The sequence below is a fragment of the Mauremys reevesii genome, linkage group 24, assembly GCF_016161935.1.
Source record: "Mauremys reevesii isolate NIE-2019 linkage group 24, ASM1616193v1, whole genome shotgun sequence".
Classification (NCBI taxonomy): Eukaryota; Metazoa; Chordata; order Testudines; family Geoemydidae; genus Mauremys; species Mauremys reevesii.
This window is the reverse complement of record NC_052646.1, coordinates 14,379,482-14,440,429: the sequence shown is the minus strand read 5'-3', so window position 1 is coordinate 14,440,429 and position 60,948 is coordinate 14,379,482. Positions and strand designations below refer to the sequence as shown.

The 60,948-nt window shown below is 50.3% G+C and overlaps 2 protein-coding genes across 2 annotated transcripts; both read right to left on the bottom strand.

Annotated features, from left to right (window-relative positions):
* Positions 1-910: 910 nt before the first annotated feature.
* Positions 911-9,680, bottom strand: LOC120390198 (sushi, nidogen and EGF-like domain-containing protein 1). The gene is made up of 7 exons (XM_039512618.1): positions 9,537-9,680; positions 8,166-8,259; positions 8,026-8,061; positions 4,587-4,717; positions 2,538-2,819; positions 1,936-2,073; positions 911-1,323 (listed from the first exon to the last, which is right to left on the bottom strand). The coding sequence occupies exons 2-7, from the start codon at positions 8,194-8,196 to the stop codon at positions 1,147-1,149; spliced, it is 795 nt and encodes a 264-aa protein (XP_039368552.1). The 5' UTR covers positions 8,197-8,259; positions 9,537-9,680; the 3' UTR covers positions 911-1,146.
* Positions 9,681-32,805: 23,125 nt separating this feature from the next.
* On the bottom strand, positions 32,806-50,441 carry LOC120390537 (IgGFc-binding protein-like; the record flags this gene model as incomplete). Its single annotated transcript, XM_039513265.1, has 8 exons — positions 50,306-50,441; positions 49,271-49,324; positions 39,142-40,365; positions 37,220-37,818; positions 35,796-36,360; positions 34,442-35,037; positions 33,351-33,921; positions 32,806-32,858 (listed from the first exon to the last, which is right to left on the bottom strand). Coding segments are annotated over exons 1-8 (3,798 nt in total), but the record flags the coding sequence as incomplete, so codon positions are not given.
* Between the last annotated feature and the right edge of the window lie 10,507 nt (positions 50,442-60,948).

Below are 60,948 nucleotides of genomic sequence, written 5' to 3'. Positions count from 1 at the left end.
GGGTCTTTTTCTTATATAGGCTCCTATTACCTCCCACCCCAGTCCTGATTTTTCACACTTGCTGTCTGGTCACCCTGCCCCCATTGCTTTTATCCCCACGGTACAGAAGGGAAACGGAGGCACAGAGGGACTAAGGGGAGTCTGGAGCAGAGCCGCTCTCCCAAGCCTGAGCCTAGTGCTCTAACTACTGAGCCTGTCGGGCTCTCTGCCGCACCTGGCTGAGCTGTGCTGTTGCCAGCACAGCCGACAACTTTCCTTTCTCAGAAGGATGGATCCCGGGCTGGCACCAGGGCGTTTGCCGGGTTACCGAGGGGGGATGGGTGGGCCCCTGTTCACCTCATCATGGAGGCTGTTTGCTCCATGCCAGCAATGATGCAGCTTCGCTGCCTAGCCAGCCTGTCAGTGAAATCAAACTCCGCCCGGGAACGTGCCGGCTCTGGGTTCGCTTAGCACCACACAGCCTCAGCGAGTGAGTCAGAGGCATCAAGGTGACACTTAGGCATGAAATGCCACTGTCGGTCAGTGCTCAAAGACACTCATCTGTCTGTCCCCCCCCTTATCCATCTGTCCCCTCACACACCGCTCTGTCCCCATACACACCTCAATATGGATCTATCTGCCCCTGTACACACCCCTCTGTCTATCTATCCCCATACACCCCCTCTATCTATCTATCTATCTATCTAAAGATCCTGCTTTCACATTTAGACGTCTGAACACTGAGCAGGTTTAAGTCTTTCCACTAGGAGGCAGTGCACACACACACACACACACACACACACACACACACACACACACACACACACACACACACACACACACTCTCTCTCTCTCTCTCTCTCTCTCTCTCTCTCTCTCTCTCTCCCCAGGCATCCCCCGTCCCGCAGGTGACAGATACCCCAAGCCACAGTTCACAGATGATCCTTTATTGCTACACTACACTCAGGGCTGGCTGCAGGGGGTGCCCTGCCAGTCGGGGCAGCAGCCTGGATCCTTCCAGCAGCTGGGACAGGGTCTGACGTCGAGGAAGGGCCCCTCTGAGCCAGGCCTGGATTCATCTGGAGAAAGTAGGGTTGGCACGAGCAGTGAGACTGGCAGAGATCTGAGGTTTGCAATCTGGGCGCGTGACTCTCGAGCTGGTGCCACTTACAGCCAGCAGTCGCTGCTCTCGGTGGGGACCCCCGTCACCTTGAAATCATTCACCTGGAAGACCCAGCGGCCCTGAACCCCGACATTGCTTGTCTGCCCGATGTTGAGGATGGCGTCGGTGCGGGAGCCCGGGATGTTGTAGAAGTTTTTGTCGTCGCCGCTGTTGAAGCCAGCCTGAGGGCAGAGACATGGGGAGCAAATATTAATGCAATAGCCCATCACAGCACCCCCTACTGCCATGCCGGGGTATTAGGAAAGCACTGACAATGAGAGGAGAGCGCCCCCTACTGAGCCCCTGCCCCTTTCCCTGCAGCCCAGCGCCCCCTGCTGAGCCCCCTACTCCCTGCAGCCCAGCGCCCCCTGATGAGCCCCTGCCCTGCTCCCTGCAGCCCAGCGCCCCCTACTGAGCCCCTGCCCCGCTCCCCGCAGCCCAGCGCCCCCTACTGAGCCCCCTACTCCCTGCAGCCCAGCACCCCCTGCTGACCCCCCGCCCTGATCCCCGCAGCCCAGTGCCCCCTACTGAGTCCCTGCCCTGCTCCCTTCAGCCCAGCACCCCCTGCTGAGCCCCTGCCCCTTTCCCTGCAGCCCAGCACCCCCTGCTGAGCCCCCACCCAGCTCCTTGCAGCCCAGTGCCCCCTACTGAGCCCCCTACTCCCTGCAGCCCATCACCCCCTGCTGAGCCCCCGCCCCGATCCCCGCAGCACAGCGACCCCTGCTGAGCCCCTGCCCTGGCTCATGCCACCACTTCATGCCGCATTCCTGCGTGTGCTGTATCAGGGGACCTACCTGGGCGGGAGTGCCCCCTAGGCCGGTGTTGGCATCTCCTCTACTCGCTGTGCCCGTGGTCCACTGGATTGTGCCATAGTTCAGCATGATGAAGGTGACTTTGCCGTCGTTTGCCAGCACGGCCTGGAATGTGTTCGTCTGCAGCGGAGAGGGAAGGGACCTGGTGAATCAGTCTGGGAGGTGGGAGGGGACTCCTGCGTAGGGGGGTCGTGGGAGGGCAAGGCCAGGTGCCGGGGGGGGGGGCTGGCCCATGGCAGCCTAGCCCTGGCCTCCCCATGGGGTCCTCCATCCAGCTGTGCTAAGTATCCCGGCCAATGAAACCCACCGGTCAGTAGATGGGATAGATTCATCTATGGGGAGCCCCCTAGTGGTGACCAGAGGAGCTGCACAGCTGCAGGAACCTCAGCTCCTGCGACCCTGCTAGCCAGTCCCCTGGAGAGCCCCCTAGTGGCGAACATGGGCAATGCAGCCCGGGAGCTGCACAGCAGCAGGAACCACAGGGTCCTGTCTGGGTCCAGCAGCCCCGCTAGCCAGTCTCCCTCCCTGTCTCTCCCCTGCCCCTAGGGGCTTGGCGGGGGCCTTGGGGAATAGGCACCACCTACCTTCTGGGAGGTGGAGCCGTAGTAGGCCACACGGTCCCAGGTGGCCACGAAGGCCCACGTGGCGGTGAAGGGGATCTCTGGGAAGTACTGGTTGATGTCTCTGGTGAGGCGGCGCAGCAGCTCGGGGTCCCGGGTCTCCCGGTAGTAGACGTCCCCACTCAGGTTGTTGTTCACATCACCCCAGTAGGGGGCCACAAAGGGTCGGCCATCAGCCAAGGGGAAGGGGTCGGGGGTGTACTGGGAGACGGACACACCAAAGGACACCACGCCATTGTTGTTCACCTGTGGGGGTGGGGAGCAGAGTGGTGGATGTAGGAACACAGCAGAGCATGGCTAACCCCCTCCTTGCAGCATCTCCGAAAGATGGAGATCCCTCCCCGCCACTGGGGCAAGGGTTGGTTCCCCTCCCTAGCACAAAGTCAGCCCTCGTTTCCAGCCTGGATTTGTCCAGCTTCATCTCCCAGCCATCGGCTCTCACTCTGCCGGGTCTGCTGGGTTCAGGAGCTCTCTGCACTGAGCAAGCTCCTCCCCAGGGAGGCTGTCATAAATAAACAGATCAGGGTTAAGGTCTCTTTTACCTGGAAAGGGTTAACAAGCTCAGTAACCTGAGAAACACCTGACCAGAGGACCAATCAAGGGACAGGATAATTTCAAATCTCTGTGGAGGGAAGCCTTTGTCTGTGTTCTTTGTTGGATTGTGCGTTCTCTTTTTGGATCTAAGAGAGGCCAGACATGTCTCCAAGTTCTCCTGGAGTAGTTCCTACTATCCAATAGTGAGTATTAATTAGAAAGGCGGATTAGTCTTATAATTTGATTTCTACATTTGCAATTGTGTGTTTGCTATAGAATTTCTTTAATTCTGTACTGTTATTGCTTTTACTGAGAAAGAAAGGGGGGATTCTCTCCAGAGATTGATAAGTTTAGACTCTGTGTATTGTTCTATCTTGGTATTACAGAGACAGTTACTTTCTTTTTATTCTTTAATAAATCTTTTCTGTTAAGGACTTGGTTGATCTTTCCTTAGGTAAATTCTCAGGGAAAGGGGAGGAGGGAGGCATCCCTCTGTAGTTGGATCCCGGTATCTCTCCTAGGAAAAGGGAGGGGGGAGGAAGCAGGGGGGAATGGTTTATTTCTCCTAGGTGTAAGAACTCCATGGATTTGGGGCTCTTGGGATCCCCAAGGATTTTGGGGAAGGACTGTGTCCCAATACACGTACATTATTGGGTGGTGGCAGCTTTTACCAGATCTAAACTAGGATTTTAGTTTAGGGGAGTCCATGCAGGTCCCCATTTTGGAACCCAACAGCTCTAAGTGGGGGTGAGACCTATGACAGAGGCGCTGATAGACTGGGATCAAATCCCCTCTTGGCCTTCTGCGGAGAAACTGAGCAGAGCCAGCAACTTATGGCTGGCTGTCTAAATACTGTTGGTACAATAGATAAACAGACAGACGGTGTCTATGGGGATAGATAGATAGGGCAGAAAATTACACCCTGAGCCCTAGGAATTGTGTACGGGTGGGTACTTACATTGACAGGGTTATGCTTAAGCCAGTGGTTCTCAAGCTTTTGTCCTAGTGACCCCTTTCACACAGCAAGCCTCGGAGTGCGACCCCCTCCCTTATACATTAAAAACACTTTTTTGTATATTTAACACCATTATAAATGCTGGAGGCAAAGCGGGATTTGGGGTGGAGGTTGACAGCTCACGACCCTCCATGTAATAACCTTGTGACCCCCTGAGGGGTCCTGAACCCCAGTTTGAGAACCCCTGGCCTAAGCCCTAGGAACAGGGTAAGAGTGGGTACCCTAGAGTGTAAGGTTACCCCTGAGCCCACAGAAGGGTAAGGGTGGGTACCTATATTAAGAGGGTTGTGCCTTGAGCCCTAGGAATTAGGTAGAGGTGGGTGCCCTAGAGTGTGCATGTGAGAGAGAATTTTGTGTGGGAAACAGCATGGATCAATAGCTAGCCCTGTGTGGCACCCTATGGCTGGCTGCCTGTGAGCCGTGTGCCTTGGGGTTGGCGGTGGGATAGGCCCTGCTGTACGTACATAGAGAGAACGGTGCTCCTTGCTGTAGAAGGTGAAGGTCATGGAGATGGGGATCTCCGGTGATGACCCATCGTCAGCTTTGGGGTTCCGCTGGTCGCTTTGGGCTGGTCCATAGGGATACAGCAAGGAGTCTGGGGTAGGGAGAATGTGTCTTGTGAGAGCCCGGAGCACCTCCTCCCTGTTGGGTCCCAATTGGCCCCCGGAGAGCCACCTCCCACCTCATTCCCAGCCTGATGCCCTTTGGGATCAGCAGTGCCCCTGTGTGGTGTCAGGAGCTGCTTTGGGAGAGGTCCCCATTGGCCTTTGTATTCCAGAGCCATGCTGAAACAAACCAAGTCCCCCAGTCCTCACTCTGATCCTCCCCATCCATAACATAGACCTCCACCCCGATTCTCCACCCCACCCCTAATACAGGCCCTACCCTGATCTTCCCCCCTCACTCCATCCCTAACATAGCTCCCGATCCGATTCCCACCCTGATTCTCCAACTAGCACTAATACAGGCCCTACCTTGATCTTCCCCCCTCACTCCATCCCTAACATAGCCCCAAGCCGATCCCCACCCTGATTCTCCAACCAGCACTAACACAGGCCCCTACCCCAATCCCCACCCCTAACACATCCCCCCACCTTGATTCTCCAACCACCCCTAATACAGGCCCCTACCCTGACCAGTTTTGGGCCCCACACTACAAGAAGGATGTGGAAAAATTGGAAAGAGTCCAGTGGAGGGCAACAAAAATGGTTAGGGGGCTGGAGCACATGACTTATGAGGAGAGGCTGAGGGAACTGGGATTGTTTAGTCTGCAGAAGAGAAGAATGAGGGAGGATTTGATAGCTGCTTTCAACTACCTGAAAGGGGATTCCAAAGAGGATGGAGCTCCGCTGTTCTCAGTAGTGGCAAATTACAGAACAAGGAGTAATGGTGTCAAGTTGCAGTGGAGGAGGTTTAGGTTGGGTATTTGGAAAAAACTTTTTCACTAGGAGGGTGGTGAAGCACTGGAATGGGTTACCTAGGGAGGTGGTGGAATCTCCATCCTTAGAGGTTTTTAAGGCTCGGCTTAACAAACCCTGGCTGGAATGATTTAGTTGGGGATTGGTCCTGCTTTGAGCAGGGGGTTGGACTAGATACCTCCTGAGATCCCTTCCAACCCTGAGATTCTATGATTCTATGATCTTCCCCCCTCACTCCATCCCTAGCATAGCCCCTGACCTGATCCCCACCCCAATTCAACCACCCCTAATACAGGCCTCTACCCCAATCCCCACTCCAACACAACCCCCACCCTGATTCTCCACCCCCACCCCTTATACAAGTCCCTACCCTGATCCCCATGCTACCTTGATTTCACACCCGTAACATAACCCCCTACCCCAATTCTCCACCCCACCCTTAATACAGCCCCCTTCCTTGATCCTCACCTAGGGTTGCCAACTTTATAATTGCACAAAATCGAACACCCTTGTCCCGTCCCCCACCCTGCCCATCTTCTCTGAGACCCTGTCCCTTCTCTGAGGCCCCGCCCCCACTCACTCTCTCCCCCCTCTCTCCGTTGCTCGCTCTTCCCCACCCTCATTCATTTTCACTGGGCTGGGGAAGGGGGTCGGATTGCGGGCTCCAGCCAGGTAGCGCTTATCTCAGGTGGCTCCCGGTTGGTAGCATAATGAGGTGGGAGAGGTGAGGGCTCCAGCTGGGGGTGCAGGCTTTGGGCTGGGGCCAGAATTGAGGGGTTCAGGGTCTGGGAGGGGGCTCCAGACTGGGGCAGGGGTGTGGGGTGTGGGAGGAGGTGAGGGCTCTGGCTGGGGGTGTGGATTCTGGGGTGAGAATGGGTATGAGGAGTTTGGGGTGCAGGAAGGGGCTCTGGGCTGGGGTATGGGGTTGGGATGCGGGAGGGGGTGCAGGGTGCAGGCTCTGGGAGGGAGTTTGGGTGCGGGAGGGGGTTCCGACCCGGGGCCGGGGTTGGGATGTAAAAGGCGGTTTGGGATGTGGGCTCCGGCCGAGCGGCGCTTACCTCCTGGTCGATGACGCAGAGAGGCTAAGACAGGCTCCCTGCCTGCCCTGGCTCCGCGCTGCTCCCGGAAGCAGCTGGCATGTCCCCCCTCTGGCTCCTAGGCATAGGTGTGGCCAGGCGGTTCTGTGTGGTGCGCACTGCCTGTGCCCGCAGACACCGCCCCCGCAGCTCTCATTGGCCACAGTTCACAGCCAATGGGAGCTGCGGAGCCAGTGCTGGGGGCAGCACATGGAACTTCCCTGATTGCCTCTGCACCTAGGGGCCGGACATGCTGGCTGCTTCCAGGGAGTTGCGAAGAGCCAGGGCAGACAGGGAGCCTCCTTAGTCCCACTGTGCCGCCGACCGGACTTTTAACAGCCTGGTCAGCAGCACTGACTAGAGCCGCCAGGGTCCCTTTTTGACCAGGTGTTCCGGTCAAAAACCAGACACCTGGCAACTCTATCCCTCCGTCTCCGTCCCTAACATGCCCCCTGACTTGAACCCCACCCCGATTCTCTACCCTTGCCTAATACAGGCCCCTACCCCAATCCTCACCCTGAACCTCCCCATCCTTAACATAGCCCCCCACCTGATTCCCACCCTAATTCTCCACCCACCCCTAATACAGGCCCCTACCCTAATCCCTACCCCTAACACAGACCGCCTCTCGGATTCTCCACCCACCGCTAATACGGGCCCCTACCCCAATCCTCACCCTGAGCCTCCCCATCCTTAACATAGCCCCCAACCCGATTCCCACCCTAATTCTCCACCCACCCCTAATACAGGCCCCTACCCCAATCCTCACCCTGAACCTTCCCATCCTTAACATAGCCCCCAACCCGATTCCCACCCCAATTCTCCACTCACCCCTAATACAGGCCCATACCCGAATCCTCACCCCTCACACAGCCCCCCTCCCTGATTCTCCACCCTCTGCTAATACAGTCCCCCACCCTGATTCTCCACCCCCACCCCTAATACAGGCCCATACCCCAATCCTCACTCCAACACAGAGCCCCACTCTGATGCTCCTCCCCAATCCCAGAACAGGCCCCTACCCCAATCCTCACCCCTCACTCCCCATCCCTAACATAGCCCCCATCCAATCCCCACCCTGATTCTCCACCCCAGCCATAATACAGGCCCCCCACCCAGATTCTCCACCCCCACCCTTAATACAGGCCGCTATCTCGATCGTCACCCCTCTCTCCCCATCCCTAAGATAGCCCCCAATCCGATTCCTACCCTGATTCTTCACCCACATCTCTAATACAGGCCCCCTACCCTGATCCCCACGTCACCCATAATACAGCCCCCACCCTGATTTCCCACCCCGAACACGCCCTACCCCGATTCTCCACCCCCATTTCTAATACAGGCTCCACTTCCCACCCTGGTCCCAACCTCATCCCTAATATTGGCCCCCCATTCCAATCCGTTCTTACCTTCTGCCATCTCCACAGGGGCTGGCAGCACCAACCCTAGAGTGGGGAGGGAACAGACTGTCAGCCCCAGGGCACAGTGACACCAGCCCCCCCACACCTGCTGGCCTCCAGACCCAGCGGTGAGCCTGGGCTCCACTCACCCAGCAGCAGGAAAGCGACAGAGGTTTTCATCTCGGCCAATCCCTTCGATTGGGAGCCGCCGGGCTGGGATGTGCGAGTGAAACAGCAGCTGGACTGCGGAGGCCAGGAGAGGGAGTTAGGGTGATGGAAGTTAGGGTAGTTAGCTAGTCAATCTAGTGACCTCTCTACACACCCCACACCCCATACACACCCCACTCTCTATGTCTGTACAACATCTATCTATCTATCTATCTATCTATCTATCTATCTATCTATCTATCTATCTATCTATCCCCATACACCCCCTCTATCTATCTATCTATCTATCTATCTATCCCCACCCCCCCATCTATCTATCTATCTATCTATCTATCTATTCCTATACACAACCATCTCTCTATCTCTCCCACCACACAAGGGTTGTGTCCAGGATTTCTCAGGATCATCCCTTTGGGAAGTTTATAAGGATGCTCAGCAGATTCGGCCAGATGGCCAGTTTTCTGGGCTCAGGACTGTCCCGGATGTCCCATTTTTTTCCTACCTACAAGATGGTAACCTTATCTCCCACACTCATCCATATATCAGTCACCCCACCCCATCCATAGGCATCTTAGCCACCTTCTGTAAATATTAGTCAATTCATTTCCCACCTCGGTTGGTTGGCAGTGTCCACAGCACAGCACAAAGATGGGCAGGGACTGGCTTGTAGTTACACAGGTGCATAAGGAAATAACTTCTGAATTCCAACCCCCCTGCTTCAATCCACTAAGCCACATTCCCATCTAAGACCAGGGGTCCTGACCCCAGCCCCTCCTGCTCTAAACCACTAGACCCCACTCCGCTCCCAGAGCTGGGGATTGAACCCAGGAGTCCTGACTCCCAGCCCCACACTCTGCAAGCCTTTCTATAGAAATGCTAATAAATAATATAATTAGTTAGTGGGTGCACAGAAATCTGGGTAGGTGAGCGCACATGTGGCTGCTCCTCTGTGGTATCTCTCAAACCTTCCAGAGCATCACGGTCAAGGCGCTTAGTTTGGATTTTGGAGAGCTGTGTTCTAATCCCAGTGGTCCCACCAACTCCCTGTGTGACCACAGTCATGTCATTTAGCCTCTTGTGCCTCAGTTTCCACATATGAGAAGTAATAGTCTTCCCTGTGTAGATGAGGAGCTTTTCAGGGTGTTGACTGTCTCTTACTGTGTGTCTGTGCAGCACCCGGCACAACAGGGCCCTAATCTTGGTCAGGGTCTGTGCAGCGCCTGGCACAACGGGGGACCTGATCTCAGTCGGGGTCACAATGGGGGGCCCTGATCTTGGTTGGGCTCTGGGCAATGGCTGGTACAATTTTGCCCTGATCTCTCACAGATCCTACTGAAATACAATGCACTCACCGGCTGGGTCCGATCCGTTCAGCGTCTCCGACTTGCCCCGAATGAAACTCTCCAGCCAGCTGTTTCTCTTTATTTCAACTGGGACTGGGCTGGGAAACAGGAGTGCCCTCCTCCCCTGATCTGTCCCTCCCACCCCGTGTGGTTCTGGACAGCAGCCCAGCTATTGCTGCTGTGTGTGTGTGTGTGTTTGTTTGTTTGGCCTAATGAGAGATTCCAGTGGAGGAACAGGGAAGCCCAGTGACACTGTGAGGGTGCGACTGAATTAGAGTTAAGGATAAACCTGCAGCCACAAGGCCAGGGAGATGGACCCCTGGCAGGGCCGCCCAGAGGGGGGGGCAAAGGGGGCAATTTGCCCCGGGCCCCAGGCTCCGCAGGGGCCCCCAAGAGAACAGTGGAGGCTCCCGCCTCCGCCCCTCTCCTGGACCCTCAGCGCACCAAGCGCCGAGTCTTCGCCGGGGCCCCTGAGCCCCGCCCCGCTCCGAGCCGCGTGGTCAGGGGGTGGGGCTGGGAGCTCCGGGCTGAGCTCAGCTGCCTCCGGTCGGCGTGGAGCTCGCAGCCCCGCCCCCTCACCACGCGGCTCTGAGCGGGACGGAGCTCAGCCCTGCCGGCCACACGCTGCGGCTGTTTCGGCGAGGCGCTGAGGCTCCGGGTGAGGAGGGAGCCGGGGGTAAGAGGCTGGGGCCGGGGCGGGGGAAGCGGGACCCGCCGCCGAAGCGCAGCCCGGTCTTCGGCGGCGGGGGGCCCCTTCCGTTCCGGGACCCGCCGCCGAAGTGCCCCGAAGACCCGCGGCGGGGACCCCTCCCCCGCCGAATTACCGCCGAAGACCGGGCTGCACTTCAGCAGCGGGTCCCGCTTCGGCGGTAATTCGGCGGCGGGGGGCTCCCGCCGCGGGTCTTCGGGGCACTTCGGCGGCAGGTCCCGGAACGGAAGGGCCCCCCGCCACCGAAGACCCCGGGCCCCCGGAATCCTCTGGGCGGCCCTGACCACTGGGGAGACTCCCCTGCCATCCACCTCTTCTGGCCAAGGTCCTGGCCATGCTCACTGCTGTCAGGACCCCTGAGGCCATGGCCTGGGTGGGGAGGCAGGGCCAGATTTCCAATTAAGTCCTGGGTGTGACGTTGCACTCTAAGCAGCAGTTCTGCAGAAAAGGACCTGGGGATTATAGTGGATGAGAAGCTGGATATGAGTCAGCAGTGTGCCCTTGTTGCCAAGAAGGCTAAAGGCATATTGGGCTGCATTAGTAGGAGCATTGCCAGCAGATCGAGGGAAGTGATTATTCCCCTCTATTTGGCACTGGTGAGGTCACACCTGGAGTACTGCGTCCAGTTTTGGTCCCCCCACTACAGAAGGGATGTGGACAAATTGGAGAAAGTCCAGTAGAGGACACTGAAAATGATTAGGGGGCCCTTAATAAGTTTATACCTCCTGAGGTCCCTTCCAACCCTAATCTTCTATTATATGTTCATGGAAATATGCTTATGAGTGTAAATATGACATAACTGTAATACACTTTGTGCTAGAGATGCCATGTAACATATCTCTGCAAAGGTTATGATCTACTAAATATATTCATCCTATTTGTAAGCATGTAGCATTTTTATATCTGAAGTTATGAGCGTTGGCTCTATTCATGTATTTGAAATGTTTGCTGTAGGAAACACATAAGGGAGATTTGGCCAACATATTGTGAAGGGAGGATTCAGGTACTGGGAGAACTTAACTAACAATGGACTTTGAGAGCCACCAATCCACAGCTGAACTTTCCTGGGAAGGTTCAAACTAACATGTAAAGAATGGCGGCGGCCTGCAAAAAGCTGAATGATTCATGGACATGTGAGTTGCCCAAGTGGCTACAAACTCCATCTTGTTGCTGTGATTTTGCACAGAAGAACAAAGGGGTTTCTGCCCACAAGAGAGAGAATATAAAAGGCCCCGGAAGCCTCTCCATTTTGTCTTCAGCTGGCTTAAGAGATGCCTGAAAGAAACTGGAACAAAAGACGGTAACTATGGGCGTGTGAGTGATTGTTGCACCCAGGCCATAAACAACAATGTTGGTCTGAAAAGGATGGTTCCTGAAATAACATCTAGGGTGAGAAGTTAGTATTTGTAACTAGATCCTTAGTGTATTAAGTTAGCCTTGCGTGTTTTGTTTTATTTTGCTTGGTAACTTACTTTGTTCTGTCTGTTATTACTTGAAACCAGTTAAATCCTACTTTTTATACTTAATAAAATCACTTTTGCTTATTAATTAATCCAGAGTAAGTAATTAATACCTGGGGGAGCAAACGGCTGTGCATATCTATCAGTTGTAACAAAGTTCCTCCTCTACCTTGGTGGGTCCTGCACTTATTGGCAGATTTGCTCACCTCAGTGATCTTCCCCACAGTCTGGATCAACCCCTCCTGTGTCTGATCAGGAGTTGGGAGGTTTGGGGGGAACTCGGGCCTGCCCTCTACTCCGGGTTCCAGCCCAGGGCCCTGTGGATTGCAGCTGTCTATAGTGCCTCCTGTAACAGCTGCATGACAGCTACAACTCCCTGAGCTACTTCCCCATGGCCTCCTCCAAACACCTTCTTTATCCTCACCACAGGACCTTCCTCCTGGTGTCTGATAACACTTGTACACCTTAGTCCTCCAGCAGACACCCTCTCACTCTCAGCTCCTGGTGCCTCTTGCTCCCAGCTCCTCACATGCACTTCCTCTCCTCTGGCTCCCCCTCGCCTGACTGGAGTGAGCTCCTTTTTAAACCCAGGTGCCCTGATTAGCCTGCCTTGATTGGCTGCAGGTGATCTAATCAGCCTGTCTGCCGTAATTGGTTCTAGCAGGTTCCTGATTACTCTAGTGCAGCCCCTGCTCTGGTCACTCAGGGAACAGAAAACTACTCATCCAGTGACCAATATATTTGCCCTCTATCAGACTCCTGGACCCCACTGGTCTGGGTCTGTCACACAGTGTTATAAAGGGTGGACAATTTATGAGCTTACCCCGTATAAGCTTTATACAGCTCCATGTGTTCATGTATTAACCTATAGGTGTTAACCTGCTTAATCTTGGTTTCTCACTTTTAAATTCTTTATTTACTTCCCTGCCATTGAGTCGCAGCTCCTGTCTCCTAATGTGCTCCGTGAACCATTCTATTTTTAACTTAATCCAATTTACCAATTCAGTGACAGTATTGTTTGCGACTTTCCCCTCCAGACTTCCAGTGAACCACCCAATGACCACAGACTCCGATAAGGTTCGAAGGCCCCCGGCCAGGTTTATTGCCAAATGAAACACAGTCTCTAGGTCCCCAGATCAGATGTCTACAGTTCTACTAGTACATATGTGCTCCCTGACAATGGACCGGCTCAGTCAGTGGCAGGATTTACCCCCGCTCCTTAGGCCAGACAAAGACACCTCTTCAGAGGTACATTCTCATACACAGGTACAAACAAGTTACACGTCACTCCCGACGTATTGAGGTACAACCCCTCTATGCAGTAAGGTGCCGCCTCTCAACTGGTACATGTTGGTTCGAACAAACAACTCTATCCATCATATTCTCCTTTTGACCCTGTCTTTGGGATGTGTCAGCATGTTCCTTGTTATCTGTGTGGAATGTACTAGTATCAGAGTGTTCTTGGTCCCATCCTGGTACATGTTTATATCTCAGGTGTCCAGTAACTTTTAGCCCTCTCCTTGCCAGACTATGAGCAGGGCCTGCCTCTTGCTCACAGTTTAACTTTGCTTTATGTCAGGGTTAGACAATCTGTGGCACGTGTGCCAAAGGCGGCACGCGAGCTGATTTTCAATGGCACTCACACTGCACTTGGTAAGGCAACTCCCATCTTTTCATGTGCTGGGTATTTATACCTGCTACTGTATTTTCCACTCCATGCAATTCTGAACCACTTAAAGGAGGGGAAAGTGATCAGGAACAGTCAGCATGGATTCACCAAGGGCAAGTCATGCCTGACTAACCTAATTGCCTTCTATGATGAGATAACCGGCTCTGTGGATGAGGGGAAAGCAGTGGATGTGCTATTTCTGGACTTTAGCAAAGCCTTTGATACAGTCTCCCACAGTATTCTTGCCAGCAAGTTAAAGAAGTCTGGGCTGGATGAATGGACGGTAAGGTGGATAGAAAACTGGCTAGATGGTCGGGCTCAACGGGTAGTGATCAATGGTTCCATGTCTAGTTGGCAGCCGGTATCAAGTGGAGTGCCCCAAGGGTCGGTGCTGGGGCCGGTTTTGTTCATTATCTTCATTAACGATCTGGAGGATGGTGTGGGACTGCACCCTTAGCAAGTTTGCAGATGACACTAAACTGGGAGGAGTGGTTGATACACTGGAGGGTAGGGCTAGGATACAGAGGGACCTAGACAAATTAGAGGATTGGGCCAAAAGAAATATGATGAGGTTCAACAAGGACAAGTGCAGAATCCTGCACTTAGGACGGAAGAATCCCATGCACTGCTACAGACTAGGGACCGAATGGCTGGGCAGCTGTTCTGCAGAAAAGGACCTAGGGGTTACGGTGGACGAAAAGCTGAATATGAGTCAACAGTGTGCCCTTGTTGCCAAGAAGGCTAATGGCATTTTGGGTTGTATAAGTAGGGGCATTTCCAGCAGATCGAGGGATGTGATCATTCCCCTCTAGTCAGCACTGGTGAGGCCTCATTTGGAGTACTGTGTCCAGTTTTGGGCCCCACACTACAAGAAGGATGTGGATAAATTGGAGAGAGTCCAGCGGAGGGCAACAAAAATGATTAGGGGGCTGGAGCACATGACTTATGAGGAGAGGCTGAGGGAACTGAGATTGTTTAGCCTGCAGAAGAGAAGAATGAGGGGGGATTTGATAGCTGCTTTCAACTACCTGAAAGGGGGTTCCAAAAAGGATGGATCTAGACTGTTCTCAGTGGTAGAAGATGACAGAACAAGGAGTAATGGTCTCAAGTTGCAGAGGGGGAGCTTTAGGTTGGACATTAGGAAAAACTTTTTCATTAGTAGGGTGGTGAAGTACTGGAATGGGTTCCCTAGGGAGTTGGTGGAATCTCCTTCCTTAGAGGTTTTTAAGGTCAGGCTTGACAAAGCCTGGCTGGGATGATTTAGTTGGGTTTGGTCCTGCTTTGAGCAGGGGGTTGGACTAGATCCCGCCTGAGGTCACTTCCAACCCTGAGATTCTATGATTCTATGAAGTGGGTTCTAGCCCACAAAAGCTTACGCCCAAGCAAATTTGTTAGTCTCTAAGGTGCCACAAGGACTCCTTGTTGTTTTTGAAAAAATTGGGTGTGTTTAGTCTGTAAAAGAGAAGGCTGAGAGGGGACATGATGACAGTTTTCAAGTATGTAAAAGGTTGTTACAAGGAGGAGGAAGAAAAATTGTTTTTCTTAGGGGTACGTCTACACTACCCGCCAGATTGGCGGGTAGTGATCGATATATTGGGGATGGATTTATCGCATCTAGTGTAGTAGAAATCTAGTGTAGTGTAAATCGATCCTCGATCACGCTGTTGTCGACTCCTGTACTCCACGGGTGGTTTTGGGTACATGTCATCAGTCGCGCCCTCCCTCCCAGTGAAAGCAACGGCAGACAATTGTTTCACGCCTTTTTTCCTGGCTTACACATGAGAGCCCTTCCACAGCAAGCATGGAGCCCGCTCAGCTCACCGTCACCGCTGTTGTTGTGAGCATTGTAAACACCTCGCGCATTATCCTGGAGTATATGCAGAACTGGGCTTAGAGACACCAGCACAAGGAGGATTTTGATGAGGACATGGACACAGACGTTCCTGAAAGCATGGGCTGTGGCAATTGGGACATCATGGTGGCAGTGGGGCTGGTTAATACAGTGGAACGCCAACTCTGGGCCAGGCAAACAAACACAGGCTGGTGGGACCGCATTGTGTTGCAGGTACGGGATGATTCACAGAGGCTGCGAAACTTTCACATGCATAAGGCCACTTTCCTGGAACTCTGTGAGTTGCTTTCCCCCGCCCTGAAGCGCAGGAATACCAAGATAAGAGATGCCCTGACAGTTGAGAAGCGAGTGGTGATAGCCCTGTGGAAGCTTGCAACGCCTGACTGCTCCCGGTCAGTCGGGAATCAGTTTGGAGTGGGCAAATCTATTGTGGGGACTGCTGTGATTCAAGTAGCCAATGCAATCACTGAGCTGCTGCTATCAAGGGTAGTGACTCTGGGAAATGTGCAGAGCATAGTGGATGGCTTTGCTGCAATGGGATTCCCTAACTGTGATGGGGCGATAGACAAAACGCATATCACCATCTTGGCACTGAACCACCACTTGCCAACCAGTACGTGAACTGCCAGGGGTACTTCTCAATGGTGCTGCAAGCACTGGTGGATCACAAGGGATGTTTCACCAACATCAACGTGGGATGGCTGGGAAAGGTGCATGACGCTCACATATTTAGGAACTCTGGGCTGTTTGAGCAGCTGCAAGGAGGGACTTACTTCCCAGACCAGAAAATTACGATTAGGGATGTTGAAATGCCTATAGTTATCCTTGGGGACTCAGCCTACCCCTTGCTCCCGTGGCTCATGAAGCCTTACACAGGCAGCCTGGACAGTAGTAAGGAGCAATTCAACTATAGGCTGAGCAAGTGCAGAATGGTGGTAGAATGTGCCTTTGGATGTTTAAAAGCTCGCTGGCGCTGTTTGCTGAGTAGGTCAGACCTCAGCGCAACCAACATTCTCATTGTTATTGCTGCTTGTTGTGTGCTCCATAATATCTGTGAGAGTAAGGGGAAGACGTTTATGGCGGGATGGGACGTTGAGGCAAATTGCCTGGCGTCTGATTTTGAGCAGCCAGACACCAGGGTGATTAGAAGAGCACAGCAAGATGTGCTGTGCATCAGAGTGGCTTTGAAAACCAGTTTCATGACTGGCCAGGCTTCAGTGTGACAGTTGTGTGTGTTTCTCCTTGATGCAAACCTGCCCCCTTTGTTGATTTTAATTCCCTGTAAGCCAACCACCCTCCCCCTTGAAATAAAGCAACTATTGTTTTGAAACCATGCATTCTTTCTTTATTAATTTTTTAAAAAATGAGATAACGGACAAGGTAGCCTGGGTGGGGTGGAGGAGAGGGAAGGACAAGTCCTGGCTCTGCCCACCGGCGGTGGGTGGCACCTTCTTCCCATCAGTCTTGGAGGGAGGTCATGCCCCCTCGCTACAAACCATCGTGTATTTGAGAGTAAATCCACCCTAGAAAAACAGCCCATGTGTGTGTGAGAGAAACCCACTAATAACAAAGTAATGTGTGCATGTGTGAGCAACGCTACAGTAACAAACCAGTATTAATAACCCCACAAATGTCTGAGTAACCCTACAACAACATACTAGCATATGTGGGTGCGTGAGATGGAGAGACCTCAACCCTACAATGGTATGCATGAGCAACCCCACAAAAACCAACCAATATTTCCAAGCAGCTCTAAAATAACAGTGTGTGCGTGTGTGTGTGTAGTCAATGTCCTCCACACACATGGACGGCACGTAATAGAGCCTCCCCAAACCTCATGCTGCCGAGAGGGGAGGGAGTGGTAGCATAGGCCCATGAAGCCACTGCCCAGAGGCCCCAGCCAATTTAGGAGCCTTGGAAAAATCTCCCCCAGCCACAGCCACAGTGGGGACACAAAGCTTTTCCGGTCTCGGCACCACAGTGGGGTAGGGCAGAAAGGAATGAGCGGGGGAGGCATAAGAATGGCCATATTGGGTCAGACCAAAGGTCCCTCTAGCCCAGTATCTGTCTACCCACAGTGGCCAATGCCAGGTGCCCCAGAGGGAATGAACAGAACAGGTAATTATCAAGTGATCCATCCCCTGTCGCCCATTCCCAGCTTCTGGCAAACAGAGGCTAGGGACATCATCCCTGCCCAGCCTGACTAATAGCCATTGATGGACCCATCCTCCAGGAACTTATTTAGTTCTTTTTTGAGCCCTGTTATAGTCTTGGCCTCCACAACATCCTCTGGCAAAGAGTTCCACAGGTTGACTGTGCGTTATGTGAAAAAATACTTCTCTTTGTTTGTTTTAAACCTGCTGCCTATTAATTTCATATGGTGACCCCTAGTTCTTGTGTTATGAGAAGGAGTAAATAACATTTCCTTATTTAATTTCTCCACACCAGTCATGATTTTATAGACCTCAGTCATATCCCCCCTTAGTGGTCTCTTTTTCACCATGGACCAAAAGGGAGACACTGGATCTGATTGTTGTATGGGGAGAAGCATCTGTGAAGGCTGAACTCCAGTCAAAAAGAAGAAATGCAAATATATGTGCCAAAATCTCACAGGGCATGTTGGACAGAGGCTACAACAGGGACACACAGCAGTGCCGCGTGAATGTTAAGGAGCTCAGGCAAGGCTACCAAAAGACAAAGGAGGCAAACAGTCACTCTGGGTCAGAGCCTCATAGATGCTGCTTCTATAATCAGCTGTATGGGGGACAGATAGCTCAGTGGGTTGAGCATGGGCTTGCTAAACCGAGGGTTCTGAGTTCAATCCCTGAAAGGGCCCCTTAAGGAACTGGAATTAAAATCTATCTGGGGATTGGTCCTGCTTTGAGCAGTAGGTTGGACTTGATGACCTCCTGAGGTTCCTTCCAACCCTGATATTCCAGGGGGGAACCCTATTGCTGTCCATAGACTCCTGCAAGGGGGTAGTCTCACACAATGGGGAGGGGAATGTGTAGCAGGCAAGCTGTGAATACATTTTCCCCAGCAGCCAGGACCTGGAGCCAATACCCTCCCAAGGTGGGATCCCTGACCCTGAAGCCAGAGAAGGCACCTCTGGTGAGTGCACATTTGTAACTATAGTTCGGGGTTTAAAAGCAATAGTGTTTAATGTTTGATTTTCCCTGAAGAATTGGGATACATTCGCAGCCAGTACAGGTACTGGAAAAGTCTGTTCACATGTCTGGAGATGGAGCGGGAATCCTCCAGGGACATCCCCATGAAGCTCTCCTGGAGGTACTCTGAAAGCCTTTACAGAAGGTTTCTGGGGAGGGCTGTCTTATTTCGTCCTCCACAGTAGGACACTTTACCACGCCAAGCCAGCAGCAAGTAGTCTGGAACCATTGCAGCACAAAGCATGGCAGTGAATGGTCCTGGGTTTTGGTCGCATTCCAGCAACATTTGGTCTATATCTTCCTGTGTTAGCCTCAGTAGAGTGATATCGTTCATGGTCACCTGGTTGAAATAGGGGAATGTTTGTAAGGGAACAGTAAAAGGACCCCGTTCATGCTGGGCTGTTTGCGCTTGGCTAAAAGGGATCAATCAGAGAATAGTCACACGGCGGGGGGCAGGAAGAAGGGATCATCCCAGAGAATAATCACGCAGTGGGGTGAGGGTAGGTGTGTGCTGCACATCCACCCAAAAACCTCAGCCCCTTCTTTTAAATGTGAAACCCAACCCATTGCTTGTTCTGGGAAAGGAGGATGCTGCAGATTGAAAACATTCCCAGATATTATGAAGGCATAAGAAGCCAACCCGCGTACCAAATGGCTTACCATGGCTGCCTGGAAACCAAATTCTGTTGCCAAGCCATGTGTGATGTGTCACTATACTGGCAGGTGCTCAATATAAAAGGCAAAATGTACCTTGTACCTAAAGCACATGCGCTGTCTGCTATGAATTGCTTGATTCAGTGTGAAAGAGTCTCCCTTTTGTTCTCAGAAATGTATCATTTTAAATGTTACTCTCCCTTTTTATCTCCCCCCAGGTGCAAATGTTTCTACGCTCCCCCTAACATCTTCATCCCTGAGGTTATCGCAGATTAGAAGGTGAAAAAAATGCACTCGCAATGACATGTTTTCCGAGCTCATGCAGTCCTCCCACACTGATAGGGCACAGCTTAATGCATGGAGGCATTCAGTGGCAGAGGCCAGGAAAGAATTAAGTGAGCGCGAAGAGCGGAGGCGGGACTCGATGCTGAGGCTAATGGGGGAGCAAACAGACATGATGAAGCATCTGTTGGAGCTGCAGGAAATCCAACAAGAGCACAGACCCCCACAGCATCCACTGTATAACCGCATGCCCTCCTCCCCATGTTACATAGCCTCCTCACCCAGATGCCCAAAAACACTGGGGGAGAGGCTCCAGGCACCCAGCCACTCCACTCCAGAGGATGGCCCAAGCAGCAGGCGGCTGTCATTCAAACAGTTTGATTTTTAGTGGGGCTACAATAAACAATGTGGCCTTGTCCTTCTGCTCAACTGGGCTGGAGTTGCCGAGGGAGATAGATGCCTCCCGCCTGCTGCTAGAGTGGGAGCCTGAAGAGGACTTTGACTGTTCTGAGGACTCACCGGTCAGAGCTGCCAGCTGACCAGGAAGCCAGGGAGCTGCTGGGATTGCCACTGGCAACATACCCCAGGGAGACGGAGGACGACCCTGAGACAGAGGTGCACAGTGAGGAGAGTGTAGGAAGTAGCTCAGGAACAACTGACTATAGTCCGGTTGGGTTGTTGCCTGAATCCAGGTCAGTGTGTTTCAGCTGGACCCCTGCTGACCCAGTGGTGGAACCATCCGCTGCTGTTAGGTCACTGGGCTGGGACCCAGTGGAGTAGGGTGGGCACAGGTCCTCCTACCCCCTGCTGCCAACCCCATGCCTGGGGTGGCAACCTCCCCACCTTAGGCCAGGAGTCCTGCATTTGTCTGCTGTTTGCCAGAGCCAGGACGTCAGACTGTCTTGTGGCTTTGCCCTGCCTGAAGGCCTAAGACCCTAGACCATTGGTGCTTTGCCCGGCCCGAGGGCCTGAGCCCCTGGACTGGTTGGTGCTTCGCCCGGCCCGAGGGCCTGAGGCCCTGGACTCTTTGGTGCTCTGCTCAGCCTGAGGTTGTTAGATCACTAGTTGCTCTGACCTGTCTGAGGCCAGAGCCCTGTACTACGTGCTGCCTGGCCCTGTTTAGAGGGTCAGGGCCTCAGAGATTGCTAATCCCCCAGTAATCCTTGTCTTGCCGGGGCATGAGAGCGAGGGGTCATGGCCTCACTCTGAGACTGACAAGGAGGGATGGTCTCGCACTTCTATATGGTTATTATTGTAGGGTTGCTGACACACGCACTTTGGTTTGTTATTGTAGGGTTGCTGGCAGACACGTGTGTAAAGTTGCTAACGCAGAGATTTGTTATTATAGGGTTTCTCTGTCTCTCTGTCTCTCTTTCTCTCTCTCTCACACACACACACTGGTTTGCCAGTCTGAATTTATTCCCCCACACAGTGCTTTGTTATTGTTTGGTTGCTGACACAGATATATATGTTATTGTAAAGTTGCTAACACCACACACACAGAGATTTGTTCATGTAGGGTTGCTAACAGATAGATTTGTTATTACAGAGGTGCTGGTGTGACAGGTTAGATCACAGAAACCCCCTTGGGAGCTGCCACCTGATTTGCCAAGACTACTTCTGCCCCTGCTTTCCCTGCCAGCTCAGGACTCCAGCACCCTGTCCAGCTGAGCCAGACACTCCCGTCTGCTCCAACACATACCCAGGGGCTGAATTACTTGCCCCAAAGCTACAGACTTAACTGAAAGCAGCTCACAGAAGTGTTCTTGTCTTTAACACTCAGATGCCCAACTCCCAATGGGGTCTAAACCCAAATAAATCCGTTATATGCTGTATATGAGTTTACCCTTCATAAGCTTTAAATTGTTCGCCTTCTATAACACAGATAGAGAGCTATGCACAGCTGTTTGCTGCCCCCCCAGGTATTAATACACACGTTGGGTTAATTAATAAGTAAAACGTGATTTTATTAACTACAGAAAGTAGGAGTTAAGTGGTTCCAAGTAGTAACAGACAGAACAAAGTGAATTACCAAGCAAAATAAAATAAAACACGCAAATCTAAGCCTAATACAGTGATACAATTGAGTACAGATAAAATCTCACCCTGAGAGATGTTTTAATAAGTTTTTTTCACAGACTGGAAGCCTTCCTAGTCTGGGCAGAGTCCTTTCCCCTGGTACAGCCCTTGTTCCTGCTCTGGTGGTAGCTAGGGAATTCCTCATAAGGGCTGCCCCTCTTTGTTCTGTTCCACCCATTTATATATATTTTGTATAAGGAGGGAATTCTTTGTCCCTCTGCCGCCCCCCACAACGGAAAAACACCAGGTTAAAGATGGATTCCAGTTCAGGTGACATGTTCAGACGTCACTGTAAAACTTGCCAGCACACACGTATACAGGGAGACGTAGAGGCAAAACAAAGCCATCTGCAGTCAATTGTCCTGGTTAATGGGAGTTATCAAGATTTTAAATCACCATTAATGGCCCACACTTTGCATAATTACAATAGGCCCTCAAAGTAATATTTCATATTTCGAGTTTTAAATACAAGAGTGATACATTTATACAAATAGGATGATCACACTCAGTAGATTATAAGCTTTGTAATAATACCTTACAAGAGACCTTTGGCATAAAGCATATTCCAGTTACATTAGCATATTTTCATAAAATCATATAACGTGCTGGGACACACACACACGTTATTTTAGGGCTGCTTGCCTGGACACTCACTGGTACCTTATCCAGGAATGCTGGTCTAGCAGCATAAGTCTGGCCAAACTGGGTGAATTTTTTTGGCCAAAACTCTTTTTCAGTGAAAAATTCAGATTTGAGACGGCCAAAACATTTCACCGATTAGTATTGATTTCCACAAATTGTTTTGGTTAAAATATTTGGAATTTTTTCTGATTTTTTTTTAATCTTTTTGGGTTGATACGACATTTTGTTATGAAATTTCCTTTCCTTTTGTGTTTTTAAACATATTTTAAAATGCCTGAAATCAAAATGAATTGTGTGACTTTTCAATGTGCCAAAAAAACCCATAAACTTTGTTTACAAGTCATCTGAAATAAATTTGTTTTTCAATCTTTCAGACCCGCCAGCAAAGTGAAGAAGCCATTATTGACACAACTTTTCCCTGATCCTTCTGGGATGAAGTCAGAATTTTCTGAAATGTTTTTATGAGGCCCGTGTGTGCCTCAGTTTCCATTTGTACTTTGTATTGCTGCCCAGTGGGTGTAACAGAGTTAAAAAGCAGCTTAAAAACTTGCTGGAGTGGAATGAACAGGTTGTTTAATGAAACTAATGGCAGGCGGAAGATGTGAATTCAGCATAGATCAACAGGGAAGATAAGAGTTTGGTGTTGGATGAGATCCAGCAGCTCTCAGCTGGGAATAAGAACAAAGGGACAGAAACAGAGAGACGTGATTTCTATGACCGCAGGGTGTTGGCCACTCCTCTGTGCTAACCGCAGGACTTTCAGATCCGGGAGGGCAGGTGATTAAGAAATTGTTCCTTTGTTTTGCAAAGATTCCCTGGTGGCGCTGCACGTGCTCCCTGAGAACATTGGATCCTGAAGGGACCCAGTATAAGCCCCCCGCAGGAGTGTGGTGCGGCTGCAGGGAGCCACGGAGACAGACAGGGTTAGCTGGTGCTGAAGGCCCAATTTCAGAGCTGTGTCGTGCTCCCGAGGGCTTGATTCCTGGCTGGGGCACAGACTGGCCCCTGTGGATCTGAGAGAGAAGATACCTAGAAGAATTAGACCAGCTGCTGCCGACAACCTCTTGCCCAGAGAAGGAGGTGAGGAATGTACTCATGTTTTGATGAGCCCTAGGTGTGCCTCAGTTTCTCTGTGTGCTTTGTGCTGCTAGACACTGAGGACATGGCTACACTGCGAGCACAGGTGTGGCTATCGCAGAGGCAGGCACCCCAGCAGCTAGCTTCTGTCTAGCTAGCCTGGGTAACAATAGCAGTGCAGACATGGCGGCCTGGGCTCACGGCAAGAGTTGAAACTGAAGCCCATGCGCTACGTCTACACTGCTCTAGTGACCGGATGAGTGACTGGGTGAGACAGCTATGACCTCAGCCGCCTCGGCTCGCTCATATCCTGGGACCAACTGGGCTAGAACATCACAGCAAACAATTGTTCCTGGACAACCGGGACAGCAGGCGATTCCTCCAGGGAGGGGAAGACGGGAGCTGGAAACAAAAGGAGGACAGGTGTGAACCGACGGCTCTTCAGAGGACACCCAGAGACGGAGAGAGGTTTGGGTTCAGCAGAGCCTGGATCTTGAGCTCTGGCTCCCACCAGCCTTAAGTATCTTTTTCCCAGCCTGTCCTAAGGTAGAGTGACCAGATGTCCTGATATTATAGGGACAGTCCCGATTTTTGGGTCTTTTTCTTACATAGGCTCCTATTACCCCCCACCCGCTGTTCTGATTTTTCACATGTGCTGTCTATAAGGTGCCACAGGATTCTTTGCTGCTCCTATCCTAAGGGTTCTCTGACACCAGATTCCAAGCAACTGAGCTTTGCTCCCTTGTTTTAACAAGGCTGTGCTGGAGCCGACCCTTGCCGTCTGCATTGCTCTCTAAGAAGGAAAAGCCTCTCTCAGGCATCTGACCTTGGTTGGACTCTGTGACATATGATTTTAAATATGACCATGTCTATCATTGTTGCTACCACTATTATATAATTGAAACAAATCTTGTACAAAGAATTTCATGAAAGTTATGGTTTGCTGAACATGATTATCCTTTGTATGCATGTGTCATTTTTGTATCTGAAGTTATGAATATTGATGATGTACCTGTCTTTCAAAAGTGTTTGCTTCTGTGATAACACCCACAAGGTACTTTCACGTAACAAGCTAGCATATTGTGAATGGAGTGCTCTATAGTATGGTTGCTATTACTGAGCAGTTCAGCTATATTCACCACTTGGACCAGATCCTGTGCGCTACTGAAAACTAAATCAAGAATTGCCTTTTCCCTTGTGGGTTCTAGGCCTAGCTGCTTCAAGAAGCAGCTATTAATAGTTATTTTGAGCTTTGTGGCTATTAGAGCTCATTCTGCCTTTGTCTGCTCGATCCAAAAGCCCTCTATTCTCCACGCCCTACTTAGAACAGAGCTGGGTGAAACTTTTCAGATAAAGCTTTTTTCAGTGAAAAATTCAGATTTGGCAACACTGCCATGTTTTGCAAATTCATGTGGTTTCGCTGAATTGTTCGTGTTGGAAAAAAAGAAAAACCTCCCAACAGCTCAACATTTTGTGTTCACAATTTCTAAATGAAACATTCTGTTTTTTTGGGTTAAAAATGACTTTTCATTTCAAAATATCCTTGAAATGTAGCTATATTTTTAAAAAATAAACAATGTTAAGAAACTCAATTTTTTTTAATTTCTCATAATTTCCAGCAAAAATGGAAAAAAAATTGCTCTGCTCTAGTTTACAGCTGCTAGTCAAGATATTTCTTAGATTCATAGATTCCAAGGCGTCAAGGACCATTGTGACCATGTAGTCTGACCTCCTCTATAATGGAGCCCAAGGATCTTCCCCAAAATAATTCCTGGAACAGATCTGTTAGAAAAACATCCAATCTTGTTTTAAAAATTGCCAGTGATGGAAAATTCACTGTGGCCCTTGATAAATTGTTCCAATGGCTAATTACTCTCACTGTTAAAACTTATTTCCAGTATAAAATTGTCTAGCTTCAACTTCCTGGTATTGGATTGTGTTGGACCTTTCTCTGCTAGATCGAAGAGCCCATTATTTAACATTGTTTCCCATGTAGGTACTTATAGACTGGGATCAAGTCACCTTTTAATCTTCTCTTTGTTCTGCTAAATAGACAGCTGCTGGAGTCTCTCATTATAAAAGTGTGTTTTCTATTCCTTTCATTCTCGAATGTCTCTTCTGAACGTCTCTCCAATTTATCAACATCTTTCCTGAACTGTAGACACCAGAACTGGAGACAGGATTCCAGCTGTGGTTCCATCAGTGCCACATAAAGAGGTAAAACAATCTCTTTGCCTTCTCTTTGATGAAGATTGAGTTCCTTAAGTCTTGCTCTATTGGCCCTGTTCTTCAGGCATCCTTGCAGCTCTTTGCTGAAGCCTCTCCAACCAGGGGCGGTTCTAGACATTTCGCTGCCCCAAGCACGGCATCATGCCGCGGGGGGCGCTCTGCCACTCGCCGGTCCCGCGGCTCCGGTGGACCTCCAGCAGGAAGTCCACCGGAGCTGCGAGACCAGCGGACCCTCCACAGGCATGCCACCGAAGGCACCCTGCCTGCTGCCCTCCCGGCGACTGGCAGAGTGCCCCCCGTGGCATGCCGCCCCAAGCACGCGCTTGGTGTGCTGGGGTCTGGAGCTGCCCCTGTCTCCAGCTCTGCCCCCAATGATGTAGCCGGCTTCTTAACTCCTGCACGCCGGTTATCCTTTTTCCCCCTGTAGCAGGGTGGTTACCCGCTTAAAACAGCCCTAGGAGAGGGCTGTGGCAGGGGGAAGAAGCCTGGACTGATTGGGGAAAGCAGGCTCAGCTGTGGCCATGCCCCAATCAGGCCCAGCTGGCCCCTATAAGAGGCAGTGAGCCAGGAGCCCAGACAGTCTCCCTCTGGCTGTAGAGGGAGAAGGGCCTGGCTGCAGGGAGCTGGACACAGGGTACCTGAGTGGAGCAGGGCTGGGGAAAGGCAGAGGAGCTGGGGAGCTCCAGCCTGGAAAGCCCCAGGCTGAGGCCTAGCATTGGGCTAACAGGTACTGGGGGTTGCAGGCGGAAGCCCAGGGACAGGCAAAGGCAGCAGGTCCAAAGTGGGGCTAGTGGGTTGGGGGTTCCCCAGGGAGGGGAGACCCAGTTAAAAGGGCACTGGGGTCCAGGGAGGGACACGGGGGCCAAGAGGACAGGTGGATCACCGGCCTGCAGAGGGCGCTCCTGGCTGGAAAAAGAGCTAATTCGCAGAAGGCACCAGCAGGAGGCGCCGCAGGGGTGAGTCCGCACGTCTACACCTCCCAAGGCCAATGTAACACAAACACAGACACAGCAGCTACCATGGGGAATACAACTCAGGACCATCCATTCGAGAGACACGGACTTCTCTAACTCGTGGGATAAAGCTTCATCCTTACTAACAAGTTTTAGTAGCAGGATGCACTATTATTATTGTTAACTATTTGTATGGCGATTTCTCTCCATTGTGCTCAGCGCTGTACAGACACGGAACCAAAAGACTGTCTTGTTCTCTTCCTCTGAGTCAGGAAATTACCTTAAGATAGAAAGAAACAGGCTGCTATAATAAAATCACTGGATGAAGTTTGCAAAAATTTATTGCTTCACAATCATATCCACAGGTTTATTTGTTTTTATTGACAATCAGAACAAAGTCTTTTTCCTCATTAAATACCCTAGAGGACACAGAAAGTCGCGAGGGCTACAGTTATGGCCCTATGAGCAATTCCTAGCTAAGATGGCAGCGGGGTTCACTCCAGGGAGGGAAGATACTTCAGCAGCCAGGATTTTGTTTAGACGTCACTAAAAGACAAAAACAGGAGAGGAGTTAGTCAGCCTCCTTCATGACTGGGACAATTCCTTTGCAATTGATTCATAGATTTTAAGGCCAGAAGGGACCAGATCATCTAGTCAGCACAAGCCAGGGAATTTCAACCACTTTCCTCCCCAGGGAGGTACCTATAAGGCCAGCATAGAAAGATCATGGAAAGGGCAGCATCTGCAGAGCCACTCACCACCTGGAGAAGTCTCTGGCCTTCCAGGCATTGATGACCTCAGCAATGTTTTCTGCGACCTTCCCGCTGGGCAGCTGCAGGTCGTCGGAGACGTCGCCATTGAAGTTCCCGCAGGACGCACACAGCTTGTTAGCCAGGCTCTCGCTGACTCTCACCGTCATCCCCCCACTGGAGCTGAACAGAACCTGCATCCCCGAGGCCTGGACCATGGCCACACCCCCCTGAGACCTGCTCACAGACACGGCATCGGAGACGTTCACTGGCAGCTGCACCAGGCGTCCGTTCACCTGGAACACACAGACATAGGTCAGAGGAGAGCTGGGGAATGTGGAGGTGAATTAAACAGAAGGCCAGGAGCTGACCTAGAGTCCATAGGCCACGTTACATGGCAACAGGATCTAGAGTCTATAGGCCCCATCATAAGGCTATGGGATCTAGAGTCCATGGGCCCAGGGCCGGCTCTAACTTTTTTGCCACCCCAAGCAAAAAAGAAGAGCGCTGTCCCGCCATACCCCCGCCCCCCCAGCGCTGTGCTGTCTGAAGTCCCTGCCCCTCCCGAGCGCCGCGCCAAGCCCCCCACCGCAGCGCCGCTGAAACAAAAAAACCCTCCTCCAGCGCTGCCCCGACGAACCAAAAAAAATCTGAGCGCCGGGCCGCCCCGCCTCAAAGTGCCACCCCAAGCATGTGCTTGGTCGGCTGGTGCCTGGAGCCGGCCCTGCATGGGCCCCGATACCAGGTAATGGGATCTAGAGTCTATGGGTCACACTAGAGGTCTAGAGTCTATGGGCCACATTACAAAGCAATGGGGACTAGAGCGTATTGGGCACGACAAAAGCCAATAGTCTTAGACTGAGAGGTGCAGAAAACACTATGACTGACTGAGAAGCCAATCAATAAACAGTGCTCTGGAGAGCAACTTTTTCCAATTCTGTCAATACCCAATCAAGGTGCACTGATTTGCATAGGCAACTTGATTGGCTAAAGTCCCTCCTGATTTCAATGTTATTGACCTGTGAGCAACAGTGTTTCTTAGTGGGAAAAGAACGCTAGAGATTTTATGCAAATGTTTAATGCCCTAATTTACATATTAAATTCATGATACCTGCACTTATTTGCATCAATGACGGCAGGCAATCAACATAAGAACATAAGAACATAAGAAAGGCCGTACTGGGTCAGACCAAAGGTCCATCTAGCCCAGTATCTGTCTACCGACAGTGGCCAATGCCAGGTGCCCCTGAGGGAGTGAACCTAACAGGCAATGATCAAGTGATCTCTCTCCTGCCATCCATCTCCATCCTCTGACGAACAGAGGCTAGGGACACCATTCTTACCCATCCTGGCTAATAGCCATTTATGGACTTAGCCACCATGAATTTATCCAGTCCCCTTTTAAACATTGTTATAGTCCTAGCCTTCACAACCTCCTCAGGTAAGGAGTTCCACAAGTTGACTGTGCGCTGCGTGAAGAAGAACTTCCTTTTATTTGTTTTAAACCTGCTGCCTATTAATTTCATTTGGTGACCCCTAGTTCTTGTATTATGGGAATAAGTAAATAACTTTTCCTTATCCACTTTCTCAACATCACTCATGATTTTATATACCTCTATCATGTCCCCCCTTAGTCTCCTCTTTTCCAAACTGAAGAGTCCTAGCCTCTTTAATCTTTCCTCATATGGGATCCTCTCTAAACCCCTAATCATTTTAGTTGCTCTTTTCTGAACCTTTTCTAGTGCTAGAATATCTTTTTTGAGGTGAGGAGACCACATCTGTACACAGTATTCGAGATGTGGGCGTACCATGGATTTATATAAGGGCAATAATATATTCTCAGTCTTATTCTCTATCCCCTTTTTAATTATTCCTAACATCCTGTTTGCTTTTTTGACCGCCTCTGCACACTGCGTGGACATCTTCAGAGAACTATCCACGATAACTCCAAGAACTTTTTCCTGACTCGTTGTAGCTAAATTAGCCCCCATCATGTTGTATGTATAGTTGGGGTTATTTTTTCCAATGTGCATTACTTTATATTTATCCACATTAAATGTCATTTGCCATTTTGTTGCCCAATCACTTAGTTTTGTGAGATCTTTTTGAAGTTCTTCACAATCTGCTTTGGTCTTAACTATCTTGAGTAGTTTAGTGTCATCTGCAAACTTTGCCACTCAAGAGAGAGACAAGGTGGGTGAGCTAATATCTTTTATGGGATCAGCTTCTGTTGGTAGCAGCACAAGCTTTCAAGCTACACAGAGCTCTTCTTCAGGCATGTACAGCTCGCAAGCTCCTTCCTTCCACCCACAGACATTGGTCCAACACAAGGTATCACCTCACCCAGTTTGTCTCTCTAATATCCTGTGACCAGCACGCCTACAACAACACTGCAAACAGCTGTTCAGGTTACTGAGTTCTGAATGTGACACCATGATACTGACTCTGATTCCTCCCTCTCTCCCCAGGGGGCAATCTCGCCCACCCCCATGGACAGGTTCCCCCCATGAAGCGGGGGGTCTTTCCCCCAATGGACAGGTGCCCCAGTGAATGGAGGGATCTCTCCCAGGGAACCTACTGGTTCACAGAGACCCTTCCTAGAGCAGTTCCCTGCCTCTCCTCCAACCTTCGAGGTGGGACACAGCAGGGGTGAGGGGGGCTGGGAGTCAGGACTCCTGGATTGCAGCCCCAGCTCTGGGAGGGGAGTGGGCTCTAGTGGGTTAGAACAGGGGGAAGTCAGGACTCCTGGGTTCTAATTCAGTCTTTGCTACTGAATAATTGTTCATCAATAACTCATGTCATCCCCCCAAGTCTGTACACCACGTCCTGTCAACACCGGGGGTTCATGAGGCTGAATGAATTGAGCTTTGAGATGCCCAGATCAGCCCCAGTGAAGAGGATCAACATCACTGTAATTTCTCGTCTTTTCATCATTTCGATGGCAGCTGAATGAACTTCCTGCCCCTTTGACTCAGGCTGTTCTAACGTGGTCCCCTCTTACCCAGGTCTCCTTGTTCCTTTTCACAGCTATGAAAGCATCTCGGAAGAAAATGTAGGCAGTTGTCCCAGCCATCACTGCCCCATCGCTGCATGCCCTGATGTCCACCACCAACCTAAACCAGGAGGGGGCGCTGTCGTTGCAGAGAGAGGCCAGCTCGTAAGCGCCACTGTGCAGAACTCCTCCAGAGGCGCCGTCGAAGGAGGTGAGCTGGGCTCCAGGGAGCAGTGTGCACCGGCCTTCCTGCTTCACGCAGCCGCGCACCCCATCCTGGAGCGCACAGATCTCTTTGCCGGGGCAGCTGTGTGGCTCGCAGACGAGCCCGCCTGAGGCCTGGCAGGTGCACTTCTCAGAGCAAGCGCCGGAGATGATGCTCTCCCCGGCCTGCAGGGAAATTCCCAAACAACTTTGTTACAGAAAAGCAGCAGAAGAAAATTCCCAGGATGGGATCAACTCAGAGCTCCCTTTGATTATTTAAATTACAGTAGCCTGCCGAAGTCAGGGTCCCATTGTGCTGAGTGCTGTATGTATAAATATTGAGAGACAGTCCCTGCCCCAAAAGGTATGTCTACTGCAGAGTTATTTTAGGAGATCTTTCTTTCTCTGGGATAGCCTAGCCCAGGTCTGAGCAGTCACACCGCAAACCCCTACCCAAATTACTCTGTCCCCCAGTTATGAGCTCCACCGTGCGTGCCACTGGGACTTCTGGGGGCATATCCTGTGGTGCTTTCTGCTGCAATAAATGTGGGAATTTTGGTAATATTTTATCAGGTCTATGTGTGCCTCAGTTTCCCTCGGCGCTTTGTACTGCTGTGCACTGAGTGTAAAGGGAAGGGGTGAGGTGTTGGACTCATGTAGCCACCTGGTTGGAGGCCAGAGTCATTAACAAATGGAATAAAGTCTAGGCTTGTGAACAGAAGGTCTGGAAGAGACAATGGGAACCCAATGGAAATCTGCGCTGACCAACTACCAAAGACGGGAATTTAGCTGCAAGGAAGCAGAGCAAAGGCCCTGAGCTGGAGAATGAAGGGGAAAGGTGCCAGGTGGCTGGGTGAAGAGCTTAGCTCACAGGGGCTCTCTCCTGGGATGGAGACAAAGGGACAGAGACAAAGAGAGGAAGCGACATGGTTCCTCTGGCAGCATGACTGAAGGAAGCCCGGGCGTTAGCCAGCCTGAACTCTGCTGTGACCTTTGCTTCTCTGTGCTAACCCAAGGCCTTTCAGATGCTGTAGCCAGGGGACTAACAAGCTGTTACCTTGAAAAGGCCTCCTGGTGTCGCTGCACATTTCACTGAGGGCTTTGCACCCTGAAGAGATAGGAACAAAACTCCCACAGGAGTCCGGCTTGGCTGGACTCGCTGCAGGGAGCCATGGAGAGACAAGGGATCACTGGTGCCCAAAGAGCCAGTTGTGGACTCACGGGGCCATGGGCCTGCCCCTGTGGAGCTGTGTGGGTCCTTGGGGCCCGGCACACTAAAGGGGTCACCCCAAGGGACTAGTTACAGGCTGGTGCATAGACCAGTCCCTCTGAGTCCATGACACTGGAATTCTTCCCGTGAATTGTGGCACAGGAGGGTAATCAGTGATTTAGCCTGTGTCTTCATGGCAAAGTGCCTGTTACCAGCCTGAGAGTGAACAGCACCCAGGGTCCACCCCCACCCCACCCCCGGATGGGTCGGCCAACCTGGGCTGAAAGAACCACTGAACTCGAGTGAGAACATCAGAATGGCCATAGTGGGTCAGACCAATGTCCATCTAGCCCAATACTCTGTCTCTGGCAGTGACCAGTGCCAGATGCTGGAGAGAGAATGAACAGAACAGGGCAATTAGTGCATGATCCATCCCCTGTCATCCACTCCCAGCTTCTGTCAGTCAGAGGCTTAGAGACAACCCGGAGCATGGGGTTGAGGCCCTGAAAATCTTGGCAAATAGCCGTTGGTGTCCCTATCCTGCTTGAATTTATCTAATTCTTTGTTGAACCCAGGAATAGTTTTGGCCTTCACAACATCTTCTGGCAACGACTTCCACAGGTTGACTGTGTGTGGTGTGAAGTGCTTCCTGACTGGGTTGAAGATGGAGCATGATAAGTTTATGAAATTCCTAGACAGGAAAGGACCTGTCCCATTCCCCATCCTCCAAGCCAGCCACTTACCCTAACTGGGGTCAGGATTAGACCTGCAGCCCCCTAGAGGGGAAAGGGAACATGTCCCTTTCCCTACCTCCCTAAGCCAGCCAGTGTCCCGCGCTGGGCCGGATCAGACCCAGCGCCCTCTAGTGGGGAAAGGCTCCATATCCCATTTTCCATCCAGTCCCACGGTTTTCCTGTGATGAATCCCTAGCGCATGGCATAGTTTCATTTCCACATGCAAGGATCACACAGGGCAGGTGTTTGGATGCTCCTCTAACCCAATGCCACTGAGTGCAGCGGAAGTCACATGGGTGACTGAAGGCAGGACCTAGCTGTAGGTTTTATGTCTCGCTGCACTGAAGGGCACAGACACACAATCACTGTAACTCCCAGTGGGAAGCTGGGACAATCCCACACCTACAAGGGCATCCAATGCCAAATGACAGCATCGAGGATGACAGCCGACTCATATCCCAGCACCCACCTTGATGTAGCGTCCGTCACGCACGCAGCCGCATCCTTCCATGGACGTGCACGTTTCCCCATTGAATGCGTAGCCGGCGTCGCACTGGCAGCCTTCAAAGCATTTCACAGTGCATTGGGCAGGGGGGAACAAGCCAGCACATGTGAAATCACAGGATCTAGTGCACAGCTCGTAGTGGCTGTTGGCTGGGCAGGTGAAAGCTGGAGAGATAGAAGCAAATGAGAAACGGATGAAAAACTGAGGCTATGTCTGCACTACAGCAGCTACAGCGGCACAGCTACAGCACTGCAGCTATTCTGCTGTAGCACCCTGGTGTAAATGCGTCCTACATCAACTGAAGGGGCTCTCCCATCCATGTAGTTAATCTACCTCTTTGAGATATGATAGCTCGGTCAATGGAAGAATTCTTCCATCAACACAGCTGTGTCTACAGTGGAGTTAGGTCGACCTAGCTATGTCACACAGGGTGTGTAATTTTCACAGCCCTGAGCGATGTGGCTACGTCAATCTAATTTTTAGGTGTAGTGTAGACCAGGCCTGCCTCAGCCATCCCACCCCCTGCAGCATGCTCCCAACCCAGCTACTCACTCCTCACAAAGGTATCTGACAAGCAGAGAGATTGTGATACCACATCACTAGCTGCAAATACAACTGAAGATAAGAGCAGGCTGTAGATTGTTCTGTAAACTTACGGCAGAAGGAGGCTGTTCTCCAGGCACTGACTGTGCCTCCAGCTGCTTGGCACCGGGCCACATAGGCCTGGACACTCTGGCAGAGGATTTCTCTTGCTCCATTGGCAGCACACATGTCATAGAGACAATGGTTGAAATACTCAGTAGGGCTGACCAGTGAGTGACAGTGTTTAAAGGGACCTGACGTCGCTTTGATCAACCCACAGGAGCTGTCAGCCTGGTACGGCTTTGTCTGAGCTTCATCACAGACCGGGCACCTTTTCCCACAGCCATCGGTGCACGTGGCACCATCAACAGGCACCTTCCAGGAGGCCCCGAACTCATCCGCGTTCTGGGTGCTCTTCCCACTGGGCAGCAGGAAGTCGTCATTCTTGTCACCGTTGAAGTTGCTGCACAAGCCGCACACGTGTCCCTTGTAGGAGCTGGGGATGGAGACTAGGACATAATAGGAGGTGTCGTAAAGGACTTTGAGGCCAAAGGCAGACTGGACAATGATGTTGTTCCCCTCCTGGTTGATCCAAAGTTTCCCATCGTCCATAGCCAGCGGGAGAGTGTAGAGCTCCCCGTCCACCTGTGCCAATGAGAGGGAAATTCACCCATCACTAGTGGGGACTCATCAGCTGTGTCCTGGTTACAACACACAGTGTTAGTCACTCTAGGCTAGTGGTTCTCAACCAGGGGTACGCAGAGGTCTTCCACCGGGTCCATTAACTCATCTAGATATTCGCCTAGTTTTACAACAGCCTATATAAAAAAACACTAGTGAAGTCAGTACAACCTACAATTTCAGACAGACAGTGACTTGTTTCTATTGCTCTCTATACTATACACTGAAATGTACATACAATATTTATATTCCAAATGATTTATTTTATAATTTTATGGTAAAGATGGGAGAGATTTTTCAGTACTAGTGTGTCTGTGACACTTTTGTATTTTTATGTCTGAGTTTGCAAGCGAGTCGTTCTTAAGTGAGTGAAACCTGGGGGTGCACAAGACAAATCAGACTCCTGAAAGGGGTACAGTAGTCTGGAAAGGCTGGGAGCCACTGCTCTAGGCTACAATGAGAATAATGTCAAAGAGGGACTTACCGTGACTTTCCACTTCCTTCCCCTCTCCATGGTGACGGTGTAACCATGAACGGAGACCACCACCAGCCGTGCCACTGACACTTGCCCATTACCGTAGCTCTCATTTTCTACCACCACGGAGAAGTTTGCCAGCCCAGCATCACTGCTGCAGACTCTGGCTAAGCTGTAAGTGCAAGTGCCCTGGAAATCAAAGGCCCGTCCGTCAAAGGTCAGATAGTGACGATCACCAGACACCACACATTTGCCGCAGCCCATGGTGTGGCAGCCTAGGATTCCATTCTCCACCCTGCACTGCTCGTTGGCTCCGCAGGAGGCCTCCTGGCACTCGACGACCCCGCTGTCTTTGCATCGGCACCGTTCCTGGCAGGAGGCGCTGGCGTAGAACTCCTCTCCCTTCCTGTAGTACCTGCCCTGGTGCACACAGCCGCACTGCGCGACGGGGACGCACCGGTCTCCGCTCAGGAGGAACCCGGCGTCACAGAAACACCCTTCAGCACAGGGAGCATCACAGCTGTCCGGTGCCGAGAGGCCATGGCAGGTGGCAGGGCAGCTGTTCCCACAGAGCTCGTAGTGGGAGTTACGAGGGCAGGTGGCACCTGCAGGAGAAGATCAGAGCGAACGTGCAGACAGGGATGAGAGAAAGAAGAAATGCAAAGGTAAGTTGAAGGAAATTTCTCTCAATTCACATCACTTAGAATAGGATTGTTCCGGTGGGGTTGGGAGCCAGGACTCCTGGGTTCTATTCCTAGCTCTGGGAGGGGAGTGGGGCCTAGTGGTTAGAGCAGGGAGGCTGGGAGTCAGATCTCCTGGGTTGTATCCCAGATGTGGAAGAGCGGTCAAGTCTAGAGGGTTAAAGCAGTGTGGGCTGGGAGTCAGGACTCCTGGGTTTTCTTTCTGATGTTTGGTCTAGTGGTAAGAGCTGCAGACAAGGGGATCTGTTCCAAGTTGTGTTTCGAATTCTGGCAGCGGGCTGTTGTGTATTGTTTAGCGATAGGGGACTGGGAGTCAGGATTCCTGGGTTCTGGTACTGGCTTCTCGTGTGACTCTGAGCAAATCAATTTATTTCTCTCTGCCTCTGTTTTCCTGCACTCTTATGGGAAGGATGAACTGTGTTTGCAAAGTGTTTCCAACCCCCTGGGAGAAAGCTGCTGGCAAGCAGACAACATTACATTACTACAGAATAAAGTTAAAGCAGGTGACCCTTACTGTCTGTGACACTGGAGGAAAACTACTGCAAGATGATAGCTCTGTAGGGCCATTGACACACAGCTGAGCCATTCTGAGCCCACCCTGTAGAGGGTGCTGCACATGCACACTACACACACATAAAACAAAGTCAATTAGCAACACTCACTGCAGAATGAGACCGATCTCCACTGCCCTATCTGGATGCCCCTGGCCTGGCAGGCTGTCACATAGGCGCTGATCGCGCTGCAGAGAGCATCACGGTGACCCTTATACTGGCAGGTATCAAAGACGCAATCGTCGAAGAAGGGAGCTGGGTCGATGACCTCATGGCACTCTCTGAACGGCCCGTCCCCTCTGGTGATGACCCCGCAGTACCCATCTCCCTTGTAGGGTTGTCTCTGAGCCTCTCTGCAGACTGGGCAGTCCTTGGTGCAACTGGGCAAGCATCCAGGGACCTCCCCCACCTTCCAGCTCTCTGCGAACTGGACGGCGTTCGCCGCCCGGCTCCCGTCCCTCATGGTCAGGTCGTCACTGGCAGTTTGGTTGTTGTTGCCACAGAGGCCGCAGAGGACGTTGGCATAGGTGTTGGGCACGGTGACCCGGACCAGGCCACTCCCGTCGAAGGTCACCGTCAGGGCGAAGGCGGTCTTGATGGCGATGTGGGATCCACTGACATAGGCCTGTAGCTTCTCCTCATGGTAGAACGGCAGGTCCATGAAGACTCCATCCACCTGGAACAGATGTGGCAGGACCGGGGGTTAATTTTGAATGAACACTGCAAGCAGAGAGTGGGGATCCAGAACCCCTGGGTTCTATCCCTGGCTCTGGGAGAGGAGTGGTGTCTAGTGGATTTAAGCAGAGTGGGCTGGGAGTCAGGACGCCTATATGCTCTTTGTGGCTCTGCAACGGGAGTGAGGGCTAGTGGTTAGAGCAGGGGAGCTGGGAGCCAGGACTCCCGGATTGTATTCCTGGCTCTGCAAAGGGCGTGGGGTCTAGTCCTGAGAGCAGCGTAGAAGGATAGGTCCACAAAGATGCTATTTGTATAGAAAAGACGTGTCAGGGATGGTGAAGGTCTGAATTCCCAGTTACACTAAGTCCCTTTCACACCTCTTGGGCGGGATAAGTACAATTTATTTCAGCTTTGGCTGGCAGAGCAGTGTAAAGGGCCTTAGCACAACAGAAATCAGGGTCAAGCACCTTAGCAGAGGAAGCTTTTAGGGCTGTTGATTCCCCTGGAGTCAATGGGGCCAGATATCACAGTGGCATGAAGCGGCCACAGCTCCACTGGAGTCAATTGGGCCCAATCCCCAGCTAAATGAGTAAGTTGTTTGAGTGCAGAGGAATTACAATGGCATAACGTATCAGAGGGGTAGCATAATATAATGGCATAACTGCACTTACAGGGAGGAGAAAATCATTCATTATATATTCACAAAGGGCACTCGGTTACTTCCCATACGCCCACCAGCTCAGTGTACAATGGACACAAGATGTGGTTCTACAGTGGGGACTGAAATCAGGGGCAATGTATCAACAGGAAGAGTTCCTGCTCACAGCTCCCCGGGTAGTCCTGTGGCTCTCCGTCCCTACCTTGATCTTGCGGGGATATTGCTGGCTCATAGTGATGTTTCTGCCGTACACCTCCAAGGTCACCGCTTTGGTGTAGGACATGGCTTTTCTGCCGTGGTTGTTGTTCTCCACCTTGATATTGAACGGGGTGAGCGTGGGGTCCTCGGAGCAGACCCCAGCCAGCTGGTAGATGCAGGTGCCCATGAAATCGTACTTTTTCCCATCAAAGGTGGTGTAGTGAGGGTCCCCGGAGGCCGTGCACGTGGAGTAGCTGATTGTATGGCAGTCACGGACTCCGTTGATCACGACGCATCTCTCATTGGCCTTACAGGTGGTCTCCTGGCAAACCACCATGCCCAGGCTGGGGTCACATCTGCACCGAGAGCGGCAGTTCTCATCGTCCCAGAACTCTTCGTTGGGTTTGTAGTAGCGGCCATTGTAGTCACAACCACAGCTCCCCACGGGGACACACTGGCCGGCACTCAGGACATAACCGTTGTCACACTGGCAGGTCTCCACGCAGGGCTCCCGGCAGGAGGAGGGGGCAGTTCGGTCAGAGCAGCTGGCTGGGCAGGCGTTTCCACAGGCCTCGTAGTGGCTGTTCTCAGGGCAGGGCAGGACTAGAAGGGGGTCAGAGAGGGGGAGATTTAACAACACAGGAAATGAACTAAAAACACCTGCTTAGATGCAGCAAGAGCCAGAGACAAATTCTAATGTGCAATCGACATCCTCTATATCACAGGCCTGATATACAAGCAGGCACACTAAGGCCACCTCTGGAGCCCAGCACGGGGAACAACCCAGTTAGGGAAGGGTGTTTGCTAGCTGGGAGAGCAGGGAAATGCTCTCTGCTTATAGAAAACCCAAGAAGATCTGCAAAGTGCACCCAGAGCAGACTAGCCCTCACTTGTCAAGGCCTCACCTGGAAGCCCCACCCACGCCAGATGGCCTAGGACTCAGCACCTGTGCCACTGAAGTCAAGCGGTTAAGTAGATCCTGTATTTCCAGGTAGTATTTTGGATGGATCTCACCTTTCCATCTCTTTCTGATTCATCCCTCTCTTCCATCCAATCCACCCACCAAATCCATCTCTCTCTTCTGTTCCTCAGTTACATCCCTCTTACACAATATTGACGACCCCATATTTGAAGTTATTCGTTTTCACAACCTCCTTACATTTACTGGTAAGAGCAAAAAATATATTGATGAATACAATGATACAGCTACATAACTGGAATGTGGAAGTGTTTCCAAAGGTTGGCCGAGCATACTTGACCTTGAAGCATTAGGATGCACAGGGAGAGGAGAAAGTGAGATTGTCTTTACTTTTGATTGTAATAAAATGCTCAATGCCTCCCAAGATCCCTTAATTGTCTTTTGTGACTTCTGCTGAGGGGCAGGGGTGTGTCATGACTCTTTGGTTGAGGAACACTTCTCTAAAGCATTCAATCCATCCATTAAAAAAATCCATTTATCTAATCAAGCCATATAATCCAATAAATCAGTAAATCCACTGCATGAGAGACTATCTGCCTATCTTAGGTAATTATATAGCACACATTGCTATACTCTCTGAGCAGCTCACGATATGTAATATATTTACCCTCCCTCCTCCTTGTGAGAGACACCGGTGCTGGTATCCCCATTGTACACATGGAAACAGAAGAAATGACCTGAAAAAAGTCACACAGGAAGCAGCTGGAAGAACAGGGATTGGAACTGTGGTCTTCTAAGCGTAGGCTACAGTTACAGAGTCTAATATCAGAAGGCACCATTGTGATCATCTACAGGCCAGAGAACATCTCCAAAATAAACCCGACAGCAAATTTGTTGTCATTTCCCATCCTATGCAGTTCCTAGGGGGAGGAGTGTTGCCTGGATATTAAACACACACAAAAATTACTTACTGCCTGGGAATTATAGAAACACAAAAATTGACTTACTGTGTGCACAAAGGCCAGATGAGCCATATCCACCGTAATCATTCCCTCCAAAGCTCAGCAGACCAAAGGGAGAGCTCGGGTGCTCTATGGAATGGGCACTAATCCCTATGCCGAAGCTGTACTCTCCCCAAGAATACTCCGTGCCGGGGATCTGCCTCCACTGGACATTTCCTATGGCTCTCTGATCAGAGGTGATCCTGCTGGACTCTGAGCTCTTGACTACGATCAGCACATGGCTCTCAAAATCCTTCACACCATCAATGTGGTAGGAGTGGCAGTAGTTCGTGATGGGTGGGATGTTGATGAGGAACGGGTCATATGTGGATATCCCATTTTTAGCACCAGTGAAGAAGAGAAGAACCTGGATGCCAGCACTAGCGGAGATGTAAAGTGGGTGAGAGACTTGGACTTCAAATTGAACAACCTGCCCAGCCAATATGTTGCGGGATGCTTGTGTGGGCCCTGACTGATAGTCAATGCGAGTGTTTTGGGAGGCGACGATGTACGCAATATCAAACTTGTCCTGGAAAGACAGAGGAGGGACGATGTATGTGCTGCCCCAGCTGGAGACAGGCAGGAGCTGCTCGAAAGCATGATCACAAGCGGTGTTTTGGGCAGCACAGCTGTGCCCAGTCAAGACGGCCACATGTTCCCGAGACTCGATTTTGGTGCCAGATAAATCCGCAGAGCTTTGCAGTTGCAAGGCTTGGTAGGGAGCGAGAGTAACAGTGAGTTTGCTCCCAGAAGCATAGTTCTCCTGTTTGAACATTACAGCCCCTTTCAAGTAAATATCAACTGTAGTGGGAGCCTGCCCTGCTACGACAGCAAACTCTTTGTACTGGTCTGTATGTTTGTCAGGGGGAGTTACAATGTAATATACAGTACCCAACTTCTCAGTGGGGTACACTACAGTGGTATCGATGGAATTGGGCTTTGAGTTAACAGACAGGACAGAGATGTCTTTGTCAGCCTGAATCAGGATGGTGCTATCAAATGTTTGGCTCCCAAACATCTCTACCGAGGCTGGGATCTGCATGGTCACCGTCTGTCCTTCTCCAACAGGCGTCACTCTCTGGAACGTACCCTTGTTCACCGTCACAGTAACCGTAGTGGAGGCATGGTAACCAGTGATGAACAGCTTGCAATCTGCTCCGACACTTTGGACATAGTTTTGCATGAAGACCGTAATAAATTCTTTCCCACGGAAACTTGCTCTGCAAAGACCTGAAAGTAACAGATTGTGGGTTAAGAAAGAGGATCAGAAACCCCACACCAAATCACAGCTGGAAAAAGAACCCAAGTGTCCCAACTTCCAGATTCACTGCACTAAACAAGAGATACTAGTGACCCTCCCACAGTGGGAATAGAGCGCTGGAGTCCTGAATCTTAGGCCCTCTTAGTTCAACCCTAAATCCCACTTTCCTTACAAATATAAAAATCGAAACCAGGAGTCCTGATTCCCAAATGTTTCTGCTTTAACCATTAGACTATCACTCTCCTCCTGGAAAAGGAAGAACATGCAAAAGAAGACCTATCATGAAGAAGACCAAATACAAGGACCTAATAAAAGTAGAAGAAAAATAAGAAGAAGGTTAAATGTGAAAAACATGAAGAAAGCAAATCAACCATTGCAGAGATGCCTGAATTTGAAAAACAAGAACCACTGAATATGAACACAAAGAAGAAGACCACAAAGAAGTGCCAACAAACACAAGGAAGACCAAATGTGAGGAAGACCAGAAAACCAAGAAGATGAGAACCAAACATGAAGAAACTCAAAACTGAGCATTAATGAGAGAAAAGATGGAAGCTAGAACAAGACAGTGAGTGTAACGCTGACAGACGTTGGTGGGTGGGGGTCAAACTGGGGACCTCTGGAAGTTAGTGCATGAGCCTCTACATCAGGGGTTCCCAACATGGTGCCTGTGGGCGCCATGGTGCCTGCAGGGGCATCTAAATGTGCCCGCATCCTGGCCGTCGGTCGAGCATCTGCCGAAATGCCGCCGAATTTCAGCGGCATTTCGGTGGCGACGCCTCTCAATGACGCTGCTTGCCGCCGACAAGCGATGTCGTCGAGAGGCGTCGCCGCCGAAATGCCACTGAAATTCGGCGGCATTTTGGCAGATGCTCGACCGCCGCCACGGTCCTTCGTCTGGCGCCTGCCAGACGAAAAGGTTGGGGACCACTGCTCTACAGCATGAGCTAAAAGCCAACTGGCTGTTAGCTAAGGCTGTAGAGCACTCATTGTATATCTCTCTCTAAGGGGTCTCGGTGCCACTAGATGGGACAGAACACCACACCCAGGAGGTGTGTGGGTTACATGAGCACAAAGAAATCCCAAAGTGAAGAAAACTGAGCATGAAGACAGAACAAGAATGAGCATGAAGAAATCTCAATTTGAAGAAGAATGCTGAACACAAAGACAGAAGAATGAGCATGAAGAAATCCAGACTTAAATAATATTGAAGAAAAGAACACAGCAGAAGAAGATTGAACATGAAGAAGATGGAACAGTATGAAGAAGAAACGTGAAGAAATCCAAACTTGAAGAAAAAGATTGAGAATAAAGAAGATGGAAGAAGAATGAGCATGAAAAAATCCAAACGTGAAGAAGATTGAGAAAGAACAAAAAGTATTAAGAATTTCAATCAAAGAAGAAAACCAAATAAAAAAGCAATGAATTACCATAGATAAGAAGAGGAAGAAGAAGACCAAACATAGACATGACTGAGCACAAGAAGGCTAAAAAGGAAGATGAAAAAAAATCAAAACAGAAAAAAAAATAGAAAAACCAACAGGCCACATTTTTGTTTATTGTTTCTATTTACATTTTTAAATAAACAAATAATTTCAAGGTGGGGAAACCCATCAGTTTTGCAAAAGTTATTTTTAAAAGGCCATTTTTAATAAGAATGCTTTTAATTTAAAAAACCTTAAGCCAGCTTGACTATTTAACCATCTGAAGACACCTGTGCAGCTTTGCCTGGTGCTTAGGGGCAGTGTAGTATTGTGGCTAAAACGGGGCACTGGGATTCATAAGACATGGTTTCTGTTCACAGGTCTGACCTTGGCTTGCTGGGTGATTGTAGGCAAAGCACTTCCCCTTTCTGTGCCTTAATTTCCACAACTGTAAAATGGGAATCATGATAATGACCTGCTTTGTAAAGCACTTTGATGAAGAGGACTGGATAGGAACTGATTTTCCCACTGAGAATTTTCAATATTTCTACATTTTTTCCCATTCCAAATGGGAATGAAATGTGGAATGCTGAAAATTTTTGCAAACCAAAACTCTGAATGTTTTCTCAGTTTGAATCAACTGAAACATTTTGAATTGATCATTTCAAAACATTTTGTTCCAATTTTGATCTTTTTTTCCACATAGTTTTAGAATAAGTAAATGTACAGGTCAAAACAAAAAGTCACTTTGAAATGAAAGAAACAGATTTTTTTTGTTGTGAAATTGTCAAAACAGGATGTGGGGTGGCAGGTCTGGGGTCAGAGGAGGAGTACAGCATTAGTTAATTCGCATTTTGAGAGGTCAGGGAGAATCTGTGAGCTCAGCACAGTCTGGCGGCACTTTATACAGATGTGAGCGCTTTGCTTTCTATTGCGTCCTTTAGCAAGAGGCTCTGCAGCAGGGTCAAAACCCCGTATGTCATTGTACATCTGTGAGAGCAGGCAGTGTGAGGCGAAAGTACGCACCGAGGGCCAAGTCGCTGCTCTGCAGATCTCCTGGACCGGCGTCTGGGCCAGAAATGTCGCTGATGAAGCCTGGGCCTTAGTGGAGTGAGCGGTGAGAGCTGGGGTCGGTACACCGGCCAGCTCATAGCAAAGGCAGATGCAGGTCGTGATCCATGAAGAGATCCATTGAGAGGAGACCAGGAGGCCTTTCAACCGGTCTGCCACCGCAACGAAAAGCTGGGTCGATTTCCTGAGTGGCTTTGTGCACTCGATGTAGAAGGCAAGGGCCCTGCAAACATCGAGGTAGTGCAGCCACTGTTCCCAGGGACCGGCATGCAGTTTAGGGTAAAAAACTGGAAGAAAAATGTCCCGGCTGGTGTGGAAGGCCAACACCACCTTGGGAAGACAGGCCGGATGAGGTCAAAGCTGCATCTTATACTTATGGAAGACTGTGTAAGGCAGTTCCGAGGTAAGGGCCCTCAGCTTGGAGACACGCCTCGCCAACATGATAGCGACAAGGAAAGCTGTCTTCCAAGAGAGATATATGAGGGAGCATGTGGCCAGTGGCTCAAACTGGGGCCCCCATGAGTCTTGAAAGGACCAGGTTAAGGTCCCATGTGGGTACTGGCTGCCGGACCTGAGGGTAGAGACGGTCTAAGCCCTTGAGGAAATGACCAACCATCGGATTGGCGAAGACAGAGCGGCCAGACATGCCTGGGTGAAAGGCCAAGATGGCCTGACAGAAGGGAGAGGAGCCCATAGAAATCCTGTCTTGGTTGAGGAGGATACGAGCACTGCTGTGGCTGCTGAGGCTTGAAGATTTTTCACTGGGTAGCCAGGGTGTGCATCACCTTCTCAAGTCTATGCGGCCTTGAGTCAGTCTATTCTTAAAACAGGCCCTCTCCGTCGAAGGGGAGGTGCTGCAGTCTGCTGACGCTCTGGGGTCAGCCCGGAGGCTTGCAGCCAAGAGGTACACCTCATCGCAATCCCTGAGGACAAAGTATGCGCGGCTGAGTCCGCAGCATCCAGCAAGGCCTGCAAAGAGGTCCGTGTAACTGTTTTGCCCTCATCACCTAAAGTCCCAAACTCCTCTCTGAACTCAGGAGGCATCAGCTCCTTAAATCTCAGCATGGAGCTCTAGGAGTTAAACTTGTAACGACTCAGGAACACCTGCTGATTAGCGATCCTGAGTTGAAGCCCCCCCCCATAGAATAGACTTTGCATCCAAACAAATCAAGGCGCTTGGCGACCTTTGACTTGGGTGCTGGGGCCTGCTGGCCGTGCTGCTCCTTTTCGTTCACGGCCGCAACCACGAGCAAACAGGGCTGTGGGTGGGTGAACAGGTAATCATACCCCTTTGAGGGGACAAAGTATTTCCATTCCACCCCTGTGGCCATCAGGGGAATGGATGCAGAGGTCTGTCAGATTGTTGTGGTGTTAGTCTGGATGGTCCTAATGATAGGCAGGGCCACCCTTGATGGGGTTTCTGCAGTCAAAATGTCCACCACAGAGTCCTCCGACTCCACCACCTCCTCCACCTGCAGATTCATATTTTGTGCCACCCTGCACAGGAGGTCCTGGTGGGCACAGAGGTCTATTGGAGGAGGACCCGAGACCGCAGTACCTGCTACCGCCTCATCAGGTGAGGAGGAAGAGGAGGCCACGAGGAGAAGAAGGTCATCTAGAGTCTCTTGCGTTGCTGGGGCCTGCTATTCTGTGTCACCGATCTCGGGGGCCGGCCCAGGAACCGGAGTCTGAGGAGATCCTGAAGTGGGGAGAGTAGCTGCCACTGCCTCCATGTTCCCTGGAGCAGGCCGACAGGCAGTAGCCTCCGGCACTCATGGCTCAGACGGGGCCGATTGGGAAGCCCCAGACGGAGCACCTTGAGCCTGGTGGTACATCCATGGCATCCAGAACGGCCACTGAGTGGGTCCCTGCCCATGCGCCTGCCAAGACTGCGCCTCTGTCTCCAGGTGGCTACGGTCCGAATGGCGACGGTCCAAAAATCACAACCCCACGTCCGATCCCGAAGAGCAAGAGGTTGAGCATAAGGGCCATGGTGGTGCTAAGCAGATCTGCGCCAGTTCACGTCGACAAGGAGATAAGGAACGGTGCCGCGAAGCTGGGGAGTGGCACTGGGACTTGGACCAGTACTGGGACCTGGAATGGTGTCTGGACCTGGAACAGGGCCAAGACACTGAACGGTGTTGAGAACGGCATTGAGTCCGGGATCTGCTCCACGATGATGACCGGTGGGTAGAGCGGCGCCACGATCAGGGTTGGCGATGGGAGCCGGAGTGGAGCCACAAGTACAACCAGTACCACCAAGGAGAGCAGTGCTGGGGGATCGGTGCCGTAGCTCAACTGACGGGGCTGACGGGTGAATCAGGGCCGGCTTGCTCGGAGACGGTGCTGTACGCAGAGGCATCGGGGCCTTGGCATGTAGCTGAGGGGATGCCAATGCCGTCATGGCAAAAAGGTTCCTCACAGCTGCAAAGGCGTCCGGGGTAGATGGCAGATGGACTTCCACCACGCTGCGTGTCAGAGAGTACAGTGGTACCAGACTCAATGGCTCCTCTTTCAGGGCCGGAGTCAACGGTGCCGGGGCCGTAGCCTTTGCTCCTGGGCGCTTCCCTCCGGGACACGCCCCCACGGGCGGCTCCAAGGAAGCTGGTCTCTGCAAAGGTGAGCCTCCCATTTCTGGCTTCCAGTGCTGCGTCTGACCAGGAGAGCAGGAGCGGTGCCGGGCTGATGTCACCGGTTGTGGTGCCGGGGAGCATCGGTGCCGTGGTTCTCGGTCAGAGTCCAACCATGGTGCAGCCTCTGCTGCTGCCGCCAGGGCGGTGCACACCAAGGTGCTCGGTGCTGGGTCTTGCTGCGCCACAGGAGGGCTCAGAGCTGCCTCCCTGAGGAGCTGCTTTAATCGAAAGTCCTGCTCATTTTTAGTCCGAGTACGAAACCTTTTGCAGATCCTACATATCTCAGCTTGATGAGCCTCTCCCAGACACTTCAGGCAAGAGTCATGGGGGTTGCCCATTGGCATGGGCTTAGAGCAGGAATTGCAGGGCTTGAATCCCGGAGCTTTGGGCATGAGCCCGAGAAGAAGAATCGGGGTGGAGAGGAAAGCCCCCTCCCAACCCAACTAACACTAAGTAAAAACCAAACTAAGAACTATAACTAACTAACAACTATTATCTATAATGCTAGGGAGAGTGGCGAGCAAGCGAAGCAAGACTCTGCAGTTCCAACGACCATCATGGGCGGTAAGAAGGAACTGAGGAGGCGCTAGGTCAGCTGGTGTATATATCAAGCGCCATGAAGGCGCCACTCCAGGGGGCTCCACAGCCGACCCGCTGGGTATTGCTAGGATAAAACTTTCTGACAGACATGCACATGGTGGAATCGATATGAGCAAGCACTCGAAGAAGAAGTAAGGATACCAAATCTGTCATGGCCATGCTGGGGATGTAAGAATGACTCTGGGTCGATCCACCTGTATCTTGTGAAATATTTTGAACAATGGGGAAATTGTCGAAAAGCATTGTGTAGGGGTGCATTCCATGTGATGACAAAGGTCTCCCCTCAAGACCGGTGACCTAATCCCGCTCTTGAGCAGAACTGTGGACATTTGGCATTGTCGGGTGCGGCAAAGAGATCTATGTTCAGGAACCCCCTGCAGTGGAATATATATTGTAGGGCTGTTATGTCTAATTCTCACTCATGGTCTTGTGAGAAACTCATGTTCAATGTGTCTGCTGTGGTCTTCTGATGTCCAGGTAGGTACGTGCCCAAGATGTTGATGTCATGTCGGATACACTAGTTCCACAATTTCAGTGCTTCTGAGCACAGGGACTGTGACCTGGCTCCTCATTGTCTGTTGATGTAGAACATGCCGGCGATGTCCGTAATTATTCTTATGGTTGTTTGATCAGTGATAGGAAGGGTCAGCACACATTGCAGACTGCATGCAGCTTGAGGACATTGATGTACAACATGGACTCTGAGCGGTCACCAAACTGATGGTCCGCTGAAGATGGTTGGAGCATCTGGACCAGACGTAGGCATCTCAGGGCCTTGACCAAAACTTCAAAACTGTGGTTTGGAGGTGGATGTATGAGGCACAGCAGGTTGTGTTGGTGTCTGTCTGTGCTTGGGAGGGGACCTCTGTCACCAATGTTGCGGGTCATACTGCCACTGAGGTGTGAAGTGTGGAGGTTAGGACCTAGGGTAGGCTGGTATCTACCCTGTGTTCTCTTCAGCGCCGGTGAGTGAGTGGAGTGTCGCTCTAGAATCGTTTAAGGTATGCAGGGATTCAGCTATGCGCTTGACAAAGAGTGTAGGCCCCTCAAAGGGGAGATTCTCAACAGTGGTCTGCACTCTCTGGGGAACCCGGAGAGGTGAAGCCATGATGCTCGTCTCATAACCACCGATGTTGCAATGGAGTGGACAGCTGTGTCTGTGGAGTCCAAAGAGGCTTGCAGTGCTGTACGGACTAGGAGTTCTCTCTCCGTGATCAGTGCCTGGAACTGTTCCCTTTTGTCCTCTGGGGGGTGTTGACAAAAGTCTTGGCATTTCAAGTAGTTTATATGATTGTATTTTGGCAGGACTGCCTCATAATTAGCGATGTGGAACTGGAGTATAGCTGGCGAGTAGGCTTTCCAACCTAAGAGGTCGAGGCTTTTCCAGTCCCTGTCATAAGGGGATATTATACAGTAATGTTGCCACCCCGTCTCTTGTACCACATTGACCACCAGGGAGTCTGGAGTAGGATGGGAAAAAAGAAACTCCATGTCTTTAGTGGGGACATAGTATTTCTTGTTCGCTTGCTTGAAGGTGGATGATATTGAGGCTATGGTCTGCCAGACTACCTTGACGGGTCAAACAAGGTCTCATTGACTGACAGTGCTATTTTGGCAGATGTAGAGGCTTGCAGGATATCAGGCAACTTGTGTTGTTGCTCTCTGACTTCCTCCAGAGGGATCTGGAGAGACTCCATCATCCTATCGAACGGTTCTTGAAAATGTCTGCAGATGTTGGAGATGGTGGCATGATGGCCTCATCAGAGGAAGATGAGGAGAAGTGCGTTGGTGCTGTCACCTCTTCCTCAGTTTCTTCCTCCTGTTCCACTAGCATTTCTTGTTCCATATCAGGCAGTCTAGAGACTGATGAGGATGGAGATCATCTTTGTGTCTGCCTCTGCTCCATGGTTAGTTTGGGAAAATGTGACACTCTGTACCCCAAAGCAATACCCTGGTACCCCCATATTTACCCTAGTGATATGATTATGATATCTTTTGTACAAAGTATGCCTTGTGAGGCATCATTCTAAAAGTCAACATTAATATCTTGTTGGATTGTACATGCTCTCATTGTATGTGAAGTTATGAAGTTTTGCTGTGTGAAATATGTTGTGAAGTTGGAAACACCCACAACCAGCCTTTCAGGTACAATGGAGAAGCCAGACAGCACTGATGGCCCATTAAGGGGAGACCACACTACCAAGGACTATCACAGGATCTATATACAATGAAGACTTCTCAGAGGGAGCACATAGACAATGGACACTGCTTGACTCATGTCATAGCAAAAGATCTATAAAAGAGGGGAAGTGACATCATCATTTGTCCTCACTCCCATCACAACTCAACCCCTGGAAACACGTCTGGAGAACAAAGACTGAACTGGGGAGGTGGTCCCAGCCTGGAAAGGAGAATCCCAGCTTGTGTATGAAGGAACTACACCATCAGAGTGAGACACTGCTTGATTTAAATCCTGTCTAGTTTATAGAACACAGATTGTGATTCTACTTTTATTTCTGCTCAGGACTCAGTCCCAGACTAAAGGTGGTTGAGAAGGAACTGAGGGTGATTGGACCATACAACGCTATATAGACACTGCCACCTCAGAGCCCTGGCTCCAGTTGTGGCCGGATGCTTCAGAGGAACAAGATTAAAAAACCCTCCCAGAATACATAGGAGCAGGAGGTGGGGATGTGGAGGGATTCCCTTCCTGACCACTGATGGCGGCCGGCTGAACCCTGAACATGAGCCTTAGGAACATACGACAGAAACCGGAAGTTAGCCCCAGGCTGTTAGGCCCTACAACCCATTGTACAATCCCACGTAGACATTTCTCCTGCTCTCTCTGAAAACTAATTAACTCGCTGCTTTGCTTCAATTTTTTCTGAACCAATTACACTGAAATTGATGCAGAATGTTCCACAAAGCCACAATTTTTGACAGAAAACGTTCAATGGGGAAATTACTGAGTAGCTCTCATCTTAGATCCATATTTAGACACTTAGGGTGTAATGTTCAACAGCGTCTAAGTGATTAAAGAGCGCCAGTCCCCCGAGCTTAACCAGCTTAAGTATCCCACCCCTAGGTGCCTAACTTCAGACACCCAGGGTTGAAAACTTTGCCCTGGTATTTTGATCCTTACTCACCGCACAGAAGCACCAGCCAGGCACAGAGCAGCAGCGTCCCCTTCATTGCCATTGCTGGAAAACAAGGAAGCGAAATGTGTCAGATTAATGCAGAAAGAAGGTAGGGCTATCAGTGTCTGAGGACACTAACGGGGATCAGATGCCAAATTTATCCCCTCCCTCAAATGGGGGGATAAATGGAAATGGGGACAAAATGGCCTGCCTGAGAGGTAGGTAAATATGATTCTCTCCATGGGGAAAGTGAGGCACAGAGAGTTGAAGTGACATGAACAAAGTTGCAGACTCAGTGACACAGCTGGGGATAGAACCTGAGAGTCCCGACGCCCTGTCCCCTCCTGCTCTCACCACTAGACCCCACTCCCCTCCCAGAGCTGGGGACAGAACCCAGGAGTCCCGACTCCCAGCCCTTCCTGCTCTAAACCCCAAAACCTTCCTGAATAAATACAAGAGAAGAATTTGAAACAAAGCAGCATTAGATGTATTGCGTCCAAAATCACATAAAGCAGAGGACCACATATGGCAGGTATCTGTCCATCTATCTGTCTGAGAGAAACATCCTGGGTGAGGTAATATCCTTTACTTGACCAACTTCTGTGGGTGAGTCAAGCTTTCAAGCTACACAGACCTGAAGAAGAGCTCTGCATAGCTCCAAAGCTTGTCCCTTCCACCGACAGAAGTTGGTCCAATAAAAGATATTTCCGCACCCACCTTGTCTCTGTAATATCCTGGGACCAACATGCCTACAACCACCCTGTAAACAATATGTATCTTTCTATCCCCAAGTACACCCCTCTATCTATCCCTAGAGGCAAGAAGGGGGGGCTGGGAATCAGGACTCCTGCTCTCGATTTCAGATTTTGCTGCTACGTTGCTATTCATATGTGCACAAATCACATCACCTGCTCAGAGCCAAAAACTCCCCTCCAGGGGGTTTATGAGGCTGGATTCCCTGCACTTGAACTGCCCAGATCAGACTCAGGTGAATGAGCTTCCTGCACCTGTGCCTCAGGCTGTTCTAACACGGCCCCCTCTTACCCAGGTTGTCTTGTTCCTTTTCACAGCAGAAAAAGTAGACATTGCTCCCAGTCTCCGGACCATCCCCACTGCCCTCCCTGATGTCCACCACCATCTTGAACCAGGAGAGGGCACCGTCATTGCAGAGCAAAGCCATCTCATAGGCCCTGCTGCAGAGGGCTTCCCCAGAGGTGCTGTCAAAGGATGAGCTGGGCTCCTGGGGCCAGCATGCACTGGCCTTCCCACTTCACGCAGCCGCTCACTCTGTCTTGGAGCGTGCAGGCCTGTCTGGAAGAGCAAACAAGCCCGCCTGCAGCAAGGCAGGTGCATTTTTTCAGAGCAGTCGCTGGAGATCACGCTTTCCCCAGCCAACTCCATGAACACAATAACAGTCACCTGATGGGATGGGCAGAAACTCACCATCTGTTATCACTATTGTTACAAGCATTTGTATTTCAGTGCTCCACGAGGCCACCACCTAGACCTGGGCCTCATTACGCTTGGTGCTGCACAGACTGAGAGACAGTCCGTGCCCTGAAGAGCTTAGAATCTGAATGTGGAAGGGGAAACCAAGGCACAGAGCGGGGAAGCAATTTTCTCAGTGTCACACAACAGGCTGGTGACACAGGCTGTGTCATCACCACAGTGGCATAGCTGCACCTTCACTGGACATTTTGTGGGTGTACCTCTGGGGGAAAAGCCCACACCCCTGACTGATATTGCTATGCCAGTGTTAGTTTTAGCTGAAGACTTGGCCACGGCTGGGAAAGGAGCCCACAGGTGCAGGTTGCTTCCTACAATCATTTGGGTCTGTCTCACTGAATCAGTTCCCTGCAAATGCAGGGACCTTGGCCATTGGCTGCACCCCAGTCTCCGCTGCTCTCTGCCAGTGGCACAGAGCAGCTTAGTCTCCAGAGGGCTGTAATAATTGAGTCTACTCCTGGCTATTGAGCTCAGTACAATGTAACCGGGTCAGGTTTAACAGCCTGTGACGTGCAGGAGGTGAGACAAGATGATCTCCTGGTCCCTTCTGGCCTTAAACTCTATGACTCTATGAACCCAGAAGTTGAGGGCTATTCACTAGGCCACACTGCCTCCCAAAGAGAGGACCATTGCCCCCATTTTGCAGATGGGGAAAAGGAGTCACCGAGTGATTTATTCTGGGACAGAGCTGGGAATAGACGTGTACGCATGATGCTTTAGTGATGCTCTTTCCTTTGATGAAAGATGGGTCTGCCCAAGCTATCCCTCTGCACCCCCACCTCCCATATGATGAAGCTGCAGTGTAGGGTATATGGCTTCATGTCCCCATTATAGCTCCAGCCTGGGGTTACAGCCCCACGTTGCTCAAACAAGATGGATTAGTCTCATCACAGTGTGTGGAAATGCGGATGATTAACTATGCCACTAAAGCCGGATGGGTGACCATAAGGGCAGCATTGAGCTCTAGGTTTTATGTGTCACCACCTTGCACACGCATCTCCACACAGTCACTCTCCAGCTTCTGCTGGGAAACCAGAAGAGCCCCACAGCTACAAGGGCATCGGCGAAGACAGCCAGACAGATAACCCAGCACCCACATTGATATAGCATCTGTTGCACATGCATCCGCAGCTAGCTGGGGATACGCAAGCCTCTCCATCAAACATGAAGCCAATGTTGCACTGGCAGCCTTCAAAGCATTTCCTGGTGCACTGGGCAGGGGCAGACAAGCTGGTGCAAGTGAAATGGCAGGATCTGGTGCACAGCTTGTCATGGCTGTTGACAGGGCAGGAGAGATAGAGAGGAAGGTAATAATTGGAGATATACCAGTCTCCTAGAACTGGAAGGGGCCTTGAAAGGTCATTGAGTCCTGCCCCCTGCCTTCACTAGCAGGCCCAATTTTTGCCCCAGAACCCTAAGTGGTCTCCTCAAGGACTGAACTCACAACGCTGGGTTTAGCAGGCCAATGCTCAAACCACTGAGCTATCCCTCCTCCACAAAATGGTGAGGGGGACCTCAAGAGACAGAGAAAGAGGAATTTAACATTTTCATTTGCCCCCCCTTGCACACACAATTTTTTCCATGGATGTTTTTGGGGATTTGGCTTTTCCAAACCTCACATTTTTAAATGTATCAACAAAAATGGATTTTTTTTGCAAAACTTCCCAATGAATGGGAAATCCATTTTGCATTGAAAGAAAAAAAGGTTTTTAAAATAAGTGGTTGACTAGCCCTACAAAAGGGATGATTCCACCGGAGACATCGTCTCTGTGTCTGATTGGCCCATTGCTATCGTCACTTTTCTTACTAGGGGATTGTCTACAGGGAGAAATTGACCAGAATAGCTATTGTCAAATAAGCTATTCTGCAATAGCGATTCTGGAACAGCTCCCAGCATGGACGGTCTATCCCAGAAGGAAGAGTGCCTGTGTTACTAGAGTCCACAATAATTAGTGCACTCCCAAAGCAGAGTAATTATTCTGGAATAAAATCACTGCTGCTCTTTAAGTCTATTTTCCCAGTGAAAATTATGCTTAGCAGAATTTTATTTGTATTTTTAGTTACAACAGATAAATAGCCATATTTATTTTAAGCTTTTTTTTTAAAGATTATTATCCATTTAAATTTTCACAGTTGTGGAAAATTATGGGGGCTGGGTCACAGAATAATTATATTAAGGTGGGACTTTACTAAGTTCTCAAGCAGCACTTTTCTTACTTTGCCTTGCTGTACATTTTGATTATCATTCATGGAATTGTGTTCGTTGAGGCAGAGATCTATGTACGTATATTTATAAGTGAGACCTTTTTGAACTTTGAAAAAAAAATGCTAATAATATGATGGCTATACCCCAATCATATCTATATATTATTTTTTAAAAAGGTATAAACTTGACTTTTGTTGCAACAAAATAAAAATAATAATAAGTACTCACATGCTACAACATACAACACAGGCCAACATACAAGACATACAGGACAAACTTGCAATTAAAAACAAATGTCTCCAGAATTCTATTAATAACTATACAAAATAAGGCAAACAAAAATAGAAATTAAAAAAGGGTTAAACATATAAATAAGAGAGCGATGACCTTTTTATTTAAAACTTTTCATAAAAATTGATACTATTTGCCTAATGTATTGTATTAATTTAGTAACTTAACGCATATTTATTACTGTATATCAAACTTTATTTAAAACTCTGCTATCTGGAAATAAGGAAAGCACGTGTTTAAAATGTTAATCAGCTGTTAGGATTAGAAGCGGAGTCTGCATTTCTGTTGCTTGGCAACCATATTTCCAAGAAAGTTAGCGTTACCTTCCTGAAGGGTTAAAATAATCTACTGGATTTATTTAAAGTAAAAGTTTTTACTTTTTTTCCCTCTTTGCTTGTTGGTTTTGTCTGTTTTCAATTGCTTTATCTTTTGGAGGTTTCTGTAAAAATTATAACTTTTAAAATAAAGAGAGAGCAGAAGTGAGGAGAGGCAGGGGAAAGGGGTGTGAAGAGCAACCTAGGTAATAATTGGAGATATACCAATCTCCTAGGACTGGAAGGAACCTCAAAAGGTCATCGAGTCCAGCCCGCTGCCTTCACTAACAGGACCAATTTTTGCCCCAGTGACCCCCTCAAGGATTGAACTTACAACCCTGGGTTTAGGCAGACCAATACTCAAACCACTGAACTATCCCTAGGAAAGTAGCAAGCTCTGAGCCAAGAGAAATCCACTCTATCAAGGTATTTGAAAGTACAGGCAGCAGCAGCGAGTTTAGCAAACTGAGAAAGCATATACAGGAAAAAATTTAACCGGTATGTAAAATATTTGAGAGAGGCTATATTTTTAGATATGAGAGCAGAGTGTGGTTCTGTGGGTCAAAGCAGTTGGGAATCACGCCCCTGGTTTTTATCCTGGCTTTGACAGGAGAGTGGGAGTAGTTTCCTGCTCTTGTAAAACCTGAATTTGTTCCCCCAGTGTCTGTTGCTTTTGTGTGCATGCCACATGGATTGCAGGCATGCCATTTTTTGCCGCAGTTAACTGTTTTGGGGCAGCTCCATGTGTGAATGTATTAATTATAGGTGTTAACCTGCCTAATCTTGGGTTTTCATTTTGAAATTCTTTATTTACTTCCCTGCCATTGAGTCGCAGCTCCTGTCTCCTAATGTGCTCCGTGAACCATTCCATTTTTAACGTCATCCGATTTACCAATTCAGTGACAGTATCGCTTGCGACTTTCCCCTCCTGTGCACTTGCTTGTCCCGTTCTGACAGGCACCAATCTAGGTTTAGGCTTTACCAGAACCTGGCTTTTATCATACAGTGGTGGTTGCAATGCAGTGGACACTGTTTCATCCAGGGCTGCCCAGAGGATTCAGGGGGCCTGGGGTCTTCGGCGGCACGGGGCCCCTGCTTTGGTGGTAATTCAGCGGCGGGGGGTCCTTCCGCTCTGGGACCTGCTGCTGAAGCACCCCGAAGACTCGCGGCGGGGGGCCCCACTGCCGAATTGCCACCAAAGACCCAGAGTGGAAGAAGCTTTGGGGGCCCGGGCCCCGTAAGAGTTTTCCGGGTCCCCCAGAGCGAGTGAAGGACCCTGCTCCAGGGGCCCCAAAAAACTTTCGTGGTAGCCTGCAGTCTAGCAAATTGCCCCACTTGCCCCCCCCGAGCGGCCCTAGTTTCATCTTTTAATTTTGCTAGGGCCACCTTTTTCCATTTCCGTCCCTGTACTCCAGGAACTGTAACAGCACTCGAAGTCTGTTGAGCAATGGGGGACGGTATCTTTTTTTGCAGGTTTTCCACAGCTGTCTCCAATTTTTTATTTTCCTGCTTTATCTGGTTGAGCAGATCGTGAGTCTGGACTGCCTGTTGCCCTGTTAAAAGAGCTTGGGCTTTCCGGTGCTCAACTGACTGGGTTGATACCTCCAAGGCTTTAGTTCTCTCTTCTACTGCCCTGGTTGTCTCCATTACTTGCCTGGCCAGTATGGTGGTGTGTTGTTTAAGCCATCTTACTGCTGTGGACATTAATTGTAACAGTCCAGCTTTTTCACTTTTGTTGTTATTTTTTAGAGCTTCTAATAAAGGTAATAATTGGAGATATACCAATCTCCTAGAACTGGAAGGGACCTTGAAAGGTCATTGAGTCCTGCCCTCTGCCTTCACTAGCAGGACCAATTTTTGCCCCAGATCCCTAAGTGGCCTCCTCAAGGATTGATCTTACAATGCTGGGTTTAGCAGGCCAACGCGCGTACCACTGAGCTATCCCTCCCCTCTACTATTTCTGCCGTTGCTTTACATATGCCAGTCCATATTTCCCCACTTTCTTTTTAAAATTTATACGGCCCCCCCTTTACTGGCAATCCAGCGGGTCCATGAGTTATCAAACTCTGTGGGGATTTGAAGGGAGGGGATAATGGGGCTCCCTAGCTCATGGTTTTCTGTCACGTTAGATCGCGATTCCTACAGCGGACAGCTCGCTTACTCACCGGATCAGCAGTCGGGGTCACCACTGTTGTCAGACGTCACCAGTGTGGTGCTCTGCGCTATCCAATGTTGATAACCGTCAGCTGCATGTGTGTGTGTTCTCCCCGTGGGCTGTCCCAGCTCTGCGCAGATCGCTGGCACAGCAGACCTCGAGTGATCTGCCCAGTGACCACGGACTCTGATAACGTATGAAGGCACAGTCTCTAGGTCCCCAGATCAGATGTCTACAGTTCTACTAGTACATATGTGCTCCCTGACAATGGACCGGCTCAGTCAGTGGTGGGTGCACAGAAATCTGGGTAGGTGAGCGTTTGTGGGTGAGCACACATGTGGCTGCTCCTCTGTGGTGTCTCTCAAACCTTCTAGAGCCTCATAGTCAAGGCACTTAATTTGGGCTCTGGAGAGCTGTGTTCTAATCCCAGTGGTCCCACCAACTCCCTGTGTGACCATAGTCATGTCATTTAGCCTCTTGTGCCTCAGTTTCCACATATGAGAAGTAATAGTCTTCCCTGTGTAGATTAGGAGCTTTTCTCTGTGCAGCACCTGGGCCCTAAATTTGGACAGGGTCTGTGCAGCGCCTGGCACAAGAGGGGACCTGATCTCAGTCGGGGTCACAATGGGGGACCCTGATCTTGGTTGGGCTCTGGGCAATGGCTGGTACAATTTTGCCCTGATCTCTCACAGATCCTACTGAAATACAATGCACTCACCCGCTGGGTCCGATCTGTTCAGATTCTCCGACTTGCCCCGAATGAAACTCTCCAGCCAGCTGTTTCTCTTTATTTCAACTGGGACTGGGCTGGGAAACAGGAGTGCCCTCCTCCCCTGATATGTCCCTCCCACCCTGTGTGGTTCTGGACAGCAGCCCGGCTATTGCTGCTGGTGGTGTGTGAGTGTGTGTCCCCTAATGAGAGATTCCAGTGGAGGAGCAGGGAAGCCCAGTGACACTGTGAGGGTGTGACTGAATCAGAGCTAAGGATAAATCTGCAGCCACGAGGCCAGGGATATGGACCCCTGAGGAGACTCCCCTTCCACCCACCTCTTCTGGCTGAGGCTCTGGCCCTGCTCACTGCTCTCAGGCCCCCTGAGGCCACGTCCAGGGTGGGGAGGCAGGGCCAGATTTCCAATTAAGTCCTGGGTGTGACGTTGCACTCTAAGCAGCAGTTCTGCAGAAAATGACCTGGGGATTATAGTGGACGAGAAGCTGGATATGAGTCAGCAGTGTGCCCTTGTTGCCAAGAAGACCAGTGGAGTATTGGGCTGTATTAGTAGGAGCATTGCCAGCAGATCGAGAGAAGTGATTATTCCCCTGTATTTGTCACTGGTGAGGCCACACCTGGAGTACTGTGTCCAGTTTTGGTTCCCCCACTACAGAAGGGACGTGGACAATTTGGAGAGAGTCCAGCAGAGGACAACAAAAATGATCAGGGGGCGGGGACACATGACTTACGAGGAGAGGGTGAGGGAACTGGGATTATTTAGTTTGCAGAAGAGAAGAGTGGGGGGTGGGGAATTGATAGCTGCCTTCAACTACCTGAAAGCGGGGTTCCAAAGAGTATGGAGCTCGGCTGTTCTCAGTGGTGGCAGATGACAGAACAAGGAGCAATGGTCTCAAGTTGCAGTGGGGGAGGTCTAGGTTGGATATTAGGAAACACTATTTCACTAGATGGGTGGTGAAGCACTGGAATGGGTTACCTGGGGACAGGGGCGGCTCTAGGCACCAGCAAAACAAGCTGGTGCCTAGGGCGGCAAAATGTAGGGGGCGTCCCCTCCCGGGGCGAGCGCCCCCTCCGCAGTCATGGCTGCGGCAGGTCGACCGGAGCCCGGGACGAGTGGACCTGCCGCAGGCATGACTGCGGAGGCGCTCGTCAGCGGCTCGGCTGGACCTCCCGCAGGCATGACTGCAGCAGGTCAACCGGAGCCGCGGGACCACGGCACCCGCCGCAGTCATGCCTGCGGCAGGTCCACTCGTCCCGGGCTCCGGTCGACCTGCCGCAGCAGGAGCTCAACCGGAGCCGCGGGAAGAAGGGACCCGCCGCAGGACCGGGGAAGGGCGGCGCAGCGCACCGCGCTGCTTGGGGCAGCGTGATTTGTAGAGCCGCCCCTGCCTGGGGAGGTGGTGGAATCTCCTTCCTTAGAGGTTTTTAAGGCCTGGCTTGACAAAGCCCTGGCTGGGATGATTTAGTTGGGAATTGGTCCTGCTTTGAGCAGGGGGTTGGACTAGATACCTCCTGAGGTCCCTTCCAACCCTGATATTCTATGACAAATTTTTCACATACTCAGGGATAGAACCCAGGAGTCCTCACCCCTGGCTTTAACCTCTAGATTCCACTCCCTTCTCTGAGCCAGGGGATTGGACTAGATACCTCCTGAGGTCTCTTCCAACCCTCATATTCTATGATATGTTTATGGAAATATGCTTATGAGTGTAAATATGACATAACTGTAATACACTTTGTGCTAGAGATGCCATGTAACATATTTCTGCAAAGGTTATGATCTACTAAATATATTCATCCTATTTGTAAGCATGTATATTTTTATATCTGAAGTTATGAGCGTTGGCTCTATGCTTGTATTTGAAATGTTTGCTGTAGGAAACACATAAGGGAGATTTGGCCAACATATTGTGAAGGGAGGATTCAAGTACTGGGAGAATTTAACTAACAATGGACTTTGAGAGCCACCAATTCACAGCTGAGCTTTCCTGGGAATGTTCAAACTAACATGTAAACAACGGCGTCGCCCTGCAAAAAGCTGAATGATTCATGGACATGTGAGTTGCCCAGGTGGCTACAAACTCCATCTTGTTGCTGTGATTTTGCACAGAAGAACAAAGGGGTTTCTGCCCACAAGAGAGAGAATATAAAAGGCCCCAGAAGCCTCTCCATTTTGTCTTCAGCTGGCTTAAGTGATGCCTGAAAGAAACTGGAACAAAAGACGGTAACTACAGGGGTATGAGTGATTGTTGCACCCAGGCCATAAACAACAATGTTGGTCTGAAAACGATGGTTCCTGAAATAACATCTAGGGTGAGAAGTTAGTATTTGTAACTAGATCCTTAGTGTATTAAGTTAGCCTTGCGTGTTTTGTTTTATTTTGCTTGGTAACTTACTTTGTTCTGTCTGTTATTACTGGAAACCACTGAAATCCTACTTTTTATACTTAATAAAATCACTTTTGCTTATTAATTAATCCAGAGTAAGTAATTAATACCTGGGGGAGCAAACAGCTGTGCATATCTCTCTATCAGGGTTATAAAGGGTGGACAATTTATGAGTTTACCCCATATAAGCTTTATACAGCTCCATGTGTTCATGTATTAACCTATAGGTGTTAACCTGCTTAATCTTGGTTTCTCACTTTTAAATTCTTTATTTACTTCCCTGCCATTGAGTCGCAGCTCCTGTCTCCTAATGTGCTCCGTGAACCATTCCATTTTTCACTTCATCTGATTAACCAATTCAGTGATAGTATTGTTTGCAACTTTCCCCTCCAGACTTCCAGTGAACCACCCAATGACCACAGACTCTGATAAGGTACGAAGGCACCTGGCCAGGTTTATTGCCAAATGAAACACAGTCTCTAGGTCCCCAGATCAGATGTCTACAGTTCTACTAGTACATATGTGCTCCCTGACAATGGACCGGCTCAGTCAGTGGCAGGATTTACCCCCGCTCCTTAGGCCAGACAAAGACACCTCTTCAGAGGTACATTCTCATATACAGGTACAAACAAGTTACACGTCACTCCCGACGTATTGAGGTACAACCCCTCTATGCAGTAAGGTGCCGCCTCTCAACTGGTACATGTTGGTTCGAACAAACAACTCTATCCATCATATTCTCCTTTTGACCCTGTCTTTGGGTGTGTCAGCATGTTCCTTGTTATCTGTGTGGAATGTACTAGTATCAGAGTGTTCTTGGTACCATCCTGGTACATGTTTATATCTCTAGTGTCCAGTAACTTTTAGGTATGTATGTTTTTGCAACACTAGCCCTCTCCTTGCCAGACTATGAGCAGGGCCTGCCTCATGCTCATAGTTTAACTTTGCTTTATGTTAACAAAGTCTTGACCATTACTTTAGTTCAGGCCTTAGGCTTCATACCAGGCCTCTGATACAAGGGTTTATGTTTCAGGGCCTCATTTTACTACATTTGAGTGTGTGAGTTGAAATCAATGTTTACCAACATTTACTGATTGAAAATCTAATCCTTCCAAACCTAATTATAACACTCTCATAGCATGGGTTTGGAGAGTTAGGGGAAAGGTGCTAGCTTTTGCCAGCAGAAGTCATCTTAGCTCCAAAGGCAATCAGAGCCTTGATAAAGCCAGTGGTTCAGCTGAACAACCTCTGTCAGGCTCAACAAAAGGAGTAATCAAACTCCTTTGTGTCGTAAAAACAGCTGCAGAAAATGGTGCTAGTCAAGAGATAATCCCTGTGGACTAATTGGGTTTTCCTGGTTGCAAATGCAAGGGCTAAGAGATCAGCTGCAGACTGTGTGGGTTGGAGGTAGAAACCCTACAGAAGGAGTCTGAGCATGACTGAAAGGAAGCAGAGAGACAGGACTCCTTGGGCACAAAGCCTGCTGGAGACGCAGACATGGGGATTTCTGAGCAAGGGAACTACCTGCTGCTGTCCTTCGTTTCTCCAGTGTTCAGGGTGTGCAATTTATTGTAAAGAAACAAGAACAAATCTGACCCGTATGGTCTATTTCTCATCCTAATGGAAACAACCCCAGCTAGGCCGTAAATATTGGGAAACCACTTAGACTGAAAGGAGCAACGTGATCTTGCAGGTAGAGGTCAGTGCCTGCATCACAGTGCCCCATAGTGCCCCGCTGTGACACCGACTCCGAGGGCAGACTGTGACACAAAGTAAGAAATTGCAACTACTGAGCAGGTGGGAGATGGGTCTGTAAACTTACAGCCAAAGGAGGCTGCCAGGCTCCAATCTTCATTCCATCTGTCTGGCACGTGGCTGCATAGGCCTGGAGGCTCTGGCAGAGGGTCTGTGCCCCCTCATTGTCAGCACATATGTCTTGGAGACCATGGCGGAAGTACCCTGTCGGGCAGATCCATGACAATTTTGAAGGGCCCCGAGGTGGTTGTGATCAGCCCACAGGAACTCTCGGTCTCGTACGGTGCCATCGGAGCTGTATCACAGATGAGGCACCTCTGGTTGCACCACATCAAGAGACACTTTC

What these genes read in the sequence shown, in the direction of transcription:
- LOC120390198 (XM_039512618.1), bottom strand. Translation starts at nt 8,196, where the DNA reads ATGAAAACCTCTGTCGCTTTCCTGCTGCTGG. An exon ending in CCCTGTGGAGATGGCAGAAG is followed by an intron (nt 4,718 to 8,025) that starts GTAAGAACGGAT and finishes TCCCTACCCCAG; the next exon opens with ACTCCTTGCTGTATCCCTAT. An exon ending in TAGGGGGCACTCCCGCCCAG is followed by an intron (nt 1,324 to 1,935) that starts GTAGGTCCCCTG and finishes CTCTGCCCTCAG; the next exon opens with GCTGGCTTCAACAGCGGCGA.